Source organism: Lepidochelys kempii, chromosome 21, assembly GCF_965140285.1.
Source record: "Lepidochelys kempii isolate rLepKem1 chromosome 21, rLepKem1.hap1, whole genome shotgun sequence".
NCBI lineage: Eukaryota > Metazoa > Chordata > Testudines > Cheloniidae > Lepidochelys > Lepidochelys kempii.
The window spans coordinates 13,171,254-13,236,041 of record NC_136400.1 but is presented as its reverse complement, the minus strand read 5'-3'; the positions used below and the strand labels follow the sequence as shown (position 1 = coordinate 13,236,041).

The following is a 64,788-nucleotide window of genomic DNA, read 5'->3' as shown; positions in this document are numbered from 1 at the left end:
AAGAGTGCTGGTAAGAGATGGATCTTTATTGCAAGGCCCCAGATCTTGCAGGGATTAGGAGTGTCCACTCACTCCAGTGGCTTCTGTTACAAGGACCATTTGCGAAAACTTGGCTTTGGATGCATGCTTGGCTTTTTAAATACCTCAGAGGGATTGGATCCAGGGTTTCCAACCAGCCTCTTATAAGGATAAGGACTCTGTGCGAAACTTGGATATGGAGCTGAATTTGGATTTCCATCATCACAAAATTCAGATCCTGCCTCAGATCCCCAGCTGGTATAGATTGGTGTGTCCCCATTGAGCTGAGACGCTGGCCCACAGCTTCATAGATATTCAGTGTTGAAGCTGTTTCATAGTGTGGCCAACTCTCCTGACTTTCTGGAGAGTCTTGTCATACTTGGTGTGTTTAGTCAAACCCCAGCTCCCGGAGACGTGATTGTGTGAAAATCTTGGCTTTTGTTAAAAGACAAAAGTACGTATCTAGCTCTCATGGAAAATACCCTAGTAATGTGATCGGAGTGTGACCTAAAGGCTCAGAACCCAGAAGGCAAAGAAAAAAGAACACTACATTTCTTCTTTTTAAGCCAAACTGTCTTAAAAATCAAGACTCTTGTGATTTTTTTTTTAAATTATTATTATCTTTGGTGACCTGGCATAAGAACGGCCACCCTGGGTCTGACCAAAGATCTGTCTAGCCCAGTATCCTGTCTTCCAACAGCGGCCAATGGCAGGCATGATATTTGAATTTGTGGGGATGGTGATACTGGGTATTTAGCTCTCAGGGGCTATTAATTTATGGTATAATGCTTACTCTCCGAGGAAGTATCCTTGTCAAGTGGGACAAATGCTCTGGGCTTATCAATAGGAGGCTGTAGGAGCCACTTCTTACGGAAGATAAAGGGCATTTCCACCAGTCCTGAAGGCGTTCCCTGGGTTTCTGCCCCCCATGCTTGCAGTCCACCCTCCTCTTTTTGCCCCTCCAAAAGCAGGCACGCAACTCATCCTCCTGGGGTGCTGTCTGGGGAGGGAGAGCCTCTGCCAGCCCCTTCCTGTTCAATTGAATGGGAGCTTCCAGGATGCAGCTGAAGTGGCTGAATTGAAGGAAGTGAGAGAAGGGTCCCAAGGGGGAGTCACAACAAGGCTGGTGGAAAGCTAAATTCAGGTGTGTGAGAAAGAGAGAGAGGGCTCAGGATGAGCTGTCCCCAAGCTCCAAAATGTCTCTATCCTGGCTGTTCCTTCAGTTTGGGAAGCATCCAGCTCATAATGGATGCTACTGCTACCACTAATTATACCTGGTTCTTATCTAGTGCTCTTTGTCAGTAGATCTCAACGTGCTTTACAAAGGAGGTCAGTCCCTTTTAACAGGTGGGGAAACTGAAGCAGGGTGAGGGAATACGACTTGCCCAAGGTCCCCCTGCAGAGCTGGGAATAGAACCCGGGTCTCTGCTTTATCCAAAGTCCATTCTCTAAATTGTCTGCCTCCATAATTCTCTGTACCCTGCAGGCTTCACCAGGTACACCCGTCACAACAACAATATCAATGCCCCTCTGCTATGCGGTAGCAGATATCCGGGTCCTCCAGCTCAGTTTCCTGTTGGAGAAGAAATCAATGATATGGAGCCAGGGTATTTTCTTAGTGGAGCTTGTTTATTTACGCTATATACACCAGTCCTGGAACAGAGATGGTCACAAGCAGCATGTAAGCAATCTCTTCTTTCAAGACTCTCAGCCCAAACACTGATGCCCAGTTCCCAGGGACAACTCAGTCCTGAGAACTGACTCTAGTTAGAGAGATTCAGGCAGAAAGCAAACTTTCCTACAACGTCCAACGGCTGCCGTGAGGCAAACCTGCGTGACAAAAACAAATAGCAAAAGAGCATGTCTTCAAAGACTGTACACTTGCTCCTACACTGAGATGGGGGAAGAAACTCTGTGTAAGACTGTGTAACAGGGACCCCTGGTGACTCCTGCAAGAACAGTTATTTCCCTTAAAGCAGAATAATCCATCCCACTGCAACTGCGTTCAGAAGCATGTAAATAAATCATCTGGAATTTAAACAGGACAGTGGGGTTAATACACCTCTCCTACTCTATGGGATCTTTCATGACCAAGTGGGCCAGACCTCAGTTTCACATCTCATCTGAAAGATGGGTGAGACACCTTCCTTCATCCTTCTGATGAAGATAAACTGAGTTCTCTGCAGGTAAGGGCACCTCTTGGGGGAGACCATATATGCTCACTGTCTTTCTGCATGTACATTAAAGATCTGATGGCATTTTTGGACAGAGTACAGGCTGGCACAGGTGTCCTTAGCCAAAAGTTCCCTCCCTCCTCCTGATGTGAGCTAGTCTTCTGGCGGGCTGCTTCCCTGCACCCCATAGGAGGCTGCAATCCAATAGTGCCCCATGAGTATGGGTTCCTCAGTGCATTAAGATCTCTTGGGAAGACAGGCACTACATAAATGTAAAATATTGTCATTTTGGGTCCCATCCCACAGCTTTCACTCCTACTTCATTCTGGCCAACCGTCCATTAAGGATGGCAGGGTATAGCCTGTTCGGACAGATTTATTATGCATAGAAAGGGGAGAGTTTGTTTTCCATAGCAGCTTTCCCAGTCAAAGCATCCCAGGGCCTGATCCTCAGCTGGTATAAATCAGGGTAGCTCCACTGACTGCTCCAATGTGATGCTGATTTACACCAACTGAGGATCTGGCCCCCAAAGGGCAGTAAGTGAACCATAGATGGGGGGGGGGGTACTTTGGGTGTAGTACTACCATTGATTTTTTTTATATATATACCTGATACATAATTGAACATCTTTCTCTCAGGCCTAAGGGCCAAATTACATTCATCCTTCTGTGGATACGCAAAGCGGGGTGCCAGGTACCTCCAACCCCATGCAGGAGGTAGCTGTACTTGGGCTGCGGATGCTAAAAAGAGCAAAGGAGGGAGGGGCCAGCACTGCCAGGGAGGTGTATTTGGGACCAGGGACTGGCCACCACCACCCCACACACCCACCAGCCAGGGGCCTCAGTGGAACAGGAAGTGAGTGTAAATTGCCCCTTTCCCTCACTTTGTATTAAGTGCTGTCTGCATGGCATATTACCCCCTTCCTTCTCGGCTCCTACACGATGACCCCCTGGCTGGGTTCTCAGGAGGAATTGAACCGAGGAGTTTTGGAGATAAAAGTACCATCTGCACCATTCATCGCTTCCCTGCAGAGACAGCAGAGCCAGGTGGACCATTCTGGATCTCCCCTCTGGCTGTGGGCTGGATCCCAGAGCCTAGTATGCTTCAGGGAAAGACTTCGCTCCCTGAGCTCTGGGGTTACCCTTAGCCCTGCCCTAGAGAGCCTCCAGCAAGCCCCGGCCTCCCACTCAGCCCAAACTGCCAGCAGGCTATGGTGGGGATCCTACAGACCTGGCTGCCCAATCCTAAAGACCCAGAGATGACTATGTAGGTAAACAGGGCACCAGTAAGCTGCTGATTTATATGGGTCGATTTGCAGAGGGGCTGAGCGCTCACAGTGCCGGTCAGGTCATGAGCAAATTGCTCACCCAGGACCTTGGGCACCGGCCTTGGCAAAGGAGTTGTCCCTTATTCGTTTCCCAAAAGGTGCTGGGGCTCCTTAGCTTCTCCCTGGACAGTCACTAGAAACCACCCAAAGGAAGGTTTTGATGTGAGGCCTCATCCAACATCTGGCAGTCCCGCTTTCCCCGGGGGAGCATTTTCAGCCTAAAGTGCCTGGTGTTGGATTTCCCATGAGGGGGATCCCCCACCCGCAATTCTGGCAGGGGGTCAGCCCAGGCACGTTCTGAACCCTCCTCAAATTTCCCCTGGCCTGTCCCGACATCTTGAAAAATACCCTGGGAGGGATAAAGAGCCCTTTGCCTGGCAGGGCGCAGCGAGCCGGGAGGGAGGGCGTGCCAACGGACATGGGCTGGCTCATCCCAGGCCAGCACTCCAGGGCATTAGGGAGAGCAGGAGACTATCTGCTGACTGTCTCCTGAGAAGGTCACATTGGGCTGCGTGGATTTACACCGGCTGAGGATCTAGCCCATTCTAGCTGCTCCTGGCATCTGTTAGTCTGGCTGTGGATGGAGCTGGCCTGGCAAAGTCGGTGGGTCTGTTTTTAACTCCAGCCTCTGATCTCCCTGGGCCGGTGCCTCCAGAGATCTCCCCTGCCTTTTCCCCCAGGAGAGCATGACATTCCCACCCCGCCCTGGAGTGTGGCCAGGCTTAATTCATGGGGGGTAACGTGCTGGGAGATCCCCAGATGGTCCCGGGGTGTAAACTCCCTAGCCGGGTAGAGATGGAGGAGGGTGGCTAGGGGCGGGCTGGACTGATCAATACAAGGCGCGCTGAAGGCGGGGCGGGAAGGGTTAACCAGCTCGGAGGAGAGGAGAGAGGGGCTGAGCCTGGAAAGGCAGGAGCCGCGTATAAAAGCAACAAGCAGCCGACGGCATTTCATCAACCCGGCCCCCAAACAGGGCTGTGCCGCCGCCCGCGGGTCTCGGATCGGCCCCCACCCCAGACGCAGCCGCCACCTGCCGCGCTCCCTCGCTGGCGCCCTGCCGGGGAAGGTGGCGAGCCCAGAGAAGGAGCAACAGATCTCCCTGCCCCAGCCCCGGGAAGCCAGCGCCTGCTGGGTGATGCAAGAGGATACTCTGGGTGTGAGGAAGCTGCAGTTGCCACAGGCCAGCCCAGCGCCCCCCGGATCGCCTCCTTCCCTCCCTCCCTCCCGCCGAGCCAAAAAGTGACCGTGAGTTGGCAGCGAGCGAGGAACAAGCGGCTCCTGGATCCCCCCCATCCACGCGAGCGAGCTCGTCTCGGGGCTGGAAAAAAAAAACAAAAAACCAAAAAAACCCAACCCCCAGCCTCGGAGACAGAGGCAGACAGAGCCCGGGCGAGGCTCCTGGTCCTAGCAAGTGTGTTTACATCCCCCCCGCCTGCAACTGACCCAGATCCCAGAGACTCCCAAGCCAACCCTCGGCTCTCTTCTCTCCCCGAAGCGCGCCTGGAAGGGGAATCCAGCCGAGCTGGGGGGACGGCGTGTTTCCCCCGCCCCAGCCTCAAGCCAGGATCCCGGTGCACCCGGTGCTGTCTGCTGGGGAGCGGATTCTATGGAGTGTCTGACAGCAGATGAAGGGGGAATAGAAGAAACCAAAGCCAGCCGTTCTTGTTGGTCAGGTATCTACTCCTCTTGTGTATGAGAGAGAGAGAGATCTTCCTGGAGCATCGCTCTGAATCACTTTCCTTCCTGCTCTTCCAAACTTTCAGATCGATCTTAAAGCAGAGCAAAGCTCTCCCATCTTTTCCCAAAGACTCTGGTTTTTGGATTGATTGATTTTTTGCCATCGCCAGCAGAGAGAGGAAGACAGACACTTGCTGCGGCTGTTGAAATCTCTCTGTCTCTCTCTTACTCAGATTTATTTTTGTGGCTTTCCCAACAGCCACTTCTATTTGCTCCCCGAATCGAAGTGCCTTTTGACGCTACTTTCCAGCTTGCAGCCCGGTGGCACGAGCTTCTGTCACTGTTCTTCTCTTCCCGGTGGGGATTTCCTCGTTGCGGCTTCCTGGTGTTTGGAGCAAGGGCACCAGGCCTTCGTATTGCCCCCTTCCTTCTCTCCAAAGCAGCCACCTGCGCCCAGTCTCCTCCTCCAGAGAGAGATCCATGAGGCAGCCAAAGGGCAGAGCTGTCTGAGGTTGGGGAGAGAGAAAGCTGAGCTCCCCCCCACAATTGCCCTTCTGTCCCAGCTCCTTGCTCAAGGAAGGGTGTTTAGAGGGCATTTCCCATCCACCTAAATCTATGATCAGCTCGGTGTGTGTCTCATCGTACCGTGGACGCAAGTCTGGGAACAAACCACCCTCCAAAACATGCCTGAAGGAAGAGATGGCCAAAGGGGAAGAGTCGGACAAGATCACTATCAACGTAGGGGGCACCAGGCATGAGACCTACAAGAGCACCTTGCGGACGTTGCCCGGCACCCGCCTGGCTTGGCTGGCCGACCCCGATGCCCAGAGCAACTTCGACTTCGACGGCAAGAGCAATGAGTTCTTCTTCGACCGCCACCCGGGCATCTTCTCCTATGTGCTCAACTACTACCGCACGGGCAAGCTGCACTGCCCTGCTGACATCTGCGGGCCCCTCTTCGAGGAGGAGCTGACCTACTGGGGCATCGATGAGACCGACGTGGAGCCCTGCTGCTGGATGACCTACCGGCAGCACCGCGACGCCGAGGAGGCACTGGACATCTTCGAGAGCCCCGAGCCCGGGGCAGGAGGAGAGGAGGCCGAGGAGGAAGGGGGCAGGGAGATGGCCCTCCAGCGCTTGGGCATGGACGACCGGTCGCCGGGGGCTGCTGGGGCCACAGGAGGGCGTGGATGCTGCCGCAACTGGCAGCCTAGGATGTGGGCGCTCTTCGAGGATCCCTACTCGTCCAGGGCAGCAAGGGTGAGTTTGCGAGAGACAACCCCGGCGGGTGGGTGGGAGGGGAGAGAGGGATCAGAGCAGGTGCAGGGTCATTGACATGCATTGGTTCCCCCCTCATTCATCTGCTCCCCGGGCCCATTGGTTCACCCTGTCATACATCTGCCACCCCTCCATGGGTGCCTCGGTTCTCCCATTCATCTCCCCCACCTGAGCTGCCTTGCTGCCCTCCCCATATTTCCCCCTAAGGGATGCTGACTCTTCCTCCCTTCCCCCACCCATGCTCCTCTCTAACTTCCTCTACTCCACTTCTCCTGCCGTGCATAGGGGGTGGTTTCAGCCACAGAATGATCAGCCGCCAGCCCCCGACACCAGGCCAGCACACGTCCCCGGCTGCCATCCCACAGCCGGTGGGGACTGAGGGATTGCCAGGGAGAGTCCTTGCCAGCCCTAAATCCTGGCAGAATTCCAGGTGGCTCCGGAGGCTGGTGGATTATCCAGTTCCTCTTGCCATTCTCTGTGGATCTACATGCTGAAAGTGGTTTAATGTCATAAGGTTACGGCAGGGAGTCCAGGACTGGAGTGCTCTCACACCCAGGCCTGCCGACATGGACAGACCCACAACACGCCCACACAAAGCCTGTCTCTCTCACACACACATCTGTGCACGTTAAGGGGACTCATGCAAACGCACCCACCCACACCCATCTGTACATATTCAAATACATGGAACATCCCCATACAAACTCTCCTGCCTGTTCCTTCACTCCCGCGTACCAGAATCCCTACCGATGAACACACTGGCATAGACACACCCCCATATGCATGAACACAGACACATCCGTGTGTACACAGCAACACAAACACACAGCGTATCCCTACCCAATCCCATAGAAGCTCACCTGCACCCATCTTCACCCTCACACACACCAGCATGTGCTTCTCTTCGCACACTCCTCCCCAAGCCCACACACCACCAACTCATACAAACACACACTCATGTGCTGCCATGCAAATCCCCATCTACCCCTGCACCCTCGTCCGCTCCTGTTTGCACATCCGTTCCCCGCTTCACACCCAGGTCGTAAATACCATCAGGCTGACACGCTTGGGAACGAAAAGAGGGTTTGACATTCCTTGCAGGAACCGCACTCAAACCCAGAGAGTGAGATGCTCCTCCGGAGTGTTTCCTTTCAGCTAAAAGAGAAACCCGACAGACACCAGAATAAAATGCTCTGGCAGCAACGGCCTTTCCAGAGAGACCCGTTCTAAAGAGGGAACCAAACCTCCGTCCCCTCTCTGAGGGATCTCTGGCTTTGAGAGCTGCTCCAAAACAGACGCCACTGAAAACAATTGCTTAGGAGTTTTTTGCACTGCATTTCCCTCACGCTGAGCTCCTGTTTTCCAGGCCGGGGTGCTGATGATGGAAACCAGGCATTGGGTATTTCTTATGACTACTCCAAGCCAGGGGGAGTGGCGCACTGCTATGATAGCCTCGGGGATAGCTCATTGGGAGCAGAGGTTGATGTCCCGGGTGCAGTGGGTGGGAGGCTATAGCGTAGCTAGGTAGGCAAGTGACTATAAAAATGGCTCCTCCTTATCCTTTATAATAGAACGAGTCTACGTAGCATATAGCTGCAGTGATCTTGGGCTCCTTTCGGTAATGCTTTCCATTCCACTATCTCACAGCATTTTGCAAAAGTGTGGGACAGCAAACGGTCCTTTTTTCCGGGAAACTGAGGCACCGAGCAGTGAAATCACCCACTCCAGATCGCTCAGAGCCAGGAACAGCTCGTGGGTTCCCTGATTCTCAAGTCAGCAACTGATCCCCTGGATCACTGGGGCAGAGTAACTAAAGCAGGGAGCCATGGTGGGTGGTTAAAGGACTGGGAGCAAACTGGGGCCATATCCTCAGCTGGCATAAACGGTGTCCTTCCAAAAAGCCATACTGGAATTTGGGGGTGTTTAAACTGGGGGCTTTGTTTCCAACCCATCTTTAGCTCTCATAGTCACCTTTACTCTGACCTACATCCGTAGCTGTAATGAAGTCAGTGGAAGTGTGCTGAGGATCCAGACCTCTCTTTGTAACCTGACAGGCTAGGGGCTAGAAGAGCGTTTAAACGTGGTGAAATCTAATCAGGTTCGAAAGCCCTTCTCGAGCCAGGCCTTGGTATTCCACCTGCTGGATTCTAAACAAATCCTTCTGCCTACTGGACTCTGTGCTTGGAGGAGAAGGAGCCGGAGAGTGTGACCAGCCGGTTCCCTCTGACATCTGTGTTGTCTTGGCAATGAGCTTTGCAATCCTACTTGCTTTGTTGGGGCAGGACTTGTCAGTGCTTAGCCTGAATCTCCTCTCCCTCACCCTGGTGTAAATCAGGAGTAACTCCATTGGGTCTCATGGCATTATGCCAGTGGTAGTGTGAGAGGAGAATCGGGTCCACTCCCCATCCATCCCACGCACCATTTTACCACAGCTAAATAGGACCCACTGAGTGGAAATGCACCAGTTACACTGGTGTAAGCAAGGTCAAAAGTTGGCCCAAGTTGTTTTCTCAGAGGATGTAATTGACTTGGTAGGGCCAGGGAGAACGTATGTGGCAACGAGTTGGATGTGGAGGTGACTCCCCTGTAGCTATATAGGATATATAGGTACAGGGCCATACCCTCAGCAGGTGTCAATCAGTGTAGCTGATTTGCACAGTGAGTCTTGACTCTTTGTGTGACTGTGGGAAAGAGAGGGGAAAGGATCATATCTTATACTTAAGCCGCAGCAGGCCACCTCCTCAGTGGGTGTCAATGAACATAGCTCTGCTGAAGATAATGGAGCTATACTGATTTACACCCCTCGTTGGGAGTAATGCCCCACCAGCTTACGTCTTTGACAACAGTGCAAAGTGAGTGTCAAAACTCGACCAAGTCAGAATGGTGGTGTTTTACACTGTGTGCAGGTGTAAATGGTGGCACGAGTCCCGTGGACCATCAGTCCTGTTAACTAATGCACATCTCACCCCTATGGGGAAGGTAAGTATTATCGCCATTGCAAGGATGAGGGAAATTGAGGCACACTGTGAATCGCGGGAAGAGCTGAGCAGAGCAATCAGCATCTCCTGGCTTCCTGTTCTGTGCTCAGTCTCCAGCCCCCTCTCAATTTATGCAGCATCTTTCATCCTGAAGGATCCCGAAGAGTCTTACAAAAATTTGGATCGAATTCTGCTTTACTTACACCAGTGTCAATGCAGAATAACCCCACTGAAACCATTGGAGTTGCTCCAGATTTCTAGCAGTGTAGCATAGAAAAATTTGGCCCTTTATAGAAAATTTGTCACCCACCACCAAAATACAGCCACCTCTAAGGTGGAGCATGGCAGCTGCTTACCTAACACTCCCTGGAAGATGGGCGCAGGAAGCATCCAATATCCACATGAAGTAGAAGGGAGAATTTGTCTTTGTCTTATGGTAGTGCCTAGAGGCCTCATGGTGCAAGGAACTGTACAAATACTGTTCAGTAAAACAGTTCCTGCCTGTAGAGTTCATGATCTAAGCAGACAAAACAAGGATTACTGTTCCCACTGTAAAGGAGCTGAGGTGTAGGGAAATTAAGTGATGTGCCTACGGTCACAAAGGGAGTCAGTGGCAAAGCCAGGAAGCTAGTCCAGACGTTTTGAGTTGCTAGCTAGTGCAGTAGAGAGGAAGGATGGTCCAATGGTTAGAGCACTGGCATCGGACTTGAGAAAACTGGATTGAAGCCACTGCTCTGCCCCAGATTTAACCTCTCTCTGTCTTCGTCCCCCTTCTGTACAATGAGGATAATAGCACAGCCAATAACAGGGCCATATAAGTACTATAGAAGGCTAATCACGAGGCCATCCTTCCCTGGGTGGATCTGCTGACTCAGCCTGTCCTGGGGCTGGCATTACCCCGGTCAGGTGAAAGGGAGCGTGCGTTCCCGAAGTGACAGAGTGGCTCCAAGGCTGCTGATGTGAGCTGAACCCTGAGTAAATCTAGTGCACTCCAGTGCTGGAAGGGAAGTGACGGACGCTTGGTCACCGTAGCTCGACTAATGCATCCCACTTGGCCTGCAGGCCTCCTCGCCAGCGGCCGAGCATTCAGACACCCTGAATTTGAGAAATAGATTGCTCTGACAGAAGCTAAGCAAAAAGTAAACAGGATGGAGGGGTGGGGAACGGAGCTGATGAGAGATACCTGTTGCCTAGCTACGGGCCCGGTTCTTGCTTACTCGAGTCCTGTTTCACCAGAATCACAAAGTCCAGGGTGTCTGGGGTTGTGAGCCAGCTGATGGGCTTCCGTCTCCTGCCCTGTTTATGGCCCCGGTGCCCCACCTTAGCCTTTTTCAGCACAGTGCTATTGCCACACGGTGCCAGCATTTTGCCTGGTTACCTCTGTGCCCAGCACAGGGTTTCCATTGTTGGACTGTAGTTTAGGGCCTTAGGACTGACGCTGTGTTGCAACAGGCAGGCAGGTCTGCTGGCTGCTTTATTTCAGCCATCCAGCCCGTGCCTTGCATGTCAAATTTATTAGATTTCGCTCGTCGATTTACCCGACAATTTGGGATCAGCTGGAAAAAATTATCCTTTGGATTTCTGTCAAAACATGCCAGTGTATGGAGATCACATCTGCCCTTCCGTTAGCTGCCTCTGTTGATGGCAGGGCAGAAGCCAGTTATTTAATTCATCTGGGAGCCTGATCCTTTCCTTCCCCACAGCACTTTCCTCTCTGGATGTTTTTTCTCAATGGGTGAGAATGAGATGGGCTGTGATGTTTTCCCAGGGCAGTTCCAAGGAAGCAGAGTGAGGCTCCCTGGTCGTGGAAGCCAGGTGGGACAAGTGCACGGCCCAGGTCCACGGTTGGAGGCATCTGTGATGCTATGTGAAAGGAGGATGCTGTTACAGAGCCAGCGTGGCTGAGATTGGAGCTAGGAGGTGACAGAGACGGGAGCCTGATTCCTCTCTTTCTCATCCCAGTGTAAATCAGGTGCATCTCCACTGGGCCTGATTGCTCCCTCACTAACCCCAATGTGAGTCAATTGTTACTCTACCGATGCCAACAGAGTTACTCCAGTGTAAAACAAGTGCAAAAGAGAGGAGACTCAGGCCCATGAGTGCTTAACCCTTCCTGTGCCAGAGTCCAGATGTGGAGCGTCGAGTTCCCTTTGGATTAAAAGTGTAGGAGAAGGTGGGAATAGAAGATCTCCCAAGCCGAGCCACAGTCCTTGTGAAGCATCAAGACTGAAGTGTTAGGAACAGATGAGCTCTCCCACTCCTTGACCCAAGGCTCCTTCCTAACCAGCCCTTTCACTGAGGGTTACTTCTGAAAGCCACAAACGCTCTTCAGGAGCTGGATGGCTCAGGGGATTGCCAGTGGCTTCTAGAGGCTGATCAAAAGGTCATTGAAGTCAACACAGAGACCAGGGCGAGTTTCCAATTAAGGCCCTTGAAGCGTTCCCTCCCCCGATCACCGATTCAAGTCCAGCTCAAAGTGGCAGCGATCAGAAGCTGCTGCCAGGAGGTTGTTTGATGGCCAAGGAGAAATGAGATGACAGTATGCTGATGTCACAAAGACTACCATGGCCGTTAGCCTTCCCCACATCCCAGGGGAGCTGTCACTGAATGGTCCTTGGAGGCTGAAATCCCCTCTTAGTTCTGTCCAGGGTAGAAACCTCATGCTGCCCTTGTCCGTCTCTGCAGCTAAGTCCCCAGAGCTGCCCACCTGGCATCTTTCACTGGCACTGGCTTCAGCCCTTTGGTCGCTGTCTGACTCAAACTCGTGTGTCCTGCTCTAGAAGTCTCTGGACAGCTCGTCTCCAGGTTCTTCTCTCTTCTTTACCTACGCGTTCTATTTTCACAAGCGACGCAAGGCAAAGAGAGGGGGTCGCAAGAGAAAGACCAGGCTGCTTCCCTTGAGATGGAGATTCGATGCCAGCCTAGCCTCTTGGTATTTAACCTTCTGCTAGACGCTCTGCGTTATCTCTGCATTAGCCTGGCAGCAAGAAAGGCTGATGGAAATGAACCTGGCTAAATGACTAGAGCACCCAAACTGCACACAGCAATTTTACCCCCAGCCTGGGGATTGTGAGACCCCCTAGAGCCCCTTTTGGAGAAAGTAGACCTGTCTAATGCAGCTAAACTGTAGCTCAGGGCACTTTGCTTGGTGCAGTGGCTGTGATATTGCTCTGCTCAGAGTTTGTGGGTTGGGTTTTTTATTAGCATTTCATTCTCCCTGCACCCATGGAGCTTGGCAACTGACGTAGCATCTGCTTACAAGGCTCCCCCGAGCATTTAATCTCTTTCCCCTGTGGTAAGATGACAGCATCAGTGCCCGCAGGCTCATAGACCCATTAGCTCATCTATCTAGTACAACTTCCCTAGCACTGGTGCAAGATTGCGCATAAGGACATAAGAATGGCCCTACTGGGTCAGACCAAAGGTCCATCTAGCCCAGTATCCTGTCTTCCCACAGTGGCCAATGCCAGGTGCCCCAGAGGGAATGAACAGAACAGGGAATCATCAAGTGATCCATCCCCTGTTGCTCATTCCCAGCTTCTAGCAAACAGAGGCTAGGGACACCATTACTGCCCTTCCTGGCTAATAGCCATGGATGGACCTATCCTCCATGAATTTATCTAGTTCTTTTTTGAACCCTGTTATGGTCTGGGCCTTCACAACATCCTCTGGCAAGGAGTTCCACAGGTTGACTGTGCGTTGTATGAAGAAATACTTCTTTTTGTTTGCTTTAAACCTGCTGCCTATTAATTTCATTTGGTGACCCCCTAGTTCTTGTGTTATGAGAAGTAGTAAACAACATGTCCTTATCTACTTTCTCTACACCAATCATGATTTTATAGCCCTCAATCATATCTCCCCTTAGCCGTCTCTATTTTATTTTCTGCCCCCCACCCCCTTCTGTGGAGAGAGCTTGATTCTTAGCTGGGCATAGCTTCAGCACAGGAGACACTGTGTTTTCTAGTCTTGTATTCTAGATGGGTCAGTTGGGGTGGGCGGAGGGGAGGTATTCGTACACTTCCAAGCTCCACATGCAAAATGAGCCCTGCCCACTTTAAGATGCCACGGTGCTGCTCACAGTAAAGTATGCAGATGTTCTAAATATCTTCTGATGTGTTCTGTTGAGGCCCCCTTGGTGGGACTTAGAAGCCCTCCTGGGCTCTGCTAGGCTTCTCGGGCTTGGCGCCATCTTGAATATTGGGGGAAATGAGTGGTGACAATCTCTCCCAAAATGCCACCCACTTGTGGCACCAGAATTCATTCACATGTAATATGTCTGCTTTCTAATATGCTCCTTCCCCTTCCTGTCTTCCTTGCCTCAGTCAGCAGTGAAGTGGTTTAACAATGTTGACATCTCAATGGTCATTGTTGGGAATCTGATTCAACATCCCAATGAGGTGAACGTGACAGGTCATGCCGCTCAGAGGTAGTGTTTCTGGCTCTCTGCAGACAGAGAGTGTGTCTGGCACCATGAGAGTCAGCAGCAATTGGACACTTAGCTCCGACAGGCCCATGTAAGACGCTCTAGCCTTAAACCTTGAAATCACAATGAAATATTTTGGGGTCTGGAATTCTCCCATGACGTGATCTCCCTTTGCTCATGCTGGGGCCTTCTAAATAGCAGGCTCAAAAAGGAGCTCTTTAAAAAAAAAAAGCACTTTGACAAAGGTCGGAGCCAAGGTAAAGATTATGGGCCGGATCCTCAGCAGATATAAAACTGGAGCAGTTCCACTGACTTCAGTAGAACGTCACCAATTCACATCGCCTGGGGATCCAACCCTTCTGTGTTTAGAGGATAGTTATACTTGCCAGACCTGATTCTGATCTCCCATACGTTGGGTCTAAAACCAATGTAGCACCAATGTCTTAAGCAGAGTTATTCCAGATTTACCCTGGTGCAAGAGAGAGCAAACTCAGGTTTGTTCTGTCTTTCCTGTAGTCTTTTGGGCTTGATTTGGATCTAAGTGACAGTGGTGTAAATCTGGAGTCAGTCCTTTTGAAGTCAATAATCCTGGGCTGGATCTTATTAATTGCCTATTGACTTCAACAGAGCTACATCAGTTTTCACCAGCTGACGAATTACACTGGTGGTAGGGTAAGATCAGAATGAGGTCCTTTGGCTGCCACCTTCTCCGTCTCTCTCCCTGTGTCTCATTCATTCCATCTTCTTCTCCTTCTGTGTGCTGCGGGAGAGTATCTTTCCCTTTAGTGGTTCTCTGCACTGAACACAGTGTGATATGATGTCATTCATTTCTGATTGCTCTGTTTTCCTTGGGGAGCCCAGAATGGGGCTCTGGGATACAGATCCTCTCAGCCTCCCACAGCTTGGCTCGAGTCTTGGCATTTAGGACCAGCCCCTCCACTGGTGTGAACTGAGGTAGCTGGAAGCTGATTCTGATTCACTCCAGTTGAGGATCTGGCCTGTAATTTTTAACTGTCTTGCGGTGTCATGGTCTGATGCAACAAGGTGGTCAAGAGAAAGTCTGACACACAAACTGGTCCAGTTCTCTTGACTAGAAGAGACTGAGCACTTCACTTGGCCCAATCCTGCTCATGTTGCAGCCAGTGGCAGGGAGTTTTGCTAACAACTCCAATGGGAGCAGAATCAGACTTGTATAAAATGCTACAGGATGCTGCATGTCACTTCAGTGCAGGTCAGGTCCATGCAAAGCTGAAAGCCTGTACGTGCTGTTAATAGAGGAACTGGAGAAGATTCAGCAAGCTTCCTCGGCTGGGGCTTTTCTGCTCAGAGGCTTTTCAGGTGCTTTTGGAAACAGATGCTCTGGATAATGGACTCATCATGAGCTCATCCTATCAGGAAGGAGGCTGATTGGGGAATAAAACCCATTTCTTCCGCAGAGCATTTGCTTTCCAGCTTATTATTTCGGGCCCATTTGCAGTTGCTTGTGGTCTAGATGAATGAGAAGCCTGACTGCTGTCACTGTTGGTAGAGGTGCTTAGCAAAGCATTTGAAACCAGCAACTGAAGGGTTAAAGGTCTGTCTAAGGAGCACGGGAAAGCCAGCTTCCTCCTGTGGTCCTATGGGTTTGGGTTGCCTGCACTGCCCCAAGACTCCAGAATCATCCCAGAGCCAGAATTGCTCTGGAACAATTGTAATTTGCAGCTGTTCCATAGGAGCAGAAAATTAATACCCCGCCCCCAGTGCAAGCTCAGCTCTGGCAGCTGTTATATAGGCTCCATCCCTTACCCGCCCCTCCCCACCTCCCTGTTCAGAATGGGGGGCGGGGGCATGGTGGAGACATTAATGGAGAGCAGCATCCTGCCTGGACCTAGGGGCCTGGGAGCCTGCTCAGCTGGTGTAAATTGTAGATTGGAGATTCTTACACTCGAGTTACAAGCCCCTCCCCCTCCCCAAGCACAATTAATTTCTCTATTCTAATGGCAACCCAGACAGATCCTTAACTCTGGAGCTGTGAATAGGAACACTATCAGTTACAGCAAGAGATGGGGCATTTGCATGCAGAGCAACTGAACGCTTTTAACTGGTGCTGTTACACCAGCCTTTCATGTGAATTCATAATGGGCACTTAAACAAATCTGTTACTAGAGGGAGTTCCATTTCAGAATCTCCATCTCCTCGTTCCAGCAGCTGCCGCAGCTTGACACACCCCGGGGTCACACCGGATTGTAGCTCTTGTAAAGGGATCTGGCCTGGCAGCCCTCGAGCTCAGAGTCCACAGTCCATCCACAGGACAGGGACAACAAGTGTCCCAGCACATGATCCTCAGAGCTCATCCAGGGCCCATTCTAGCACTGGGAGAGGAGTAGGATTTAAGGTTTTAGCGGGAGCTGCACAGATTCAATGGAGCCGTGCAGATTTCCAACAGCGGAAGAGCTGGCCCTTCTATAATGATTCAGCACTGCCCTTTTTAACGGAGGCTCCCAATTTGGATGTGTACATCTGCCTGCTGAGCAGCATTGTGTGTGTGCAACCTAGTGGATAATGCACTGGCCTAGGACTCAAGAGACCTGCATTCTATCTCTGAGCTGCAGGGGGACCTTGAGCAAGCTGCTGCCTAGCTCCGTGCCTCAGTTTCCCCATCTCTAAAATATGCATAATGATACTGATCTTCCTTGGTAGAGTGTTCTGCAAGCTACTGATGTGCTATTTACGAACTAGGTGTTGTTATTACTGGTAGGAGCACAAAAATGATCTCACCTAGACTATCAAACAGCCCCCAGATGACTTATATACCTGAGTCTCTTTGGGCTTGGGGTCAAATGCATCCCTGGGATGCTCCCATAGGCTTCAATGGAGATGTGGTTCCAGGGCTGGATTTGAATGAGAGCATAGTGATAGAGGTCACAACCTCTGTGGGGCTGGAATTTCAAATGTCCTCTGCTCCCATTCAGACACCGGGATGAAGTGGCCAGATTTTCAGCTGAGTTTCAGGACCCAGCACCTCCCATTGTTCTCAACAGTGCGCGGGGGGGGGGGGGGGGGTGAGGAGCAACCATTGTTCTCAGTGGGAGCTGCTGCAACATGAGCTCTTGAAATTCTGGCTCCAGTGGGGGGGTGGGGGGGGTGGAGGGGATGACTCTGACTTGAATGGAGCTGCTGCCATTCATACAAACTGAGGAGCCGGCTGTAAAGGACGATCCCAAGGTCTCCCAGCTTTAACTCAAGGTCACCGTGTGCCCGGGGAAGGAGTCGTTATCACACCACACCGTCGCCCTTTGCGAGTTAGGGGAGAGACTAATGATCGAATAGTGCCCTCGTGAATTTTAATTTCTCATGAGGCGCTGCTGGCTCAAATGAAGAGCAAATGGACTGAGAGAGACGCCGAGGCACAAACATACCCAGGCTACCTCAATGGCAGAGGCCTAGCTGTAGGATCAGGGTCTTCCTTTTTTATTGGTAGTGCTGGTGGAAGGTGCCGGGCTGACATTCTGAAAGCCCTCGAGGCCAAAGTCCTATAAGATACATCACTACCCCCAGCAGCAGGGCAAGCTTCCCCCGGCCTGTCCAGTCCATCACCTCTCCCCAACGGCAGGGTCAAGCAGTGGTGGCTTTGTGACGTACTGACCGGTTCCCTGGGAAATGGCCTAAGAGCCACCCGGAGAGTCCCGATCTGATATGAAGAGGGGAGCGAGAAGTGAAACGCTCTGTAGTTGTATCACCTTCCTGGCCCTTGTGGTCTTGATCTTCGACACCAAGGTCTGTTATGAAGAGTAGAGCAGGGCCGAGCCCTCTGACCCTAGTTGAGGTGACCACTTTAAGAACATCCCCGCCGGGTCCTGGAGGGCCGTGGTTACCATGACAATGCTGGGTTCTGGCAACGGGTACCCAGCGCTAGTCTCCCAGGTGTCACTGGAGGGGCTGTGTCCTCTCCTTGTCTGTGACCTCTGGCATGGCAAGCTTCTGGGCTGTGCTTTGATGGGGAACTGAAGGAAATAAGAGCAGGGCTTGTGTCAGAGGGCGTGTATGAAATACAATTGACATCAGGAATGTCCTGTTGTTGAACCCCTCCCCTAAGATTTGGCCACAGTGTGTATCTTTTCTTATTCCCCCCTTGTAGGGATAGATAAGAAGGGGAAGGAAGTCTATTTTGAAGCTGCTTTCTTCCCCTTCCCTGTCTGCCCCGGGTTGTTCCCCTAACCACTGAGTTCATTTCCTCTTGCAGATAGTTGCCTTCTCCTCGCTCTTCTTCATCCTGGTCTCCATCACGACATTCTGCTTGGAGACACATGAGGCCTTTAATAGAAATGTCAATGTGACTGAGACGATGGTGGTTGGCAACACCACAAAGGTTCTGCTGACGAATAAGGTGGAGACAGAGCCCGTCCTCACCTACATCGAGGGGGTGTGCGTCCTGTGGTTCACGCTGGAGTTCCTGGTGCGTATCATTTGCTGCCCAGATAAGCTGCTCTTCATCAAGAACCTGCTCAACATCATTGACTTTGTGGCTATCTTGCCCTTCTACCTGGAGGTAGGCCTCAGTGGCCTGTCCTCCAAGGCTGCCCGGGACGTGCTGGGCTTCCTGAGGGTGGTCCGTTTCGTCCGAATCCTCCGGATCTTCAAGCTGACACGGCACTTTGTGGGGCTCCGGGTGCTAGGCCACACACTCCGGGCCAGCACCAATGAGTTCTTGCTCCTCATCATCTTCCTGGCCTTGGGGGTCTTGATCTTTGCTACAATGATATACTATGCCGAGCGGATTGGGGCCAAGCCATCTGACCCCAGCGGCAGCGGCCACACTCACTTTAAGAACATCCCCATTGGGTTCTGGTGGGCGGTGGTCACCATGACAACATTGGGCTATGGTGACATGTACCCCAAGACCTGGTCGGGCATGCTGGTGGGGGCTCTGTGTGCCCTGGCCGGGGTACTCACCATCGCCATGCCGGTGCCTGTCATCGTCAACAACTTTGGCATGTACTACTCACTAGCTATGGCCAAGCAGAAGCTCCCAAAGAAGAAGAAAAAGCATATACCCCGTCCAGCCCCACTGGACTCCCCCACATACTGCAAGTCCGAGGACAACTCGCCCCGCAACAGCACGCAGAGCGACACCTGCCCCCTGGCGGCGGAGGAGGTGGTGGTGGAGAGAAAGCGATCAGGTGAGATGCAAAAGTGCCAGGTATGTAAGTCCCACCTAATGGAGACTCTAGGGAAGAGTCCACTCCCACTGGGGGGGTTGGCTGACTGCTGTGGTTCAACGGGGACACTCCAGATTCACGCTGGAGCGGGAGCAGAATCTGGCCTGATGCCCTCACCTCAAGGCGAGGCTGTCAGGTATTGATTTTTTGAGAGGGACTCCAGGCCTTTGACAGAAGCAGCTGGCTCAGGTGATTGCAACATTAGGAAAGCAGAATCTTTGGAAAGCAACTAGGAATGGTGCCGCATGGACCTGAATCTGTTCTCACGCTGGCATAGATTAGGGGTAAATCCGTGGGGCCTAATTCCTCTCTCTCACTGCCCCTGGGGTAAATCAGGAGTAACTCCACTGAAGGACTGACTGATTTAAAAGCCCCCATGAGATCAGAAGCAACCCCAGTGTGTTAACCATTTTACCTAACCCGAAAGTGAAGATAGTAGTTTATTCAGTGATGCTTCCTGTCCGTGGCTGGCAGCTAATGGCTAGCTAGGAGAATTGCAGAAATCCATCGGCAAATCCTCTAAGTGCCTCTGTGCTAAGAGTGCCAGCTACTAGCAAGCATTATCCCTCAGTGTCTCTTGTGCTAGGCTGGCCTGTGCATTGCCCTGACCCCTTGCTGGTCTGTGTGGTACCTAGCAGCTACCTACCCTACCCTACCCTGTGTGGTACCTAGCAGCTAGCCCAGCCCATGCAGTGCTTCTATGCTCCGGTAGCTGGCCAAACCCATGTCGTGACCTTGTTCCCTGGTAGCTAGCCCAGCTTGGCCTGTGCCACATGATTTGCCTGAGCTGCTCCAGTGACCTGGTGCTTTCATCTGGAGCAGGTCAGGAAATGGAATTTCCATTCCCTGGGAAAATCTGACGTTCCAAATTTGTTTTTTTATTTCAAATTTTGGAGCAAAAAGCGAAAAATTTTGAAACGTTCTCGTGGATGAAAATTCTGGCATCATCAAATTGGTTATTTTCAGTATGGTAACAATGTTTCTTTTCAATCATGTTACAACGTGACCATACCCAATTGCACAAAGGTGGCATGATGTTAAAATTGGCTTTTTAATATACACGTCGAACCAAAATGAATCAAAACAATAAAGGCAAAACAAAATGTTTTTACGTTATTGCAACAAACGTCGAAATGATTCGTTTTGACTTTGTCCTCTCGAAATTATTGTTGCAATGGACGCTGATCCTGGCAAACATTTTGATTTTTGACAAAACCGCATTTTCCGATGGAAACCTGTTGTGTCAAAAATTTTCCCACTAGCATCTAGCAGACCCATTTGACCCTCTGCACTGCTTTGCCCAGCCTTATTCGCACCACACCGAGCTGCCAGCGCCAAGAATCCACGTGTCTTTGGTGTGCAAAGGTTAGCAGCCAGCCCCCAAGGGAATGTATTACAATGTAATAGGTTGAAATCACTGCTGGGGTGTCTTCACGGTGCAGCCTGTCATTGGAGCACAGGAGCCGCTGCGTGCTCCTGATTTGTCTGTATCTCCTGGTGCCAACACTTGACAATCTTACGCTCTGTGTGGCTGCTGCCTGGGGTTTGCCTCTCTCTGGGGTTTCTTGCTACAGGCTCCCAGTTGGCAGAGAAAGGCTCTCTGAGGCCTCCGTTGGGAGCCTGGCCTCTGATGTTTGTCTCCAGTTTTGAATTGCAAACAAAAGATGCATTTAAATTGCATGGAACATCTTGGCTTAGAGCCAATGAATCCAGAGCAAAAGCTGAAAAGCTATCCTTAGCTTGGCCTGTTGCAGCCCTGGAGCCATCTAGGTCGCTGGCTCAAATCTATCGAGCTCAGCTGTGGCTGGGAGAGGCTTTAGGAGCGGTAGATCAAAGCAGCAAATAGATACAATAGCAAGCTGACAGTGACCAAAAGCTTGTGGGCTGCCTGAAAGTGAGTTGGCTGGATCTTAATCCAGTTCCCAATGTTAAGAGCAGAAGTGGGGTCTTCGTCACAAAGCTGCTGTCTACACTGCAAAGTGAAGGGGAGATGGTAGCATGGGTGTCAATAGCAGTGTAGACGTGGTGGCGTGGGCTTGACTACAGGTTAGCAACCAGAGTATGTACCCCAGTGGACTTGTACTCTGGTTGCTAACCCATGCCACTGTGTCTACATAGCTGTTGTTACCTATGCCAGCTAGATTGAAGCTAACACGGGCATGCCTACCAATGCGACAGTCACACCTTGGCTTCCAGTGTAGACGTACCCCAAGACACTAGCATACCTGGCACCAACAGGCCGCCTTGTTGGCAATCTCAGCAGAGAAAACAAGGACTGAATGGGCTGTGGAGACTGAACTGCCCTCTGGGCCCAGGAGTTGGTACCTTCCAGTGCTCTTTGAGACATGTTTGTGAGGAAAGCTGGCCTTGCTACTTCCCCTGACTGTACTTGCCCTACAGAGGAATCTCTCCCCTCCAGGGCTGTTAATCTGGTGTCTTTCGCCAGCACTAAATTCACACCATGTACAGGGCCAGATCCTCAGCTGGTGCGAACTGCTGTAGCCCCACTGAAGGGGTACACGGAATTACACCAACTGAAGATCTGGCCCTGCTCACGTTCTCCCATGGGTGTGTAGCGGGGCCTGCTGCAAGCCTGTGTTTTATACTCATCAGCACAGGACCTGAGCACCTCCATTAAAGTTGCAGGAATTTCCTTTCAAACCCCTTGTTTGTCCACACTCATGGAACATTTCCCTTCTAAACTGAAAATTTCCATCCGCAGGACCCAGCTCTCAGCCAAAATCCATTGGGTGCAGCTTGGGGCAGTTGTAAAAGAGCTGGGGGGTAGCTTCCCAATCCCCCTGCAGGTGGCTATTTGTCGTAATTTAGAGCCGCCTCAGGATTGATCTGAGGATTGAGCCCAGAGAGCCAGGTACTGAGCTGGTATAAACTGGCCCAACTCCACTGATGTTACTAGACCAGATCTTCAGCTCGGGTAAACTTGACATAGGTCCAGTGAAATCAGTAGAGCTTCTCCAGTGTACACCTGCTGGAATGTGGCCTCTGTCTTTCCCTCATGGCGGATTTTTATTTTTTGGAAGGTTTGAACAGAGCCCCTCTAGTTATTTCTGAGTTAAGGAAGGGCGGCATTAAATTATCTGGGGAATGAGCCAGCAAACCTCATTGCTGTTTCAGTTCCACTCGCATCAACTTGGGCCACATAAGGGGGAAGGTTGCCCTACCATTTCCCGCGTTGTAGCTAGCGGGCAGTCAGCCACATGGCCTCCCTGTTGCCAGCAGCAGGAGTGAGCAGACAAGTGTTTAGGCGTGTCAGTTTCTCTGGAAAATTGATATTTTTCATACCTTTCCCCTTCCCATCCTGCCCCGAAGACTCCAAGCAGAACGGCGATGCCAACACTGTGCTGTCAGACGAGGAGCAGCCCCTCTCGTCCTCGCATGAGGAGAAACGGCCGATGAGGCGCTCCAGCACCAGGGACAAAACCAAGAAAGCGGCCACCTGCTTTCTGCTGAATGCCGGCGATTTCCCCTGCGCGGCCGACAGCGGCATCCGGAAAGGTACAGGTGAGAGCCAGAGGCATCTGGTGGATGGAGTGCCAGAACGGGGCGGGGAGATGGAGGACAGAGGGACGAGCATGGATGCGTAAAGCTGCTTTCCAACCCGGGGGGTGGAGGGTAAGGGCATTTCCCAGTCACTTCTCCATTAGCCCCCCCCAATAACCCCCTTCAAAAGCAAAATGCTTCTTTTCTCAGGATACTGTACTCCCTGCCCTTCTCCTGCCCACGCTGTCCCTGAGTGACGCTAGGCGTACACCCACGCTGCACCTCTGGGGTGAAACACCCCCACCACTGCATGAGAGAGGCTGTTTAGAAGTGAATGCCAGAGCGGAGGTTGCCCATAAAGTGCCACCTTGCCCTGAGCTTTGGCTTCCTCGGGCTCATCCCTTCACCCCGCTCCACAGGCATGTGCTGTTCTTACGAAGGGCTTGTCCAGTGCACTGGGTGATCCGTTTCCATTGTCCTATGTGACCTTTTCCCTCTTTCACATCTATCCCCAGAAGACCATCTTCCTGTCTACTCCATCTCCCTCTACCCTTGTCTTTCTGTGCTAACTGGAATCCCTTTTGGGCTTCTCTTACCAGTACATCCTCACCTGTATTCTTGGCATCCTTCTTCCCCATCCACACCTAGCTGCTTCGCTAGCCACAGCATCACCTAGAACCACTGGCTCTTCCCTGCACCTCGTCTACTCATTTACACCTGTGCAAAGTGTGTGTAATAAGCTACCAGTTCAGTGTAATAGAGCTTTACGCTCGCTTTGCACAGAGAATCAGGTCTGCTGTATCTATCTGCCTCCCATCCAGCTAGACTATCTGCCTGGGAAACTACCTTGCCACCAGTATCTTCTCTTCTCTTTGTAGCTGCTGATATTTGTGCCAGCTTCCTTACCCACCAGCTCCGCCCCTATCTTGTTTGTCCACTTCTGATGCCACTCACTTAGCTAGGTCCTCAGCTGGTGTAAACCGGAGAAACTCCACTGAAGTCCATGGAGTTCCAGCTAGAGCTGGTCAAAATGTTTTCGAGCGCAAAAGTGATGCTAGGGCAGGGTTTGATCAAAATGTTCAGGTTTTGCAATTGAAAAAAACAGAAATCAAAATTGGAACATTTTTGGTGAAAATATTTGGTTTTCAATAAGCATTTTGAGTTTATGGGTTTCAAAATCCTTACATCGTTACCGAAAATTGTTTCTGAAAGCTGAAATGTTGGGCAATTTCAATTTTTCAATGATAAAACAAAAAATGTTCAAGAGAAATTTTGAAACTTTTTTTTTTAATTTCCAGCAAAAAACAACTGACCTTTTCCAACTAGCTCCAGTTACCCTAATTTACACCAGCCAAGGATCCGGCCAATGGAGTTACTGAGAGTTCTGACTGAGTAGCCCAAAGGGATTGACCCAAGTGGGTTCATGCAGGTCTGATGGTTTCGCACTGGGTCCTAGCTCCTCCCATCCACCAGATGATCTCTTTGTATGTTGTTGTTTCATAAACAAATTCTGCAAAGAGCTGAACTGAAAACTTGGAAAATAAATCAAATCAGGATTTTTCTCTTTCCTATTTAATGAGCTGCATAAAGCCATCTGCTGGCCTCTCTTGCTGCGTTTAGAGCTCAGAAGCCCTAAACAGTGGCTTTGTTCTTTAAATCTGCCCCTGAGGCATCATGGCCTATTCCCCCCCTTTCTCTCTCTCTTTGATGGTGTAACATGATCCAGCCTGAGAGCTGGATTAATGCTGCCATATTGGTAACATCTAAATCCAGTGCCTAGGTCCTCTGCTCGTTCTAACCCAGTAGGCAGGGTCAGTGTGTATTACACATTCCCTTCTGTGTCCAGTCTAAGGAGGAGATGAGTCTCTTGTGGCCCCAGCAATGGACCCGGGCAGTGTAGCTCAAGCTGTAGGGATCTCCATTCATTCCTTGGTGTGAGCCAAGAGCGTTGGCTGCCACGCCATTGTCTCGTGTAGCATTAGAGACTGGGTGAGCCAGCATTAAACAGTGCCCAGGGCTGAGGAGCCGTGAACCACTCCACCAGTGCCAGTCTCTCTTGCAGTCTGAATGGCTAATCCAATGGCAACGGGAGCGAGGTCAATGGTTGAAAGTCAAGGAACCAGATGGGGACAACCTCGGATAGCACCCACTGCTCCTCAAAGCCACGAGGCAGTCAGTGGACACTGCCAAAGGAACGCTGCCCGGAGGTGTGATTGAATGAGGGAATGGAAATAGGTCCCACAGTTGCAGAGCACACCACACCCCCGCTCCCAGCCCAGCTTCCTCCTCCTGCAGCGATGGAGGCCATCTTGGCCAGCGCCAGGAGGAGGTTGACAAGGAGGTCCCAGTCCCGTGACTTTGTGCGTAGATCAGGGAATGGAGGGAAAAGTGCAGCCAGAACCTGAAAATAAGGTTCCGGAGGAGCCAGAAGAGGGGCTGCCACCTGACACATCTTACTCCAGTTTCCCTTGTTGTGGTCCTGGCTGATCCAGCTCTGAGGAGCTTTGGAGCAGCACTGCTTTTCCCACGGTCAATGTGGATCCAGTACTGTGTTACTGCGCCGGGTCCAGTCTCTCTCTGGCAATGCAGAGAGCCCTGAGTAGCTTTGCCAATTCCATCCTCACTTTGCCATCAAAGCTACTGGCTGATCCAACACTACGTGGGACTGGGCATCACTGCCAGCCCATTGTTGTGATGTAGCGAGAAGCAACATTGCTCGACCAAAACTCTCTAGCTCCTCCAGCAGAGACATGAGCTGGAGACTTCTGTGTGACTCTGCCGTGGAAGGGCCCTCTGTTGTTCTTCACTAAAGTGGAGATTAGGAGCCAGATCTGAAGCCCACTGATTTCATTGGGCTTTGGATCAGGTTTTGGGTCAGTTAGGAAATTTGGGCAGCATAGAGGAGATGGAATTTATAACATATGAAGCTTCGGGCTTTATCAGATGAGAGAAGGAATTAGAAACTCAGAGACATTAGGACTTTCAGATTTTTGGGAGAGCTGGAAGAAAAATGTCAATTACTTTTCTTGGGAAACGTTGAAACATTTTTATTATAAACATTTTCCTGCCTTTTTTTGTTTTGTGAAAAAGCAAAACTAAACAGGCTGGTTTTTTTCAGTGTTCAAAACTAGTTTTTGGTTTTAAAAAAATTGACTTTTGTAAGCCGAAAATACCCAATAATGTTTCCTAGACCAAATAAAAATATTTTTTGACGAAAAAAATAACATTGGGGGATTTTGGTTAAAAAAACAACAACTCACCCCCCAAAAAATTGGTTTTGAGGGTTTTTTTTACCTAAATGAAAAATTTCTGCAAACTTTTTATTTTGGACCATATTTTTGAAGCCATATTTTTTTCATTCAAAAATATTTTGATGAGAAAATGTCAACCAGCTCTGATTTGTAAACTATCAGACCAGATGGGGAAACAGGTTGGGGAAAACAAGGAAGAATTAACACTGGGCTTTTCCCTTTACAGGGAAACCTCTTTAGACAGAGCCTCTGCTGGCGTAAACTGAAGTAGATCAGCTCAGGATCTGACCTGTTCTCTTTTAAACTGCACAGGTCAATTGTAGAGGGTCGAGTGGGATCTGAACAGGAAGTTTCAGTGCGTGTTACAATGGGCTCTTGAGCTATCTTTTATAAAGTCATGATTGCTGATTGATTATTGTTCCTTTTGCAAGCACCAGGGGCTTTACAAAGGTATGAATTCTATGCATACAGGGGTAACTTGCCATCATCCTCAGCTGAAATGCCGCCAGCTCTGGAGTGGGATGTGGCAATAGAATAGCCTGAGAAACACTCCAAAAATGCTCTAAAGCGGAAAGTGGGAGAGATTACCATAAGCAGCGGGAGCAGCTGGGAAATGTAACTGGACGGGATGCAAATTGCCCTACAGTAGCCAGGACACTGGCACTGGAATCCCTTCTCTGGTGAAAACCTCCAGGGGATCTTTCATGATGACATGTGGTCAGAGCACAGTGTCCCCTAACACCATGCTGGGACACTGGTTCCCTAACAAGTCCAAGCAAAGCGCACCCACCTTACGGGATCACCAGTGCTATTTCCTATAGCATCTGCATTTGTTGCCAGAGATCTCTCATCCAAGTACTGACCCAGCCTGGCCCTGCTTAGCTCTGCGAATCGATGTAACCAAACGTTCGTGGTGCATGAAAATATATGGACCAACACATTCCTTTAATGTCCCCCCAAAACATCTAAACCTCCTGATTGAGGTTCGATCAGAACTTGCTGTCAGATGGCTTGAGAACTGGGGAAGATGCTCATTTGGAGATGTGATGTCCAGTTACTGTGTGATGTGATAAATGATAGGGTCTCTGAGGGGTGAGGTGGTCGTTTCTCAACATGCTTCATGAAACACAATTAGCCTGGAGACTAGTGATTGTTTCTATTAACTGCGGCCTTTGTTTCACGCATTGTTATTTAAAGAGGTTTCTTCGGACCAGAGGCAAGAGAGACAGGATTAGATATGCTTAGGAGGAGCCTTTGTATCCAAATATTAGAACCTTCTAGCTTGATTGTCAGAGGTGCTGAGGGCTCTGTCCTAGACAAAGTTAATGGGAGCTGTGAATGCTCAGGCCCTAATTAATCTCCCATTGCGGCTATTTGTGCTGGTACTGGACATCCTGGCAATTCTCCAACTTCAGAGTACTTTGTTTCTGAGCCCAGCTCCCTGAGAGACTTCCGTCAAGTTTGGGGACAGGTACTTATGTTATTACAAGCTCTGGAAGTCAGGACATTGGCGTTTGGCTGGAAGTATAATGCAGATATCAGCCATAGACAGGATTTGGTCCTGGTTCCAGTAGACATGTTTCAGACTGAGAATGGTTTATTTCAGGAAGTTGGAGAATATAATTCTCCTTCCCATAATACCCTTCTTCCATGCATGCGTCTTCTTTGGTCCTGAGAAGGGCAAGCCCATCCTAACACAGATGAAGTATTTCCCCCTGTTTCCCCTTCAGAGGGCATGACCCCAATCCCTTGTCCATACAGATGAGGTGTTTGAAACCGTCTCAGCAGCAGAAGTGGGGGAATCACTTGTCACTATCCTGAAACATGGCTGCGTGTGTCCGTTTTGGCATGTCTGTGTGCACGTTTCTCTTTGCATGTACCCTGTGTGTGGGAGCACATCCTGCCCTTTTGCTGAGCTACACACAGGGCTCTGGAAGGTACACCCTGGCGGTAGATCCAGAACTCATCCCGCCAGCACCTTAGATTTTAAGGCCCAAAGGGACTGTTGTGATCACCTTGTCTGACTCCCTCTAGAGTACAGGCCAGAGAACTTCCCCACAATAATTCTCAGAGCCGATCTTTTACAAAAACATCCAATCTTGATTTTAAAATTGCCAGTGATGCCGAATCCACCACAACCCTTGGTAATGGTTAATTACTCTCACTATTTAAAAAATCTATGCCTTATTTCCAGTCTGAATTTGTCCAGCGTCCGCTTCCAGCTATCGCATAGTGTTAAAGCTTTCTCTGCAAGATTGAAGAGTCCATTATTAAATATTTGGTCCCCTATGTAGGTGCTTGTAGACTGCAATCAAGTCACCCCTTAACCTTTTCTTTGTTAAACTACATAGATTGAGCTCCTTGCATTTCTCGCTAGAAGGCAGGTTTTCTAATCCTTTCATCATTCTCATGGCTCTTCTCTGAACCCTCTCCAGTTTATCAACATCCTTCTTGAATTGTGGGTACCAGAAAAGGACACAATATCCTAGCAGCCGTCTCACCAGTACTAAATACAGAGGTAAAATAACTTCTCTGTTCCTACTTGAGAGTCCCCTGTTTATGCATCCCAGGATAGCATTAGCCATTTTGTTCACAGCATCACACTGGAAGCTCATGTTTGGCTAATTATCCACTAAGACCCCAAATCTTTTTCAGAGTCTCTGTTCCCCATCCTGTAAGTATGGCTTACATTCTTTGTTCCTAGATGAGCACATTTACATTTAGCCACATTAAAATGTGTATTGTTTGCTTGTGCCCAGTTAACCAAGCGATCCATATCGCTCTGTGACAGTAATCTATCCTCTTCACCGTTTACCACTCTCTCATTTTTTGTCACCTACAATCTTTTTCACTGACGATTTTATGTTTTCTTCCAGCTCACTGATAAAAATTTGAAATAGCATAGGGCCAAGAACCAGTCCCTGCAGGATTCTACTGGAAACATACCCGCTCAATGGTGATTCCCCATTTACAGTTACATTTTGAGACCTGTTAGCGAGGTTTTAATCCATTTAATGTGTGCCAAGCTAATTTTATAGGGTTCTAGTTTTTAATCAAAATGTCATGCAGTACCAAGTCAAATGCCTTACAAAAGTCTAAGTGTACTATGTTAACACTACTGTCTTTATCAACCAAGCTTGTGATCTCATCAAAAAAAAAAATCAAGTTAGTTTCATAGAATATCAGGGTTGGAAGGGACCTCAGGAGCTCATCTAGTCCCACCCCCTGCTCAAAGCAGGACCAATCCCCAGCTAAATCATCCCAACCAGGGCTTTGTCAAGCCTGACCTTGAAAACCTCTAAGGAAGGAGATTCCACCACCTCCCTAGGTAACCCATTCCAGTTTGACAAGATCTATTTTCCATAAACCTTTGTTGATTTGCATTAATTACATTACCCTCTTTTAATTCTTTATTAATCGAGTCCCATATCAGCTGCTCCATTATCTTGCCCAGGATTGTGTTGGCTGCAGCGTTTTGAGTTGGGAAATGATCATCGATAGTGTTCAGGAATTCCAAGGGTGTTTTAGTTCTGGCAGAGTGAGACCTCCAGCATGTGTCTCTCAAATTGAAGTCCTCCATGATCGCAGTTGTTTGCTGTTTGTTTGTTTTTTATCCCTACACATTATAGATAGCTGTGCAAGGAGCCAGTCATCCTATTCCCTAGTGTGATTTGGTGGTCTATCGTACCCCATCTAGTACTTTATATGTTAGGACACTGATTCATAAGCATCTTAGTACTTCTTGAAGAGGAGCAGCAGGCGTCCCCACCAGCCAACCAGATTATGGGTAAAATTTACCACTGGTGCTGGCCCTTTGTATTTGGGTAGATTTTGCCTCATGTGCCTGGAGGGCTTCAGGGCCTGGCAATGCCATGAGATGTCAGACCACATCCCCTCGAGGCTGTAGCTGGGCAGCAGGTGTGGCAGTCAGACCCCTAACCGAGCACCTGTGTACTCCTTTGCAGTCTGTCCTGCCATCTAACTCCCACTGACAGCCTGTGTCTACACTACACAGTTAATCTGGTTAGGTTAGCCTGGCATCTCCGCTGCTAAGTCCTGCCCACAGTACTGGGTCCTAGCTGTTTCTGCATCCACCCGTATCTGTCTGGGCATATCCCATGGTTCTTTGGGCTGAAATGCTCTAGGATTCTTTCTCAGTCAATTGCGAGGGAATTTCTGTCCTTCAGGGGGAATTGTGGGAAGGCATTGGAGGACTATTAGAACTCAAGTGATTTGCCTGTGTCTTCATTGCAAAGTGGGCAGGCTTCCACTCGAGTTAAAGCAGAGCCTGGATTCTAACCCACACTCCCATCTGGGTAACTTTCCACAGGCTCCAACACCTCCAAACCCTGATTAGAGGTTCTTCTGTGTAGAAGGTAGGGAGGGTAAGGTTAAAACTGGGGTAAGAGCCTGGGTAACTGTGCAGTGTTAACACACTCGTTGTCCTGCATCAGCCTAGCGCACCAAGCAGCCATCTATGTATGTGTAATCTATGTAAGATAATGTCTGTACGTGGGTATGTGCATACGTGCTGCAGAAGTGATACCTACATAAGTCTGTGTTGATCTGGGTGCTATGCATGTGGGAGAACGTGTATATAATTCATTTAGGAGTGTGTGCACGTGAGTTAATGGGCTGTGTCATGGAGGTGAAAACATCAGTGTGTTTTTCATGATAAGTGAGTGCGCAGTGTGTGGTGCATGAGTTATTTGTGAGTGTGCCGGTGTGTATATGCATGGATGAGTGTACGAGGGCATGCGTGTGAGTACCTATGTTTCTGTCTCTTTGTGCCTGAGGGTGTTGCAAGAACGTGAGTAATTGACCAGACGTATAGGAGTAGGTGAGTTAATGCAGCTCCCCCCCCCGGCCCCGTGTGCGTTGTCGAGTTCATGTGCGTGTCTGCGTGACGATGCATTTCTGTTCCCCATTCAATGCACAGGTGTGATCATGCAGGCGCATCACTGGGCGGTGAGTATTTGCACGTGGGTAAGGTGGAACCTCTGATGCCATTTTGCCGGGGAAGAGACCATCAGGGTGCCCACTGCCATCAGCCGCTCTGTTTGTAAAATGCCTCCATGCAGCTCCTTGGCAACAAACCCATTTTTAAACCAATTAGGCTGACCTCAGTTAGCACCTATATGTGTTGCTGGGAAACCAGCCTCCCTAACGAACAGCGCTGATGGCAATTAGCATAGCAAAACCCTCCGATGCTTTGCAACTTTCCTTGGACGGTTTGCCCAAGCAGCAGCTTGGGATCGGGTGCTTCCGTGGCCCTATTAGAAAACAACGCGAGCCCGTGGGGCTGGGCGAATAGAACCGAGGCAGCTTCCTTGGTAAAGAAGCCCGCTGATCAGCCTCTTATTCACAAACGCTCACATGAGCCAGGGTCATTCACACCAGGCACCAGCTGCATATTTTTAACAGGGGGCCGGGAGGGGAACTGACCACTGGAACAATTTACTATGGGGTGGGGTGGATTCTCCCATCCTTGGGCCCTGTCATACAGTGGCTGGCCCCTTAAGGGCCTCAGGGCCCACCTGTGGTGAGATCAGCACACTTCCCCAGGTGGGACAAATGATTTTGGTCATGTGACTGACTGACCAGGCTCAGGGATATAAGGGAGAGGCCCGCAAAGGTGAGTGGGAGGGTAGGTGGAGGAGTTTGAGCTAGCTACAGGCCAGCTGGAAGCTGCAGGTGAGTGCTGCAAGGATTGGGGCTGTTTGGATTATGACAGGGAAGGAGGGCTGGGGTCACCTGTCTCAGGGGGAGAACTGGTGTCTGAAGAGGCCAGCTGGTGTGAACTGCTGCTTTGCTCTGGAGAGATGGCTATGGGCTTCCTGGGTTTGGGGGAAGGATTGGGGCCTGGAGGGGCAGTGTGTTTATGGACTACATTAATTGCCCCCTGCCCCTTCCAGAAGGGGAATGTTTTAAAATGATATAGATGGGGTGGAATTTTTGAGGAGCCCTGTGAGAGGGGGAAACTGAGGCAGGGTGCTGCAGAGTCACCACGAAGGGGTCCTCAGAAGGCAGAAAACTGTTTACAGGCCTCTCTTCAAGAAAGCACTTAAGCAAGCTCTTAACTTTTTTAAGCATGTGCTTAAGTACTGTCCTGAATAAAGATGTGTTGGCGTCTATAAGATCTGTAGCTGTTCAACCAGGGTAGGGATTGAGGTAGGGATTTTGGGGTGAGGATCTCTGGCCTGTGTTATGCAGGAGGTCAGAGGAGAAGATCATAAGATCTCTTCTGACCTTAGGAATCTCTGAATTCACCAGGATGTTTGGGGAAAGCCCAAATGTAATGAACATTCTCATGAAGAACTGAATGTGCAATAGATCAGTAAATAACCCTAAACTTTTGGGGATAATTTGAAAACCTAAACTTTATAAGCATGAAGAGTAACACCCCCAATCTCCTATGCCTTCCATTCTCTAACAGCATATGGACCTCTCTGTCATCTCATTGTCCTGCACTGGTCTCTGCTCCGACACCCCTCCCTCCCATCATGCAACATCATGTTGCATCTCCACTCTGCTCGTCCCCTGAAAGTTGACATTGGCAGCGCAGTGCCAGAGTCGAACTGGGAATTGCTCGCCTCCAGCTGAGTGGGCTGTCCTTTGCGCTGGCCGCCTGTTTTGCTGGGCATGTTAACTTTTCAGTGGGGGGGGGGGGGAAATCTCTTCTTTCCCACGTGCATTTGGGAAAACCCTGGGTGCAGATTTGCCGCTTTCCTCAAATCCTTAAGTGCAACCTAAATAAAACAGGGCAAGGATGTTCAACGTGCATCAGCCTCTCCATCAAATGGCTCTCAGAACAGCCGTGAGTGGGTGGAACATAAAGGGTCATTGAGTTGGGTGATGGAGTCTCATCTCTCTCTTTTTTTCTTTTGTTTATTACCACAATGTAGAGGGTGGGGGCGTGACCCCTATTTCCCATCTCCTTAGCCACCCCCCGTGTTGGTGATTTAAGCTGTCTCCGGCTTGCTGCCTGGGCCCGTTTATCTAACCAACAACTGGCTCGTTAAGGTCAATGGTAGCCCTCGCCCTGTGCACATCCGAGCGATGGAGCACAGGGGCAGGAGGCTTTGGCAAGTAGACTTGAGCTAGCGCATTTAAAATCACAGTGTGGGGGTTCTGGCTTTGGGGGGGGGGGGGAGCTTGGCTCTGGAGCCGAGGGTCCAAGCTGGGACATCCACAACCCCAGCTGGGAGTGAGTCTCCCAGCTGCAGTGGAGACCTACTATGCAGGCTGTTGTGCGTGGGCTGATGGGGCCAGCTGTCCTGCTCATGCTGTGTCCTGCGCACTTGCTCCCTGATTGGCTACGGCTTAACCCTTGCTCCGCATCGGGTGCTGTGGGGCCAAGCTGGGAGCCTCTCGCTCATGCTAGGTAGCCCCTTATTCCATAGTAGGACCAGCTGGGAATTCTCCGCCGAAATGTCTGGTAGTTGGGGGAAATGCTGATTGGTCAAAAAGGACACTGCAGGGCAGGGTCCATTTCAGCAAATCTCCACTTTGAAAAACTGAGGGGCAGGAGAGGGGAGAAGAAAACTATTGATGATTGGGGAATGTCGCAGTTGGACTCCCCATCAGAGGAAGGGATCAGAGCCCAGCCTTCGGGCCCTTTGATGGGGACAATTAAAGCCCTGTGTCCCTTAAAGAGACAGGTCTCCTCTATCACTAGCAAAGCACAGCTGAGCAAGTCTATTTCAGTGGGACAGCTTGAGGGGTAAGGAACTACTCAACAGTTGGGCTCTTTGTTCCTGTTGCATTTTTGGAGGCACCATGATCCACACTAGACATGCAGTCAGAAGACCTGGGTTCTAATCCCAGCTTCACTAGGGACCTGTTCAGTAATGGCTTCCCTTCTTTGCCTCAGTTTCCCCATCTGTACAAGGGGGCTAATGATACCAACGTCCCTCAGTATTGAGATCTGTGGGTGAAAGGTACTACCTAAGGGTGATGTGACTGGCCTGATTTCCCTGCCGAGTTTAACAAGCTCACAGGAGTGTGTAGAAAAACCTCCCTCTTATTTCAGAAGAAAGAAAACGTGGGTTTTTCCGAGCCCTAGTTAGCACAGGGCAGAGACTAGAAAAGTCGTGGTTGTCTCTCATCCTCCCCCCACCCCCACCCCCCAACTTGTTTGTGGATCATTAAAAGAACAAAATAATTAAAAGCAGGGACTTGCGCTGGGAGGACTCTGCAAACTGTTCAGCTGCTTCATTTAGGCTGCCGATCACCGACAGATTTATGTCAGGGCTGCTACGTGCCAAATAACCATTTCTGACATGGCACCTTCCCCACCTCCCCCACATGCCTGTTACCAAACTTGGAGCAGCAGTGGAGGCCAAGACTGTGTTTACTCTACAGCCTAATGCCAGCACAGCTATAACCCTTAGCCCTGCCATGAGTGCAGGGGACTCTTGAGAGCACTTCAGGTCCTATGATTCTCTGTGGATCGGGGAGAGGTGTGATCCCTGACCGACACCGGGCTGGTCGCAGTTCCTATGTGCGTTTACTGACATCGCCTGTTCTGCCCGTCGGGAGTGGTTTCGTTGTACCGGTGCAAAGCATGACTTTGGCCGATAGCCGCCTCCAGACCAGGAGTGCTTTGCCGGTGTGGCTATGCCAGGGGCGCCCGCAGTGATCAGCTGCCAAAATCTTAACGGGTTCCCTCCTCACCCCACGAGGGGGTTGTTGCCCACCCCTGCCCCCTGGGACTCCTGCCCCATCCAACCCCCCCCATGTTCCTTGATGCCCCCCCCAGGACCCCCACCCCATCCATGCCTCTCCCCTGTCCCCTGACTGCCCCTAGAACCGGGCAGGAGAGTCTCATTGGCCACTGTAGTGGGTGCCCACCCCACTCCTAAGAGCCAGAGGCACCTGCCGGGAGGCGAGGTGGGGAGTCCCAGAGGTGCTTACCTGGGGCAGCTCCTAGGAAGCATCCGGCAGGTCCCTCTGGCTCCTAGGAGCGGGGGAGCATAGCTGGGGGGGAGCAGGGGGAGCAGCCGCTCCCCCACTGATCACGTCAAAAGTGGCACCTTAGGCACTGACTCCCTGGGTGCTCCAGGGCTGGCTGGAGCACCCAAGGGGAAAATTTGGTGGGTGCAGAGCACCCACCGGCAGCTCCCTGCCCCGCCCCAGCTCACCTCACCTCCGCTCCGCCTCCTCCCCTGAACGCGCCACCCCGCTCTGCTTCTCCACGCCCCCCCCGCCCAGCTTCCCGCAAATCAGCTGTTCGGCAGGAGGCCAGGGAGGGCTGAGAAGCAGACAGCGGCTTCCCGCTCAGGTCCAGGGAGGCGGAGGTGAGCTGGGGCGGGAAGCGGTTCCCCTGCACTCCCCCAACCCTGGTTACCTGCTGCGGCACGGGCGGCCCTCTTCGTGCCCCCCCCAGCTTACCTCCGCCTCCCTGGACCTGAGCGGGAAGCTGCCGTCTGCTTCTCAGCCCTCCCCGGCTTCCCGCCGAACAGCTGATTCGTGGGAAGCCTGGGCGTGGGGGGGTGGAGAAACAGCAGGGCGGCATGTTCAGGGGAGGAGGCGGAGCGGAGGTGAGCTGGGGCCGGGGGTGGGGCGGGGAGCTGCCAGTGAGTGCTCTGCACCCACCAAATTTTCCCCGTGGGTGCTCCAGGGCTGGAACACCCATGGAGTCGGCACCTAAGGCGTCACTTTGGCCGGTTAAATTTAGAAGCCCTTTTAGAATCAGTTCTCCCTCGCGGAACAACCGGTTCTAAAAGGGGCTTCTAAATTTAACAACCAGCTCTAGCGAACCGGTGCGAGCCGGCTCCAGCTCACCACGGGGCGCACGCCTCGTGTGGACATAGCCTGAAAGAGAACCCAGTGCTGCGTGTTCATCCATTTCCAATCTCGGTGCCAGGGTTTGCCCTGAACTCTGTGCCATGCCTGTGACTCGTCTGCCACTTACCTCAAAGAGGCTCGTCAAGGAGCTATTCTATCGCCGTGCATGCGTCTGATTTCTGTAATTAAGCGTATTCATTTACCTAACCATTCTGGTCATTTTAACAGGTTTATGAGACACAGAATATTCAGGGTTAGCACCTCTAATGTAACCAAGGGAAAGGAAAAGAGAGACCACAGCTCATAGCACTAATAATGCCTTGTCCTTCTCCCCGGCATCTATTATTGTATCTCAACAGACTTTACAAGGTCGTCTTATTTGTATTACCATAGCACACTGGAGCTCCTGCCATGGGCCAAGCCCCCATTGTGTATGGTGCTGTACCAACACAGAACAGAAAAAATGGTTCCTGCCCCAAATTCTAGCCTGACAATAGGTCAATGTTGGTATTCAGCTTTTGCAGATAGGGAAACTGAGGCAGTGAGGAACAAAAGCCTATTTAGGTTTTTAATACCCAGTGCCTCATCATAGTAAGTAGCTGGGCATCTTCCGGAGAGCTCATGTGGTGGATTCACCATCCCTTCAAATCTTTTTCAATCAAAATAAGATGTCTGTTTCTGAAAGATCTGCATCAGTGAAACCATAAGTTATTGGGCTGGCTGCAGAAAGTGGCAGGTGAAATTCTCTGGCCTGTGCTATGCAGGAGGTCAGACAGCGCTGATCACCCTAGTCCTTTTTGGCCTTGGCATCTGTGAATCCTAAGTGATTTGCCCAAGGCCACGCAGCAAGGTTGGGAAGACCAAGGAATAGAATCCAGACCTGCCGCCCCTTTTTCAAGGAAAACGCTGGGTCTGAGAAACTTGAAAGCTGTCACCTGGCCCTGCGTTGGATACATCTAGAAGCCCAAAGAGCCTGTAGCTAACTACTGAGCTCCTGAAACTTCACTCCTGCAAACACCAAAGGGGAGCCTGTTGCTCTGTGTGGCATGGAAAACCCTCAGCAGACCCAGAAACTTATGATCAGCAAAGCTACTAATGTTTCATCTACTGTGTATTAGACCTGACATGTAGCTGTGCTCTGCGATTTTTAGCATTGGCATTATGCAACTTGGCAAAAAGCATGACGAATGTGCAGCCCTTCCTGCCTCTACAGCAACAGAAACCAGAAATAGAGAATAAGACTCAGGGAGTTTGTAGAGAGAGGCACCAAGCTGTTGAGGGATCAATTGCATTTATTTTTCTCTTTCACCCAAAAAAAAAGTGTAATTTTTTCAGGGGGAAGCTGTACATGTTGGGTGGGTTGGTGGTTTTTTGTGTTTTTGTTTGTTGTTTTTGGTTTGCAGCCTGGAATAGCCTTTTAAAAAGACCTTTCCTCTTCACTATGTTTAGAGATCTAGCGAGAAGAAACATGTCCAAGTAAGAAGAAATCTCCATGGAACAGCAGCAGGGCCGATTTATTCAGATACTCCGAAAAATAAATATTGGCTTCTCTGCCTTTGCCAGAGTCCTGAAATGGCATTTAAAGACCTTGGTGTTAAGTGGTTTTCACATTGTCCTCAATCTCGGCTTGATGGCCTTGGGGCCTGATTCCTCCCTTTAACTCCAGGGCCCGAGTAATCACAGTGCAAGCTTTAATTAAATGTGCACCTGCTCTGGGCCGGAGGTATCGTTTGGTCTTCATGCCCATTCAGTCCTTGGTGCCTCTGCTGCTCGCAGGAGCAGAGGAATGGGGGTGGCAGTGACACCTGTTGGCTGGACTGGAGTGAAACCGTCGGCTCGTGGCTTCACGCAGCTCCCTGGATAGCCCTCTGAGTGTAACGAGCCACTCCTGCCAACCGAAGCTGGATTTGACTCTGATTTAGCAATAAAAAGCTCCTTAGCCTCTCAGCAGTCCCCTGAGTCTTCCGATGAAGCGAGCTGTAGCTCACGAAAGCTGATGCTCAAATAAATTTGTTAGTCTCTAAGGTGCCACAAGTCCTCCTGTTCTTTCCGAGTCACCAAAAGGCTCGCCAGCTGTGGCTAATCAATTCCACCTTGTGCAATGCAATCACAGCTTGTGACAGGGCTCTGAAGCTAGAAGCCTGATTGGAGCTGTGTTGGGGTAAGAGAACTTACCCTGGATCCATAAACCACTTCAGGTCAATTTCTCAAACTCTCTCCTATTAACAGATACATTGTTAGGTCAATGCTGCTGAAAATATAGTGCCCGAGTGTGTTAAAGCCCTCCCCCCCCCCCCCCCGGCCACACCCACACCCCCAGGGCGTGCCCTAGAAATGGCTGGGATTGCTACGGCTCCTGTGTTCACTGCGCTGAAATTCAGTACACGCACACGTGCGTGTATATACGAGCACTCATCCCTACGTTAACGATGCCCACAGTGCATGAGCACTGCGTGCAAAGGATACACCTCCCCTCAAGCCTGGCGTGTGCACACACGCCATTACAGTACACGGCACAAGGCCTCTCTATGCACATACTAAATTTGCACATATCTATATCCATGCACAACCCCCACATCTACATACATGACCCCTAGGACACATCTGCCAGCACACTGCTGTGGATTCAAACCCCCCATTGGAAAACCATGTGGGGGTCTGGTGGGGATGGCAAAAAAAACAGTCCATCAAGGTGTGGGGTAGTTTGGTTCAATAATGAAGGCGTTGGAGGGCAGGGGGGGTGGGCAGGATACCTAGGGTCTCTTCCCAGTTTAGTCACTGATATGCCTGGGGCAAGTCTGCTTCCTTTCCTTGTCTGTCTTGTCTCTTTAGCTTACAAGGTCATTGAGAAGGGGGACTCTCTCTCACTAGGTATATGCATGATGGGACCCTGGACTGGGCACTATTTTAACACAAATAATAATGAGCGTATGCAGCCAGCCAGCTCATCCTCTATCCCGGCCCTATGCATTAGTCCCTATTACTACTCCAAAACAGGACCCCACTGTTCTAGGTGCTGTCCAAACACAGGGGAAAAACAGATGGTCCCTGCCACCAAAGTGCTGACACACTCATCACTCTGGTGCCGGGTGCCTGTCTGAGCCCGGGTCCCCAGAAATCCTGCATTCCTTTACCAACTCCTTCACTACCACCTTTAGCATGACTTTGAGGAAGTCACTTCACCTCTTCTTTGACTCCGTTTTCTTCTCTGTAAAATGGGGATAAACCTGCATGGGTGTTGTGGAGATCAGTTAATGCTTGTGAAGCCCGTTGAGATCCCTGGAAGAAAGATATGTGCAAAGTATTGCTCTGTTTCTCAGGAGAGTCCTGAAGGAGCTGAGAAAATGGAAAGACCTAACAATCAGTTGGACAAGAAATGGACACGGCATGAAAATAATTGCATTGACCAGAAACCATCTGTACCTGGCTTCCCCCGCACTGCCAGTAAAAATCCACAGTGCCTAGTTAATGACAATAAAAAATGTCAGTCAGGCAATGCCTATGAGGAAATAAGAGAGCAAAGGTGGATGCCGTATAGATGCAGTCCTAGGATAAAGAGAGAACTCTCTACTCAACTTTAAGCTACTGATCTATTATTAGGTTGTCCCCCTCCATCCTTCTGGGCATACCAAGAAGCTATTGTCATGCTCTTGCCTCCCAACCAAGACCCAATGGAAAGGAATGATTCCTCCAGAAGGACCACAAAGCACTGTGCAAGACATTTGTACAAGGGCCATTTTCTCTGACTGTTGAAATGCAGCCACCTCTCAGGTGAAACACAGCAGCTGAGCAACAGCACAGTGCAACAATAAATGGCACTTCACCACAGGAAGAAAAGAAGAATTACAGCACTGGATCAGTATATCAAACAGCAGCTAAAACTGCAAAGGGGAAATGTAAGTAATTCATCAATATACAAAGTGCCAGGGGAAAGCCAAATCCCAAGGGCATGGATGCTTTAAAGTAACAGCACGTGGTATATGGGATGAGGGGAGGGCTTGTAGTGGTGTGTTTTTTTTGCCCCATCTATGTGATGTGTTAATTGGAACTCATTTTAAATCCCAGCCATCAACAATAGATGTTACTTACAAGGCAAGCCCAGAGGATGCAACTGCGAAGTGACTGCAGAAGGGAGGTTGCTGAGAATGCTGCTTTGGGTATTTTAATTCCTGCAGTTTTAGAGGCTGTCATAGTTCCCTAAAATAAAATGATAGGGAGGAAGGAAAATGGTCCCAGAAAGTGTCATGTTCCAGCTCTAGAAAGAAAAACCCCTTCAAAGCCATGTGTCTGAATGACTAAAGTTAGATTCTAAGGGCTGTAAGCCTGGGTAATGATATTCAGCAGATGAAGGGGGAGAAGCTGCTTAGAAGTCACAAGTGCAATTTCCCTTGCTAGGGCTTTTTCTTCCACCCTGGTGGCAAGTGGTGTGTCTCCAAGGGAGAACCGTGTGGTATCCAGAGGGCAACAGTGTTCATGTAACCCACATGAACCCAGGCTGGCTTTGTCTTCCTCTAGTGGCTGGCTCTCACAAGAGGATAAGAACCCACTATAGCTGCCAAGGAGTATCTGGCTCAAGTGACAGAACCTTGTGCCTTTTAGCACTGAGCAGCCAGCATTCATTCCCCCTGAGGGCCCAGCACTTGTTGTTTCAACTTCGAAAACCTCTCCATTCCTTTCAACCAACAAGATTGGCTTCCCTGCATCTGAAAGGATTCTGTGAGCTCTCCAGCTCCCGTCCCTGTTTGTTTTGTGTGTGTTTTTGCTTGAATGGGTTCAGGTTCCAGTGTTTCCTGAAAAAAAGAAAAGGAGGACTTGTGGCATCTTAGAGACTAACAAATTTATTTGAGCATAAGCTTTTGTGAGCTACAGCTCACTTCATCAGATGCATTCAACGGAAAATACAGTGAAGAGATTTATATACAGAGAGAACATGAAACAATGGGTGTTTCCTGAGCTGCTCTGTCAGCTCAAACAGGTCCTTTGACAAAGAGAACCAACAAAAGCAGGTGATCTATTGTAGAATGCACACAATCAGAGCAATGTGGCATGGGTCGAGCTGTGTGAATAATTGGCTTTTATTTTTATTTTTTTTTTTTTTTAGTTTGAAGCATGTACTTCCACGTTTATATTGCTATTTTTGCCATGCTAGCCTAGGTAAAGCCAGTGCAGGTATGTCTACCTGAGCGACAATCCCCTCTCTGATTAGTGTAGACGTACCCATGGAGGATTCCAAGCTATGACCGTGGGCAGGGCACTAGGATAGCACGAGGAGACATTACTGTAGCAAATAACATAAGGCCCCAATTATGGGTCATGCAAGTGGGAGTTGGCTCTGCTGTTATGATCGCATGCTATGATGGGCACTTGGGGTAGCTTGCTTCAGAGTAGAAGGCTGGCCTTGTGACCATGGCACTGAATTTGGACTCGAGAGAGTTGGGTGCCATTCAAGATCTGGAACAGACTCTGTACAGGACCTTGGGCAAGTCACTAAATAGTTCTGTCTCTGTTCTGAGGAGGAGAATTCTTCTTTGTCTATTTAGACTGGGGCAGGGACTATATTGTCTTATGGGCCCCTGATCTCGGTCAGGGACTAGCGCAGTGGGGGAGCCCCAATCTCGGTTGGGGCCACTATAGTCTCTGCCATAATACAATAATTCTATGAACGCAGATTGTACTCTTGGCATTGCTGTCTGTTGATGGGACTAAACAAAGTCCTTTGTTGCTATTATTTTTTTATCTGGGTTAATTTCTCAGACCGGTGAAGCTGTTTTCAAAGGCAAGTCCCTGGGGGATCTGGACAATCATAAGTTTGATGCAAAAACAGCTTGGAGGGTAAAGGAAGCTGGGGGAGCAAAAAGCTTAGTGGTATCATGAGAAATCCATAGAGCAGGCTGGAGTGTTCCTAGCTGCCCTGCAGGACAGTGGAAAGCTTTTAAACACTGCCCCTCTCTCCACAAGCAGGGCAGGGTGTTTGCACAGGTAAGAGGAGATGCTTTGAGCAGCAGCTCTGCTCCTGGCTACAGTTGGCTTTTCCTGGGAGATCATTCCCCAGCCAAGGTCCAAACTCAATCCTCTCCCCATCCAGACAGGAACGGGTATTGCCAAGTGTTAGAGTCCTGCGGGTATCCTGGATTACCCCACACCTCTGCTTCCCTAGGACGCTCCCCCTTTCAGCCCTGTCTAGGGCCCTGCCACCCCACTGCTTCCATCAGCTGGATATGTGAGCTGTGATCCGACTCCTGATTCTACCTCCTTTGAGATCCTCTCTTCACTTGGATAACTGCCTCTGCATGCAGTTCCAATGGCATCTGCCCAGCACGGTGGCTCAGAGGTTCACACGCAGTCTCACAAGCTTTGTGGATGGCCTTCAGCTTCTTCGGGGGAATGGGCTGGTCCCAGGCAAATGGACAGCTCCCCCTAGCAGGGAAACAAATTGCTTCAGACTTGGGAGACCTGGATTCAGGTCCCTGCTCTGCCACAGACTCCCTGTGTGACCTTGAGCAAGTCACTTAGCCGCTCTGTGCCTCACTTATTAATGCCCCTTGGAGTCAATGGAACTTCAGAGCACTAAGCTGTATAGCGCAGGTACAGCTCATATCAGAGTCTGGACCCTCTCCACTACTGTCTGTATGGGAAAGTGCTAGGGAATTTAGAAGAGCAGAGTCTTTCTCAAGGTCCCTTGAGCCAGCCACTAGAACTGACTGAAGCATTCGACAGGATGGTTAAAACACCTATAGAGCCGATCTGTTCTATTCAATCGTATAGGAGTTTTCTATGGCAACTTCTAGAGTAGCTTGTTTTCATCCATACGCAGTCTTGATTTAAAGACTGGCTGTCTTGGTAAAAGGGCTGCTGCAGCTCAACCGGGACTTATAGGTTGGATGCAGGAATCACAGGGTGAAGCGCTATGGCCTGTTATACAGGAGGTCGGACTGGCTGGCCAGGATGGTCCCTTCTGACCTTAAAACCTACAACGCTACGAATGGGAAATTCTGTGGGGCTTTTCCATAAGTCACCACCACTCTGTGGATCGCTTTTCATCTGATGCTCTCAAAGCACTCCCGAAAGAAGGGAGAAACTGGTGCTCAGAGAGCTTCAGTGAACTCAGCCGGCCCAGAAAACAAAGTCGGTACTCAAATCCAAGTCTCGACTCCCGTGCCTTATTAAATGGATCACAAACTGCCCCCCTTACTGTGGGGTCTGTCTGATGGCCCTTCATTTGGGAAGGCCAGAGCTGATACACCCACAGAGGCTGCAGCGTGACTCAGAGCTCCAATCAATACTGATGAACTCATTGACAAAGAGAACTAGAGCGCTATGGGTTACCAGTGCTCTAAGTTCTGGCTTTGGGACGTCTGGTTTTCAGTGAGGCATGATGGAGCAAAACCACACCTGTGAAAATCCACCTGAACATTCGCTGGGGATGGGAGCAGATCAGAATCCCAGCGCTGACCTATGGGAATGTTTGGTGCTGGATCCTCTGCTGGGGTAAATCAATGGATCTCTAGTTAGATCAGTAAAAGAACTGGGTCTCAGGCTAGCATCTCTAAACCAACTCTCTTTTTGGAGTTGTGAAAAAGCTTTTGGTAAACTTTTGCTTTAGTTTTTGCTGGTCTCTGAGCCTCCTCCTAGTGTGGTCCAGGATGGATGCAGCAATCCCTGGAATCGTAAGTGAAAGGCTGCTCTCCTGAGTGGCAACCTCCCAGTAGGGTAACCACATGTCCTGTTTTAGCCAGGACAGTCCCTTTTTTAAGCCCTGTCCTGGGTGTCCCAACTTTTTTTGGCAAAAGTGGGCATTTGTCCCATTTGCTCTTGCCAACTGATCAATGGGACAAATGCCCATTTTCATCAAAGTGGGGTGGGGAGGAATATGTGTGTGGGAGCAGTGATGCCAGCCCCACATGTGGGGGAGGCAGGGCTCGTATGAGCAGCGACACCAACCCCAGCATCACCCCGGGGGCAGGAAGGGCTCTGGAGAATGGTGATACCAGCCCCATACATGGTGGGAGAAGGCTCAGGCTATCCCTACACGGTATCCCTTTTTCCCTGGGGAAATATGGTCACCCACCTCCCAGAGATCATCATCTTGGGACATTCCTGACAGACTTGCAGCCCCAGTAGTTTGGATGAGGCTCAGCAAAGCAGCCAAACATTTGGAGAGTCGCATGGCTCCAAATTCCAAACCGGTTTAGAGGTTCTTCCATCACTAGTTTGAATCTCCTTTGCAAGCAAATGCCACCGCATGAAATTCAGCAGGGAAGGTCTAGCGCTAACTCCCTATCATGAAAATCCCACTGACCGCCATGAGTGCGTCTTACCATTCTGCCCAGTGCAGGGGTCTGGAGCTGGATAATGAGACTTTAGTAAATTAGGTATCAGATTTGCCTGAGCTGGGTGGTCATGTCTGGGGAGGGTCATGGGGCGTTGTCAGGACTGAGCTGTGTGACACAGATGGATTTCAGCATAGGCAGGGCTAGGTGGTCAGGTTTGCCTGTAGAGAACTAAGCAACCTGTCTCTCTCTCTGCCAAGATAGGATCCAGGACTGGGCTATCAGAGGGACCGGGAGGTCAGAGCTCTGTGAGGGCTGATGACTGGACTAGCGGGGCAGGGCTGTGTGGGTGATACGAGCTACGATGCCACTGGCAAGAAGGAGGAGCATCAGCAGAGCTGACGGTAGGAGCCCAGCACTGGAACAGCAGGGAGTACTGCAGGTCAGGGCCGAAGTGTATCGGCAGAGCTGTGTGGGTGGGAAGCTTACAAAGCTCATTCCCATAGCATCCCTTGTAATTATTTGTTCTAGACAAGGCATCGGAAATGTACGTGGTGCTTTGCAAAACAACAGTGGAGTCCCTGCCCAGAAGGACTTAGCTTCCAAGGAGCAGAGAATTCATTTTTGTCACCTTAACGCCTGGATCAGGGCCCCATCGTGTTGCATGCTGCAGACGTGCATAGCAAGGAAGAGCCGCTGTCCCAAGGAGCTATAGACAAAGGAAACAGAGGGGAAGTGACTTGACCGGGTCCCACAAGTCCGGGACAGAGCCAGGAGCAGAATGCAGGTCTGTCTGATTCCCCGCCCAGTGCCCTTGGCACTAGGCATCACTGACTCCCAGTAGGCTTTCATGGAGTTACTCATATGAATAAGTGTAAAACAGGGTGGAAAAGGACTCCACACCTGATCCTAAATTAAGACACCAGCAGCAGGAAGAAGCAACAAAGGGGAGCAGGCAGGGCAGGATTAGGGTGAAGAAGTTTGGTCATTTGCATCCCTCACCCAACGGATGACAATGGCGGGTCCCATTGAGTCTTGGTTTCATTGTAAGACTGGGTATACAGCTCCTTAGAGAAGAGAGTTTGGGGTAGGATGGTGTGAGAGGACAGGACGGTGGGGAAGGCAAGCAGGAGCTCTGTAATCTGGGCCCTATATTTAGTGAGCACTGAAATTAGTGGAATTCACATGAAGTAAGAAATAGGACTTTAAAAGGTAAACAGAGGAGAAAAGGTCCTTTCGATGAGCCAGGTTTCTCTGACTAGAAACCTGGGGTATGAGTCTGCTGCCGCTTACAGGAGCAAACTGGAGTGACTCCACTGGAGTGACACTAGTGTTGATTCTGATCTCACTCCAATTTAAGCTCCTGGCATCTATTGTACTGCAAGGACTAAGAACTCCCTCCTGTCTCCAGATTTTCTGGAGAAATACCTTTCTTAAAAGCAAGAGTTTATTCCCCATTCAGCTTTGGAGGACTTTTTTTTTTTTTCAGTGTGAGCAAGGAGATTATTAAAGCCTATGAAATAATCTCTTTTGCTACAAAGTGCACTTCCTTGTACGCATGGGATCTGTTACGTCACAGGGAGAGACACCCTTGGGAGAAAGCATTGGGATTTCACCTGAAGGGCACAGTGTTGTTTTTTATATACACCTCACACAGTTAGCCTGTGGAACGCATTGCCACAAGATAATGTGACAGTGGTGAGTGTATATTACAGGTCCCCCTCTGTGCCTGATCCACATTCGTTGTTACAACCACCAGCTACAGAGCCTTGGCGCATTCACTATGCTTTTAGCTTTGATAGTTACGGATTCAGTCCCTGTGTGTTTGCCGAGGGGGTGGCCATAACAATAGCACTCACACAAAAAACCTCTGAAGTAACCGAAACATTTTTCTCCCACATGTTCATCTGTAAACAACATGTAACTCTTCAATTAAGCCTGTCCTGACCCCTTCTAGTGGCTAATCCACACAAAGCAGGTCCCCACATCTGTACCCTGGAGTTCAGAGTCAGGAGGAACCATAAGGGCATGCTGTTTCTACCAGGAAATAGAGAATTAGCTCAAGTGATAGAAACCTCTGCTTAGAGCTGGAGATACGATAGTCTATCCCAGACAAGCCAGCCTCTGGGTTCAGGGATTGATTATATATAGGCTTGGCAGAATTGGATTTTTCTTTTCTTTTTAAAATCAATTTAACAGATATTGATTGATTTTAAAGCTATTTTTTCTATTTGTATCTATTTAAACATTCACAGTTGTCAGAAATTACAAGTGGGTCAGACAATGATGATTTAATGGCAGTAGATGAGGAGATTCAAAAGTTAAGGGTTTAGAACCCTTAGCGCACACATTGTCAACGCCCTGTCAAAACCTAGGCACTAAGCAGCCTTAAATCAAACTCCGTGTTCTCAAGCCGCATTTGTCGTCTTTTGCCTGTCTGTCAACTTCGATGATTATTGGTGGAAATACTCTGTCCGTTTCTACCTGTGCAGTGATTTTTACTTCTTTGATTTTTTTTTTAAACCAACACTTACTGATTTTAAAAAACTGTAATCCATCCTAGCCTAGTTTATGTATCATGCGAGCTAAATCTGTCTTGGTCCCCTTCTAGTGGCCAGACCATGGAAGGAGATTTAACTGACACTGTCTGAGTGAATGGGGCTGATTATTTATTATCTAGTAGTAACAGCACATGGCCTTAGGTCCAGAGCTCCTGGGTTCTGTCCCTGCAGGTGACCCATCCAGGGTGATTGTTACAGTGGCAAATATTTTTGCAGAGATTTTCCCCTCTTACTATTTTCCCTAGTCTAACCCCTGATCCCTGTGTCACTTCATTGCTGCCCTAACAGATCGCAAGTTTTTCAAAGCTGAAGGATATTCATTACCGAGCTTGCTACCCCTTTCCAGGTGCTTTAACTTTCCACAACTGCCATCTCAGCGGTTCCCACCCTGACAAACAGCAGGGGGGATTTTAGAAAAGGAAGATTTTTAGATGTATAATGCATGGTGGCTGATCTTCTTCCTGGTGACCTCTCTTTCCCTGCACAAGAGAAGCCAGCGTACCTCCCTCCATGGCTTTAGTGCATGTGAGCTAGCTTGTCTTCCCCCAGCAGGGGATATAATGTCCTATCAGAACATTGCCATCCAGGTATCCTTCACGCTCCCGGCACAGAGATCTATTTATAGGGCCAGATTTCCAACTGCTCAGTGCCCCCAATGGGGCCAACATTTTCACTTCCCTTTTGGCCTAGTGCTTGGCCAATACTCAAGGCCTTACAGGATTGGGATCATTACAATGAGAAGTAGTTTCTACCTAACTCATAGCATCAAGCAAATAGCAGGCAGCTTCCTGCCTCAGAAATCCCCATGCCTGCCACTCCAGCGAGCTCTGTGCCCAAGAAGTTCTGTCTCTCTGCTTCCTCTCAGAGTCACGCTCACAATTACTTCTCCAGGCTTCCTGCCTCCAACACACACAGGCTGCAAAACCAGCCTCCTAGCTCCTGCAGTGGCCGTCAGGGAAACTCAGCCCACACAGCTGAGCTGCAACTGGCCATGTGTCTTGGGCAGTCCCTGCATTGTTCGTAGCTGTCTGCTATAAAACGGGCTTAAGTGCTCCTTCCATTGAGTCCCATACCCACTGAATTTAGAGGTCTATGATTGTCTTTGGATCAAAGACTCTCCTGAGGGCAGCCATTAGCACCTTTCAACACAACAGTTCCCTGAGATCCATCCAGGCAATGGAAAAGCTCAGCAGACCCTTTAATTGCTCCCTGTGTTCCAAAATAAAGCTTTGCTTCTGCATTGATCCCTGTTCAAGATGCAGTCACCCCTCGTCCTGCCCTGCCTCTTGGCACCCAGCGGTCTGTGTGCTGTGTCCATGAAGGCCATGAGATATAGCAGGCACATGGCAGACTGCTCCAGCTAATCTGCAAACTGATCTCTGCCACTGCAGGCTTTGAGGCTAAAAGGATTTTTTTTTTTAAATGTTGGGAATATAGGTCATCCATAACCTTAAAAAAGAAACCAAACAAGGAACCAACAAGCCTAAGCTGCAGTTTCTGGTGTCTCAATGGATACTTGGTTCAAATAGTGCATGTGGAGGGGACTCTAGTCAAGGAAAGGAGATGTATTTGAGTGAAGGACCTTGTGATTTCATAGAAGGTCTGGTCTGGCCCACATTAATGTACCGTTAACAAGCTGCCCCCAGCATCAAGGAACCTGCGCTTAGAATTTCTATGGTGGTTTAGCTTCACACTGCTGTTCTCAAGAGAAAGCAGCCCTTGATGGGCAGACTCGGGCAACGATCACATGGGATACCTACCGATCTAAGGTACCATCCATCGCCAGCAGTGTCATAGCATCTAGGCCCCTCACAATCTGTAAGGTATTTATCCTCACCACACCTCCGGTAGGCAGCCAAGGAAGTGCTTTTATCCATATTGTAGAAATGGGGGAACAGCAAGATTAGGATCCAGATGTTGAAAAATATTTGGTTCATAGATTCCAGGGCCACACAGGACCATTGTGATCCTCTAGTCTGTCCTGGGTTATGCAGGAGGTCAGACAACTTCCTTAAAATATTTCCTAGAGCAGATGTTTTAGAAAAACACCCAACCCTGATTTAAAAGTTGCCAGTGATGGAGACTCTACCACGACCCTTGGTAAATTGTTCCAGTGGCTAACTACTCTCACTGTTAAATATATACACCTTATTTCCAGTCTGAATTTGTCTAGCTTCAGCTTCCACCCATTGGATTGTTAGACCTTCCTCTGCTAGACTGAAGAGCCCATTATACAATATTTGTTCCCCATGTAGACTGCAATCAAGTCCCCCCCTTATCCTTCTCTTTGTTGAATTAAATAGACTGAGCTCTTTGAGTCTGTCTCTACAAGGCAGGTTGTCTAATCCTTTCTTCATTCTTGGGGCTCTTCTCTGACCCCTCTCCAATTTATCAACATTCTCCTTGAATTGTGGGCACCAGACCTGGACACAAGATTCCAGCAGCGGTCGCACTAATGCCAAATATAGAAGGAAAATAATCTCTTTACTCCTACTTCAGATTCCCCTATGAATGCATCCAAGGATTACATTAGCTCTTTTGGCCACATCATAGCACTCAGAGCTCCTGTTCCACTGATGATCCACAAAAACGACGAGGAGTCCTTGTGGCACCTTAGAGACTAACAAATTTGTTTGGGCACAAGCTTTTGTGGGCTAGAACCCACTTCATCAGATGCATGGAGTGGAAAATGCAGTAGCAGATATAAATACACAGCACATGAAAGGATGGGAGTTGCCTTACCAAGTGGGAGGTCAGTCTAACGAGACCATTCAATTAACAGTAGGATACCAAGGGAGGAAAAATCACGTTTGTAATGGTAATGAGAGTGGCCCATTTCAAACAGTTGACAAGAAGGTGTGACCACGACCCCCAAATCTTTTTCAGTCACTACTGACCAGGATAGAATCTGCCATCCTGAAAGTAGGGCTTCCAGTCTTTGCTCCTAGATGGACACATTTACATTTAGCCGTATTAAAACACAGATTGTTTGCTTATGCCCAGTTTACCAAGCATTCTAGATCACTACGTATCCGTAACCTGTGATCTTCATTATTTACCACTTTGCCAAGTTTTGTGTCCTCTGCAGACTTCCATGGGGGATGGTTTTCTGTTCTCTCTGAGATCACTGATAAAAATGGTAAATAGCATAGGGCCAAGACTAGATCCCCACTAGAAACGCATCTACTCAATAATTCCCCATTTGCAATTGAGGCCATTTAATATGTGCCATGTTAATTTTATATTGTTGTAGTTTTTGTTAATCAAAATGTCGTGTGGTACCAACTCAAATGCCTTCCAGAAGTCTAAGTATAGTACATCAACACTATTGCCTTTATTAAACTTGGTATCTTTTTTGATGAGATTACCAGTTAATTGGACAGGATCTATTTTCCATAAACCCATGTTGACTGGCATTAATTCTATTACTGAATTCCCACTGAAAGTGGGGCCCCTGGAGGGGCCAGGGTGTGGGGATGTGGAGGGGGGGCAAGTAGAGACTTGTATCCTGGGCAGATCCCAGCCTTGTCACTGGCCCCTCACTCCCATCTCCTCCAGAAATTAAGGGGAGTTAGGCGCCTAAATACCTTTAAAAATCTGGGCCTGAGCAATTTGCCTAAGGGAGTGTGTGGCAAAGCAGGGAACTGATCCCATGTATCCGGAGTGCCCTGCTTACTGGGCCTTCCTTCCCCTCCGGAAAGCCGCCTATGGGCAGGGACATACCATTCGTTTCTATAGTTGAACGTTGCCTCCTCGCCCACACAAGTGGGGCCAGCTCTGCTCTCCTCTCCTCCCAGGATGTAAGTTAACGGGGGGTCATAGTCATTTCCCACTGCAGCTGCCTCTCCCGCAGTGACAACCAGGGCGAAGACAGCCTTTGTGCATTCCTACCCTGCACCCTGGGGAAAGCAAGAATGTAATCGGATGGACCGTGATTAATTTGGGAAAGGTGGCTGCTCAGTGGCACTGCACCTGCTGTTCTGCACAGCAGCTGGCGCTAAGGGAGGATCCATGGTTCATTTTTGTTTTGTCGCACTGACCTATTCTGAGGTCGCGTTCATGTGTTTGTCACCAGTACCCAGCCAGGGGTTAGCTCCTTGGTAACTATTCTGAAGCTGTTTTGAATGCATAGATCTCATTCCTGCTCTTTCCAATGCATGGTTCACATCCATGGTGCATGGGTTAGTCATTGTTGCATTATGTACTTGAGCTGGATCCAAACGTCCCTGAGACCCGAAAGCGGAGTTTGCACATGCTCCTTTCTCGGTATTCCACCTCACACACACACACAGCCCTCAGAATGCCAGGAACGTCTGGAAAACTTGGATCCCACCTCTATGATACATTAAACACTCCCCTGACTTGCTCTTAGAGAGCTGGGGTTGCCAACCCTACAGGACTGGCCTGGAGTCTCCAGGAATTAAAGATCATGGCATGTGATCCAATCTCCAGGAATACATCCAACCAAAATTGGCAACCCTATTGGGAGCCCAGCCTCCCGGTCCCCGTATTTATTTATTTTTTCCCCCTGGGAGTCCAGGCTACCCGTTCGGGTCCTAAACCCACATCCTCAATGGTATTCAAGCTCCTAACTTCATTGAAATCAATGGAAGTTAGGAGCCCAAGTACTTTTCAGGATCTGGGTTTATAGCACTTACCTCAAGAGTGTGAGTAGTCCCAGTGACTCCAATAGGACACTTACACACTTAAAAGTGAGCCTGCATTTGAGCTCTGCTGAATTGGAGCATCAATCTTTCAGTGTTTAAGTACTGAAGAAGGCAGGGTGGTAGAAAGAGACCAATGCAATGAACACACCCTCCCTATCTGCATGAATATACCATCCTGTGCAGTTCAGATCAGGCAGCGGGAAAAGTGATGGGGCTTCCTTGAATTCTCCTTGGGACAAATTGTGATCTGGTGTAACTCTGGAAGTCCACTGAGTTTGGATATACATCGGTGTAAGAGCTCAGAATCTGGCCCATCTGTGGATTATCCCACCATACCCAACTTTCCCGTGGCCATAACAATACCCTGTTGAGGAGAGAGAATGCCTCAGTGATCACAGGGCTGGATTCTGATCTTATTTCCACCAGTGTCCATGTGACTCTGCTCACTTCGCTGGAGTTACTCTAGCTTGCTTACACCAGCCTAGGTAAGAACAGAATCTGTCCCTAGGCAGCCGGTCCCAACTATGCATGGCGTGTCAGGTGTATTCTGTGGCAATGAGGGGTGTTGAGTGATTTCAGAGTGTGCTGTATTGATGACATAGGCAGGACGATGTTTCTTAAACATCCGGTTAAGGAAATAGATGAGCTTTATGTTATGGTGAAGGCTCTTTTTCTAAAAGAATCGTACACCCATGATGCCAGTAGTCACTTTGGTCAGTTTATTAGCTGGGATCATATAACTAGGGGCCTTCACAGCTTTGGTCTCCTGCAGAATGTGTTCCCTTGTTGCTATTGATTATAATCAGGAAATGCAAGTTCTTTTCTCACACCTCACATGGGGGTCCCTACACCTAACTAGCTAGGTAAGGGCCCCGGGGGATTGCCAGCTATTTACCAGCTCCGCTCAGCCTCAAGTGAACTCAGGGGCAGCTGGGATCTGAACCCAGGCAGTGGGATGATGCAGGGAATTGTCAGTAGAAACATAGCCCGGGGGGGATGTGCAATCCTGGGGTGCGTGCAGGCTCGTGGCTGGAGTGGTACCCTATCTGGCCCCTGGCATTCTTAGCCAAGGTAAGGGGCCTCACGTGGCCGGCCCTCAGGGAGCCCCGCGAGGGGTGGTGGTACTCAGCTGTTTGCGATCCCACACTGCAATCAGCTACCTCCCTCTTTCTTCATGGCCAGTTGGGAGTGAGGCCCTGTAATAATATGGGGTCACTGGGTGGAAAAGGTTAAGAACCACTGCTCTTCTGAGTCCCAGCCAGGGTGAGGATCGTCCGGTGCCCAGGGATGCTCAGCTATGGGCTGGGACCCAAATAACTGCAGAGTGATTGTACGGTACCCAGCCTCAGGGGTGCCCATCCCGGGTGATGTCAGCCCTTCATTTAGCCTGAGCCTTCTCTCTCTGACTCACCCCAACTACCATATGGTCTGTCTGGGCGGCTTCAGTGTTACCCAGGCTTTAGAAAGCTGAATGAATCATCCTTTCAAAGCATCCTGGTTTCTGGACCCACAGGGCACGTGAATCTCATTCTGTCTCTGTTTATCTATTTATTTAAATCCCCGAGCAGGAAGTGCTGAGAGGAGAGTGCGTACCATGGTGTGTTTAATGCCTGCATCCTTTAAATGCAGAGAACTGCAAAGGTGTCCCCTCTTCTAATTATCCCCAAGCCGAGGTCATCACCTTCTCTTAAAACTTTGGTCAGGCGCTGGCAGGCCGAGAGAACAACAGACGCGTTAGTGGGGCCATGTTGGCCTGCTCTCAGCCGCATGGGCAAAGCTCTTTTTGCTGTGAAAGACTCTGAAAATCCTTGTTTTTGCAGGACTGTCGAATCCCCTGTGACTCCCTTGGAAGCTGGGATTTGCTCAGACCATTTGCCGGGTCTAAATGTACCCAGGACGGGCAGGCGAGGGAAGAGGGGGACGAGACCGGATTCCCCCGCCGCGCTGTAACCTTGCTTGTTGTGCATGTGTTGTACGACCATCTGTCTGACGTATACCATGGTCCCCGCCCTGCCCCCACTGACGATGCCATTCACGACTCCCGTGCTGTCCGTTCCGATGCACCCTCTCGCTCCCCTCCACTTGTTGACTGACCCGTTGGCTGGCGTGATTGCTGTAGTAACTTAGACGGCGCCCAGATCTCGCCGCAGACGACCATCGCGGGGCGTCAGCAGCTCATCACGGGCGCCCTGTCGCAGGCACCATCTGTGCTCTCACCGTGTCCATCCGCCGAGCGGTAGCTGTGGACTATTATTTTTAGACTCTGTGACGTTTGCTCCGGCCTCCTCCAATGTACAGATTCCTTCTCTAGAAGAGGCAGCTCCTGGGATTGGTTTGGGACCCATTGGACGATGGCTCCGGAGGTGCATGGGGGTGGGGGGAAGAAGCCTCCAAGAAGTCCAAGTTGCAATACTCGAGCAGCCAATGACTGAGTGCAATAGCAGAGACCAGGTAGACCAGCTGGCCTGATATGGCCAGCTTCTTTCTAATGCTGTTACATATCTCCGTGACCAAGGCAATACTAATCCCATTACCTTATATGCTGTACACATGCCTCTTCCTGTCAAGCAGTACTAGAGTTCTAATAAAGAGATCTGGGAGCTGAAATTTGGCTCTTGTATGTGTCACTGCCTTTCCTTTGCTTGAGCTCACTGAATCCCATTTGGTGATCAGCACCTATAAACTGCAGCCAAGACTCTGTATAATCCTGCAGCACCCTAGGCCTGTATCCTACAGTACAGGCCCCTAGGCTCTGTGTCCAGGTCCCTGGACTCTGTGACAGGGTCATTGGAGTCTGCCTCTGGACACCTGGGTTCCACAGTGCTCTCAGTGCAACAGACTGGGAATTCCATGGCAGCTTCATTTAAATGATTCCTGTTTTTATGTGTGTGTGTTTTAATATGGATTTCCCTACTTGGCAGCATGAGATTGTAGAAGAAGCACGCTCTCTTTCTGTAAAGATGATTAGCAGGGAAATAGTTAGCAATGTTGACATTTTAAATGCCATCTTTAGGTTTCAGAGTTAACAACCTCTTGCAAGGAATGGAATCATTCGCACCTCGCTGAGCTGTTGTGTCAGGCTGCCTGCAGATTCAGGAAGACGGCACTATATTGGTTTTATATTAGGTTAATATTTTCAATGGTGTGTTTTGTTTTGTTTTTTTTTCCATCGTAAGGCCTAGAAATATAGAATCAGATCCTCGGCTAACGTTAACTGCTGTAGCTCCACTTGAGTCAAAGGAGTTGCACTGATTTGCACGAGGTGAGGATCTAGCCCCTAATAGTTTTAAATGACAGCTTAGGTTCTCCAGCACAGGATGGGGATTGAGCAGCAAATGGCATGGAATGGCAGTGTACATAGTGGCCCTGACTGCACTGCCTAGTTCCAGGTCACTGTCGTAATTAGCTTGTGGGACATTAATTTAAGCTCACAAGAAACGCATGTTGGGAATGACTGTGGAGAGAATGTACACAGGCCAGGGCTGATTTTTGTGAATGATGGTGAAATGCGATGATAGGAAACAGAACTAGAGGGTTTGAGCCCCTGGGAATCCATCTCTGGGAAAGGCCTTCCATAACACTGGAAAGAAAGCAGTGCAACTTACTGAGTGATCAGTGGTTTTGTGGCTGATGGCCAAGCATCAGTTAAAGATTAAAACCTTTCTCCGAGACATTTAGAGAACTATATATTTCCCACTCAGATGAGATCAAGCCATTTGCAAGCCAGGTTGGCTGAAAGCTGCACCACCGACTTCATAATTATATTAAACTCCATGGCCCGGTTCCAAAATTGCTGCTGTTTCGCTCTCCAGAAGATCAATGCTGAGCAAGCGGCTTCATTGTCTGGGTCTGAAAGCCGCTCACAGTCGCTGTGTAAATGGGCCCGAGCACCTCAGTGATGCAGGGCCACAGTGGCACTTACTGATTGGTCGTGCTGCGGGATGAGTCTGTGCCCAGGCTCCATAGCCCAGAGTTTAACTTCTCAAGCCCGGGTGGCCCTCTTGCACCACTCCCAGGGTGGTAGAATAGGGATCAGAAATGCCGAGCAAGGCAAGCCCTGGTGGAGATGTCCAAGATAGATGAGTATTTGCTGCAAACTATGTAGGCCAATGCAGGGCTGGGCCATGGCTGGGATGATTTAACTGGGAATTGGTCCTGCTTCGAGCAGGGGGTTGGACTACATGACCTTCTGGGGTCCCTTCCAACCCTGATATTCTATGTAGAAGCAGGCGTTCAGCAAGCAATCTGATCAGCTCAGAGACCGCAAGGGCCTTGGCAAGCCTGGAACAGAAGGAAGCAACTGGGGCAATGCTGCAGGCAGAAGGACAACTGACTGCTGCAACAGGAGAAAATTAGGGACCTTCCCCTCCCAGCTGTTCTAGATCTCCTTTAGAGGGCAGTGGTGCTATGTCCCTTATGCAGTTTGGCACCACTAGGGGGCACTGTCACTAACTCAAAGCCAGGCTGTTACACTCTGCCATCAAAACTTTCCAATAGTCAGTTTGTCGATGAATCTTGTTGAAATTTCGATGAGAAAATGAGATGAAACTTGTGGGGGAAAGTCCTGTTTTTTCTCATTGCAATTCAAAGCTTTTGAGTTAAAAGTTTTTGTCCAAAACCAATTTATTTGGGGGCAAATGTTAACCAGCTCGAATTAACAGCTTGTTAACCCTCTCAGCCCCAGATCCGGCATGCATCCACTCGGGTTATTTTGAAATGCCCATTTCTAACTAGAGATGGGCCAGAAATGTAACCCCAGGGCTGAACACACCCAAACACTGAGGAAGTTCTGATCCGGGTCAGGAATTTCCCGCTGGTTCCTGTCTCTGCCAATAGGCAGATCCAAATCTTTCTCTTCCCCTGTCAGCTGCTGGCTAAGCCGCCCACCCTCTGCCCCTTTCTATGTGGTACAATTGTCCCCAATAGCCTGTGGCTAAGCTCTGCTGGCTTTGCTGCTTCCTACAGTTAATCAATTACACAATCATTTGGGGCCTGATCAAACTCCCTTTGGAATTCAAGGGGTCATGGTAGATCTATCCCTTGTGTCACCTGCAGGGAGAAGGATAGGTAGCAGCAGAAGGCATGGAGCTTGCGGGGGGAGCGTAAGAAGGCAGATGCTACCCAGGGCTTCTATGCCTCTGCAAAGTGGGCCCCACTCTGGTGCAAGGTAGGAGCTGTATGGCTGGGGAAGCTGGCTTCAGTTAATGTTCCTAAATCCTGCAAGAGTGCGTTATATCTCCTGAGCATTTTAGTTGCTCCTGATTGCAGCCATCTCCTTCTGACACCACCCTGTTGCTCCAAAAAATCCTTCTACCCCTCCTGCTACCGCTGCAGCATGCGTCCTGCTCCTATTCTCTCATACGGCCGATATCGTTAAGGTGCCAGTCATCTTATGTTGCCAGCTAGCCACACCATAGAGCTGTTCAAGTGGCAGGCAGACATGCCAGAGCTGGAAGGTAGCAGGAGAATGGCCATTTGTGGAACGGATGCAGAAAAAACAGGGTTTGGGGGTTTTTTTTTGTTTTTTGTTTGCAGCTTCTTGGCCAAAATGGGAAATGATGAGGTCACTTATGTAGGTTCAGAACCTCACCGTTGTACATGGCGCTCTGCCAGGGTGGGCCACCTCTGCATGCAGATGCTCAAGAACACAACACATGTACACACAGAGGCAGGCCACCCTTGCGATTGGAAAAGCATTTGGGAAACATGGCTGCTAAAATACGGAGGGGCCCCTAAATGACTGGAATAGCCCTATGGAAAGTAGCCCAGCAGACATGTACGCAGATGTTCAGGGTGAGAGACAGACCAAACCACTCAGCGTTAAACAGTGAAGAGGTGAGAGGGGGCAGCCCCAGCAAGAAGAGACCAAATGGTTGCCTCAGTAAAACGGCACGTCCTGAAAAGGGGAGCGGAGCTGCGGAGAGAGAGTGAGTCAGAAGAAAGGGACTAAAGGAATGTGCCAGAGAGCAGCTGGTAACGGAGCCCGGAGAGAGAAAGGAAATCGGATTTCCAGCTTTCTTCTTTTCCTTTTCTTCCCCTCGTCTCTTTTCTGTCTGTGGTTTCACACTTCCGTAAAAGTAAACCTACTGAAGGGAAAGCACCACGCTTGCCTCTCCTTTCCGCTTCCTAGTACAAGCGCTGTCATCTCAAGGGCTGGGAGTTAGGCACCCAACTTTGGTTTTGGGTGCCTAATACCCTTTGGACTGTTCTCCAACACTGAGACTGGATGGGAGCGGAGTTTTGAATTGCCATAGAGCAGAGGTGGGCAAACTACGGCCCGTGGGCTGCGTCCAGCCCACAGGACCATCCTGCCCGGCCCTTGAGCTCCTGGCCAGGGAAGGTAGCCCCCAGCCCCTCCCCTACTATCCCTCCTCCCCTGCAGTCTCAGCTCACCGTGCCACCAGCGCTCTGGGCGGCGGGGCTGCCAGTCCTGCTGCTCTGAGCAGCATGGTAAGGGGGCAGGGAGCGGTGGGGGGGGGAGGTTGGATAAGGGGCAGGGGGTCCCAGGGGGCAGTCAGGGGACAGGGAGCAGGGGGTGGTTGGATAGGCATGGGAGTCCCGGGGGGCCTGTTAGGGGGCTGGGGTGTGCGTAGGGAGCAGGGTGGGGTCCTGGCGGGGGGGCAGTCAAGGGACAAGGAGCAGGGGGGGTTGGATGGGTCAGGGGTTCTGAGGGGGCGGATAGGGAGGCGGGGGCTGTTTGAGGAGGCACAGCCTTCCCTACCCGGCCCTCCATACGGTTTGGGCACCCCAATGTGGCCCTCAGACCAAAAAGTTTGCCCACCCCTGCCATAGAGCCTTTAAGATGTGCTCATCTCAGGTTCCTGCCGCAGACAGGGCCGTGGCTGCTGTACCCAATGGCTTCTTTGGTTCCAGGAGTCAAAGCCAGATGAAGCTGGCGCAGTCTTTCCAGCGGCTGCTCCCAGGGAGTTGTGTATGCAGCGGTTGCGGTGGCAGACTCCAGGTAAGGTACCTGCTGAAGTTCAAACAGCAGAAGATGCCACAAATGGAAACCGGCTGGCGCTTCTACCCTGGGCCCTTGCTGCAACCCAGTAAAATCCTCCAGAACAGCTGTGCTCCCTGCACTCGGGCTAAGCAGAGGAGTATGGACCAGAGAGGTGCAGTGGAGTTAGCGGCGGGATCCCTGCCAGGTAAGACGACTTGGTCCTGAGACAGAAGTGTGGATCTCCGATCTCAGTAAGCAGGGAATCTAGTGGATGTGGCCTCTGCTTTCCCCTGAGGCTTTCTACATGCTTATCCAACTGGGAGCAAACAAACCCCTCTGAAGCGATTAGCAGTGTCTGTGCCTTAACGATGAAGAGCTATGATTCTGGGGTAGAATAATCCCTCACAGCCCGTGAGAGAACAAGGCCTGGTTGGGGCAGGTGTCTGGGTTAGTGTTAAGAAAGGAGGAAGCCCTCACAGCCTCCTGGAGGGGCAAGACCAACATTTCCTGGGGCGTTAGGTACCCAAATCCTATTGAAACTCAATGGAAGTTGGGTGTCTAATTCCCATCAGCTACTTTTAAAAATCCCAGCCCCCATGGCTACAAATATCTTCATCTCAGATGTCGTCCACTTAGAGATGATAACACCTCTCTCTTATCATCTTAGATCTCAAAGCACTTTGCAAAGGAGGGTTGGTATCAACACCACCACTTGATGGATGGGGAAACTGAGGCACAGGCTGAGAAAGTGACTGGTTCCAAAGTCAGCCAACAGAATAGAGCCCAGCGCTCCTGAGTGCTCTATTCACTAGGCTATACTGCCTGCCCTTATAATAGTTGGCATGTCCCTAGCACCTTCTGCCTGCAGAGATCAAAGCGCGTTAGAAAGGGAGGGTCACCTATCATTGTCTCCAGTTTAAATATGGGGACTGTCAGTCACGGAGGGATGTAGGGGCAAAACCTCTGTGGGGTGTAAATCAGAAGCCATGGGCGCAACAGCCATTTGCACCAGCTGAGGATTGGAGCCCAGTCAGAGCTGTGCAAATACGGGGGTAACTCCACTGAGGTGAGTAGAGCCGCCCCCGAGTGGCAGATGTGGAACCAGCGTGAGACTGGGCCCTCCTCCCGCCTGGTGCAGGTCACACAGTGAGTCACAATCGAGCAGAGAACCCAGTCCCCCCTCCGCCCACCACAGCCTCCACCCCAGTCTATGGTCCCCTTCTCCAACTGCGACATCGCTCGACCCGGTGCCTTCATGCTGTGGGGGGGATAGAGCTGTACAGCTGCATTGGTGATTCAGTGGTAGAATTCTCACCCACCATGCTGACGGCCTGGGTTCAAATCCCAGCCAATGCCAAGCTTTAGCTTTGGCGGGAGGGATAGCTCAGGGGTTGGAGCATTGGCCTGCTAAACCCAGGGTTGGGAGTTCAATCCTTGAGGGGGCCATTTAGGGATCTGGGGCAAAAATTGGGGATGGGTCCTGCTTTGAGCAGGGGGTTGGACTAGATGACCTCCTGAGGGCCCTTCCACCCCTGATCTTCTAGGGTTCCATACAACAAACCCGCTGCTCATCAGCACGCGCTGCTTGAGCTGATGCTGGCACCTGCGGTGTGAACACGGCAGGCCAGCGGGGCACCAGGGGAAAGAACAAGCCAGAGCGCAGAGGGAGCGGAGATGAGGGACGCCGGCGGGTGCGAGAGAATCCCTCTCCCGCTGCTGCACTGGGGAGTTGCTGTTTTCTAACAAGACTCCGAGAGGCCTTGCGTGGGTCCGGCCAAGAGTTGTGTTAATCCCGAAGTAACTGTTTAAAGCCGGTTGCCATAGAGCGGCAGCTACAGCCAGTCTGAAACACTCAGGAGGCAGGATCCCCTCCCTGGGGGGATTTAACCCTTTCTGATCTGCCCCAGAGGGACAGAGAGTTGAGTGCTCTGACTGCAGTGCCACTGCCGAAGATGGGTTGTTTAACTAAGCCCAAAGGGGGATTCCTGGCAAATAAAATAAATAAGCCATGCTGGGGTAAGAAGGGCTTGTAAATTACGCACACATTCCCCCTTGGGAAGGATGCAGCTGGCTATCTGCGCTCCTTGGTAATAATGGTCACAACCGTTTGCATTTCTCTTGAGCCTTACGCCCACGGGTGTCAAGGCACTTTGTAAATATTAATTAACCAGTCCTCACCAGAACCCCTGGGAGGCTGGACATGGTGCCCATTTTACAGAAGGGGAAGCTGAGGGACAGAGAGGTTAAGGACCAGATTTTCAAAAGAAGGCGGCCTGCATGGTGGGTGCTGAGCTTGTCTGAAAATCTGACCAGCAGTATCACAGTGGGAGCTGCTGGGTGCGGAGCTACTTTGAAAATCTCAGTGCAAGTGGGAGCGCTGGCAAATCTGACCCTGAGCTCTTGTGAAAATCTGGGCCCGGGTGACTTCCCGTAAATGGCATGATGAGGCAGTAATAGCTAGGAATTGAAACCAGGAGTCCTGCCACCCCGTGCCCCTCTCTAACTATCAGACCACACTCCCTTCTGCAGAAGGAAGAGAACCCAGGCATCCTGGCTCCCCGTTTGAAGCAGTGGTGCTGACTGGTGCATTTCCTGTTTAGTTTTGTTTGGTTTTGCTTACCATGTTAACATTCCTTTGGGGGATAATCAGGGCGAATTTAATCATAATTCCTAATATTTGAATACGGGGGAATTAAAATACCACGGTCGAGAAAGGACACAGAGAACAGAAGACACTATTGTTCAGCGGCAACCTGATCAACCTCCAGCTCATCAAGGGGTTTTTGTAAGGGAATCTGCTGTTTATTTAAGGGCGTGTGTGTGTTTTCTCTAGACTCCGATTCTTGACAGCAAGCCCTTGGAATAAGTCTCTTTTGGCAAGACTTTTGCTGTTGGACTGTATTACTCGGCTCAACAGTGCCCCTGTGTATAAAGCCATCACAGGCAATAAGAGAGAGGAGGGAATGGGGAATGAGTCTGCAACATACTCACGAGCCCTGTTTCCTCCCCAAAAACAGAGACAACCCCTCCCCAACCCCCGCCACCAGATTGGATTTATAGCCCCCAAAGCACTTTGTATCTTATTTCCAAGAGCAGGACAGAGAGAAAGCAAAGGGAGAGAAAATACAAATGGAATGACAGGAAAAAGTGAAAGGCAGTCAGTCAGCGAGGGGAGAAAAAAGGCAGAACGAGACAGACTGTGAGAGGACAGAGCAGAGACAGAAAGAGAAAATGGCATGAAGGCACAAATCCAAAAATAGGCACTGGGCACCACATGCCTGAAGGTGAGCCTGTGATGAGCTGGAGAATGTAATAAAAAGGACTTAATAAGCTAAAAAACAATATTGTAAAATGGGGGGGTCGAGGGGGGGCTGCTCTGAGGTGTCCTGTGCTGCTGAGCCAAACGGTTGATTGCATTACTTTTAATCTAGGAAAGTAGCCCCAAGTGTCTGATGAGGCAGGAACAAAACCCAGCAGGGGTGTCAGCATCTGGGCTGCCTCCCATCTGTCAATATCGTTCAGGGAAAGAGATGCCCAAGACTAAATGCATCATTATGGTGGCAATTGCACTGGAGAAGGCTAAAGAAGGGCTGTCTCTTCCAGGCTTCGTTGGCAGACTATGCAGGCCGGCACTAGCCTATATAACTGCCATATTGCACTGCAAACCCACCTTTCATTTGTTGTCACCCTTATGCATCGTTTAGCACTGCAGTGAAAAGCGCATAAAGCCAGACTGTGGAAACATCCAATGAAAAATGAATTGTATATATATTTTGCCCTGGAGAAGGGCTCTTCCCACACATTTCAGACCTAGCTCTGGACGTCCACTTCCCTGAGTTTCACTCTGATGCTCTCTTACCAGCATACATCAAATGATGGGCTCTAAATTATCTGTTACCAGTCAAGAAAGAGATCTTGGAGTCATTGTGGAGAGTTCTCTGAAAACATCCACCCAATGTGCAGCAGCCGTCAAAAAAGCGACCAGAATGCTGGGAATAATTAAGAAAGGGCTAGATAATAGGACAGAAAAGATCATGTTGCCTCTATGTAAATCCACGGTATGCCCACATCTTGAATACTGCGTGCAGATGTGGTCGCCCCATCGCAAAAAAGATATTTTGGAAAAGGTTCAGAAAAGGGCAACAAAAATGATTAGGGGTATGGAACAGCTTCCATATGAGGAGAGATTAATAAGACTGGGACTTTTCAGCTTGGAAAAGAGATGGCTAAGGGGAAATATTATTGGGGTCTATAAAATCATGCCTGGTGTGGAGAAAGTAGATAAGGAAGTGTTGTTTACTCCTTCTCATAACACAAGAACCACGGGTCACCAAATAAAATTAACAGGCTGCAGGTTTAAAACAAACAAAAGGAAGTATTTCTTCACACAATGCACAGTCAACGTGTGGAACTCCTTGCCAGAGGATGTTGCGAAGGCCAAGACCATAACAGGGTTCAAAAAAGAACTAGATAAGTTCATGGAGGATAGGTCCATCAATGGCTATCAGCCAGGATGGTGTCCCTAGCCTCTGTTTGCCAGAAGCTGGGGATGAGCGACAGGGGATGGATCACTTGATGATTCCCTGTTCTGTTCATTCCCTCTGGGGCACCTGGCACTGGCCACTGCCGGAAGACAGGATGCAGGGCTAGATAGACCTCAGCCGGGCCGTTCTTATTTTCTTATGTTCATAGATCAGAGCTATTGTTGCAACCAATCCCAATTTTGTAGAGGAAAGGAAGATGTTAAGACTGTCTAGTACTTAAATTGGGGGACTGGGAGTCAGGAGGTCTGGGTTTTCTGCAGCTGGCGTGCTCTGTGCCCGTGGTCAAGTCTTCACTCTGTGCCTCAGTTTGTCCATGTGTCAAATGAAGATAATTATATTTACCCACCTCTATGAAGTGTGTTGAACTTCTTGCCTGGCACATGCTAGCTCAATGCAGGGGGCTATTAGTGTTTAGCACTGTAAAATCAAAGCAGTGAGACTGAGATTGCGAGCTAGCCGGGGCCACGACTGGCTTTTTGTCACATGGTTGTACAGCGCCTAGTGCAATGAGGCATGACTACAAAGGGAATAAATGATAATTATTGAGATCACAACGTTACTCTCCAGGCTGGGGCTAAAGAAGAATCCTAACCTTCCTGAAAAGGCTGATGGATGCTGTGAGATAGAAACACTGAAACCCTTTGGGCCAAACTCCACCCCTGATATGCAGTCCCTGCTGGTTGCCATAGGAGTCAGTGATGCACTTGCGAGCAGAATTTTGGCTCTTCCCTGGTTCCTTTGAAGACAGGAGCAGCATGGAGCTGAGCCGTGGCCGGACTCCTGACCAACAGGCAGTCGACCTGTCACGGTAGCCGTGTTGCCTCTGGCAGGTAGAATAAATAGTTTCCCGCCCTTTGCCGGAGCTGTTCTTGTGTGGGAGGGTCAAACGAACCCCAGGCTCCTGATTCTCCCCACCGCAACTAACATGCTCAGCTGCCAACCTTCCTTCAAAGACGCCTGACGCACCGGTCACTTCGGATTCCGCCGCTAACTGGTCAAACGAAAGGCAAGTGGCCGGGGCCTGTAACAAGCTGTTTCCTGCCCACCCTGGGGGACAGAGATCTGCCAGCAGCCCCTGTTTTAACTTGGCTCTTGCTCAAGTCCTGCCATTGAAAGGGCTGAATGAAGCAGCCCTCTTTCATGTTAGGGATTCGAGGCAGAGAGATAGGGAGCCCGACAGTGCAGACTTCCCCGACGGGGAGGAGCCGATCAAATATTTGCGGGATGAAAGCAATGGTATGCATCATACTGAGCCCTTTGACCTATGCTGGGCAGCTAGAGCAGGGGAGGTCTCCTGATAATGGCCCTTTGTCTATCTCTTATTGTAGCCGGGCAATCACCGGGATTGGAAGGGGTTAAAAACAGCCCTGGGAAAGGGCTGCCCCAGGGAGCCAATCATGAGCATGCTTGAGGCAGCCAATCAGGGCCTGGCCAGGCCAGTATAAGAAGGGCTCCTGAGGCAAAGGTGGTGAGTCTCATTCCAGCCTTGGAGTGGGAAGGGCTTAGTCACCAGGGAGCCCACGCCCACGCGGGGAGCTCCAGCCTGGCAACTCCCCAGGCTGAGGCCTTGTTAAGGCCTAAGGAGGTACTGGGGCTGCAGAGGTGTAGCCTGGGGATAGGCAGAGGCAGCTGGTCCAACCCCCTTACCAGTGATAAGTGGCCATTACAGACTTTAATCTGCCCCAGAGAAAGGGGGCTAGATGATGACTGGCAGTAGCCACTGCAGCAAGGTGGGCATAGGGGGAGGGGTGACCCAGAGTGTGGGGACTGCTGTGAGGCTGTGCCCCAAGGGGCACTGGGGTCCGGGAGGGACACAGGGCCTGTGGCAGGTGAGACACCGGCCAGCAGGAAGCGCTCTGAGGCTGGAAAGAGCTAATTCCCGGACTGACCAGCAGGAGGAGGTGTGGTGGTGAGTGCTCAATCTGCTACACTTACAATAGTGCTCACTTACACAGAATAGTAGAGTATGACAGTAGCCCAAGAGGGCTCCATTGTGCTAGGTGCTGTACATACACATAGTGAGAGCCAGTCGCTGCCCTAAAGAACTTACAATCTAGCAGCATCCCTTGTCAGGAAGCAGGGCATGCGGCAGACCCAGTCTATGGGCAGCCTAACAAGCGCAGCTGGCCTGTATTGGCAGCTTGATTGGTTACCCCACCTCATCGTTTGAAGAGTCAGCAGAGCCACAC

General features: G+C 50.1%; 1 protein-coding gene across 4 annotated transcripts; it reads left to right on the top strand.

Moving 5' to 3' along the window:
• Positions 1-4,413: 4,413 nt before the first annotated feature.
• Positions 4,414-53,719, top strand: KCNC4 (potassium voltage-gated channel subfamily C member 4). Of its 4 annotated transcripts, none has more exons than XM_073320021.2 (4): positions 4,414-6,456; positions 18,098-19,034; positions 22,404-22,589; positions 52,933-53,719. In XM_073320021.2, the coding sequence occupies exons 1-4, from the start codon at positions 5,812-5,814 to the stop codon at positions 52,950-52,952; spliced, it is 1,788 nt and encodes a 595-aa protein (XP_073176122.1). In that variant the 5' UTR covers positions 4,414-5,811; the 3' UTR covers positions 52,953-53,719. The 4 variants fall into 4 exon arrangements, with proteins under 4 accessions (XP_073176122.1, XP_073176121.1, XP_073176123.1 ...); XM_073320020.2 differs by having other exon boundaries at positions 22,404-22,595; XM_073320022.2 differs by lacking the exon at positions 52,933-53,719 and adding an exon at positions 37,064-37,207 and having other exon boundaries at positions 22,404-22,595.
• Positions 53,720-64,788: the final 11,069 nt, after the last annotated feature.

Excerpts from the sequence above, each read along its gene's own strand:
- KCNC4 (XM_073320020.2), top strand. The coding sequence starts at position 5,812 with ATGATCAGCTCGGTGTGTGTCTCATCGTACCGTGGACGCAAGTCTGGG. Across the intron at positions 19,035-22,403 it reads GGTGGAGAGAAAGCGATCAG|ACTCCAAGCAGAACGGCGAT; the intron begins GTGAGATGCAAA and ends CCTGCCCCGAAG. Across the intron at positions 22,596-52,932 it reads CGGCATCCGGAAAGGTACAG|GACTGTCGAATCCCCTGTGA; the intron begins GTGAGAGCCAGA and ends TTGTTTTTGCAG.